The sequence below is a fragment of the Triticum urartu genome, chromosome 6 (genome assembly GCF_003073215.2).
Source record: "Triticum urartu cultivar G1812 chromosome 6, Tu2.1, whole genome shotgun sequence".
Taxonomy (NCBI): domain Eukaryota; kingdom Viridiplantae; phylum Streptophyta; class Magnoliopsida; order Poales; family Poaceae; genus Triticum; species Triticum urartu.
Window position 1 is genome coordinate 200,496,102 of NC_053027.1, and position 72,089 is coordinate 200,568,190.

General features: G+C 46.1%; 1 pseudogene; it reads left to right on the plus strand.

The window, feature by feature from the left end:
• Positions 1 to 22,579: 22,579 nt before the first annotated feature.
• Positions 22,580 to 43,126, plus strand: LOC125515876 (annotated as a pseudogene).
• Positions 43,127 to 72,089: the final 28,963 nt, after the last annotated feature.

Below are 72,089 nucleotides of genomic sequence, written 5' to 3' on the forward strand. Positions count from 1 at the left end.
CCGGTGTTTCTGACGACAACCGTGTTTTGCAGGGGAGTTTTCCGAGGCAGGAGGCCGAACCTGCGGCGGCTAGCCAACGAGGGGCCGCAGGGCCCCGTGGGGCAAAAAGGAACGAAGTCCGGACTGAGATGCCGGCGCAAAGGTATAGTGCACCCTCTGTTTCCCTGGAGTTATTCTATCAGGGTATATTAACGTTTGTGCTATCTTCAGAACGAAGAGACCTCGCCGGACTATATCCGGAGAGGTTGCCAATCGCGCCTCCACCAGCCAGGCTCCAACGTCTGGCCAGGAAGCGGAGGCGAGCACAAGGCGCTCACCGGACGCTCCTCCGATAGAGGATGTGGATAGGCTGTCTGCCACAAATTCTGAAGTGGAGAGTGCCATGAACCACAGGCGTCGCCGGACAGTTCTACGCGACGCTTGTTTCTCCCAAGAGGCTTTAGATGTCTTTAATTCGGGAGACGCGTACCTCCGTGCCGCTCAAAATGGTTTAGCCAGAGCCACGGAGCAGTATGTAAAAGACATACGGGTAAGAAAATTTTGGTCAAATATATATATACCAGTAGCCCCCGAGACTTGAAACAGTTAGAGCAACTGATTTAAGGATCTTTTAATATGCAGGTTCTTACAGAGAAGAATACTGTACTGTCCCAGGAGCTGGAAAAGTGCAAGGCCCAACTAGAGGCCGCACTAGCCGCAGCAGGGGAGCCTAAAGAGACCCCCTCAGGTAAGATACAATTCGAAAGATTAGTATTGTGCGGTGTGGGTGCAAATCTGACAAATCATATTGCAGATGGCGCCAGACTCGATCCGGACAAGCAACAACTCTTACGCCAGCTAAAGGCCAGTGAGAGTATGTTGACAAGGGTGAGGCGAGAGAAGAATGATCTTCAGGATGCTAACACCAAGCTGGACGTCGAACTTAAAGATGTTCGTGGCCAGCTGTCGGACTCCACAAAGGAGAATCAGCGGCTTCGACGCGGCCTTTTTAGTAAGTGCTTGAACGAACTTTGAAAAAAGAGTTTGGCGAAGAAGTCGACTAACAGAGTAATGTCTGTAGGTATGCTCACAGGTCGTCCTGCAGAGGAGATGCCCGGTTCTACGGGTTTCCTTCTTCCCGAACTCATGCAACTGCACGAGCGAATTCGGCAGGCGATGCGGGGTGTTGCCCAAGCCTTATGGCCTGCCCACTCCATGCCGGAGGGCCTTGGAGAGCTTGCGGAGAAGCTGAAGGGAGCTCGGTGGCGTTTCCGGTTGTGGAAGATATCGGCCTGCCGACAAGGCGCTAGGGAAGCCTGGGCCATGGTGAAGACCCGTTTTACGAAGTCTGACCCAAACCACATGGCCGAGGTCGGACCAGTGGGGCCTGACGGGAAGGAGATCCTTGTGAGCTTAGTATACGGCCAAGTAGAGTTGGCCGCGAAGTATTCCCAGCAGGACTGTAAATTAGACAGCCTGTTAGATGGTATAGAAGAGGAATACAATCAGTCAAAATGACTATGTAATTTTGAATTGACATGTGTAATGCCTTCTAGCTGGATTGTAGATCGTTTGTCGTTGCCGACCTTTTCGCTTCGACCTCGGGACCTGACGGTCCAGAGTGTGTCCGAATACCATAGCGGTTATATAAGAACCGTGGTATGCGTGGAGACCAGGCATAGGGGTCATTAGTGCTTTATCAGACAAGTGCCCAACTAGTTATGTTATATTACATGATTAGTAAGAAACATCTTCCAGAGAGAATAGTTCCGTTAGGGGTTCCTTTCGCTGGGAGGCATGCCCTAAAGTGCATGTCCGGACTGCATAAAAAGACGCAGAAAAAAGCATCTGGGGGCACATATAAAAAAAGAAAAAAGATCATCTTTTATCTCATCGACCGAATATTCCCTTAAGAACGCTAGCTTTCGGCTTCACCCAGTCTGAGGTACACATCCGGCTGACCCGGCAGTAACAATCGCAGAGGTGCTCCCTTTACCACCTAGCCGAACAATCGGGAACGTAGGGGTAAGCACAGGAGCCAGGCAACCCAGCTTGGCCAAAACTTAAGTCATATCGATGCATATAATGGTGAAGAAAAAGGTACATGCGGAAGTTTGACGCATGTGTTGGGCGTGAAGCCCGTATAAATAAGCTTTTGTTAAAGAAGCCCCCAGGTTTAATGAGCGCGAGTGGCGCGTCACTAGGTAAGCCTTTAAGGGCTATAAAATAAAAGAGGGGAAGGAGAAAAATGTAAGACAGAAAAATGCAAAAAATGGACAGAGGAAGGAGACGAACACAGAGTCCGGCGCTAGGCATAGAATCTTCGGAGACGGGTGGCGTTCCACGGGTTCGGCTCGAGTCGGTTATCCGACGCATCTCGTAGGCGGTATGCCCCGCCAGTCAGGACTTGGTCGATTATGAATGGACCTTCCCACTTAGGCTTGAGTTTGTCCTTTTTCTTATCCGGCAGGCGTAGAACTAGTTCGCCAACATTGTAATTTTTGGCCTGTACTTCTCTGCTTTGATATCTTCGGGCCTGCTGTTGATAAAATGCGGAACGGGCTTTTACCACGTCGCACTCCTCCTCCAGGGCGTCCAAGTTGTCCTGCCGATCGAGCTCGGGTTCTCTTTCTTCGTACATGCGCACTCTAGGTGAGTCATGAATTATGTCGCAGGGCAGAACTGCCTCTGCGCCGTACACCATAAAAAATGGTGTGTATCTGGTGGTGCGATTTGGCATGGTCTGCAGCCCCCATAGCACGGAGTCGAGCTCCTCTACCCAGTGCGTGTTAGATTCCTTGAGGGACCGCACCAGTCTGGGTTTAATGCTACTCATTATAAGACCATTTGCACGTTCGACCTGGCCGTTGGTTTGTGGGTGATAGACGGAAGCATAATCGAGCTTGATGCCCATGTTTTTGCACCGGAGTTTTACCTCGTCGGCGGTAAAGTTTGTACCGTTATCGGTTATGATGCTGTGGGGGATGCCATAGCGGTGTACCACCCCGGATATGAAGTCTATCACAGGTCAGATTTGGCCGTTTTAACAGGCTTGGCTTCTATCCATTTGGTGAATTTGTCCACCATGACCAGTAAGTATTTTTTCCTATCGGTCCCACCTTTAAGGGGTCCGACCATGTCAATCCCCCAGACCGCAAAATGCCAGGTGATGGGTATAGTTTGGAGTGCTGTGGGTGGCATATCGCTTTGGTTGGCAAAAAGTTGGCAACCAGCGCATCGTTGGACTATGTCCTGAGCGTCTACCCGGGTCGTCGGCCAATAAAAGCCTGTACGGAAAGCCTTGCTAACAAGGGACCGAGCAGCGGCGTGGTGACCACCGAGTCCGGCATGAATTTCAGCCAGAAGGTTCCGCCCTTCCTCTTCGGAGATGCACCTTTGAAGGACTCCGGTAGTGCTTTTCTTATAAAGCTCTCCCTCATGGACTCTATAGGCTTTAGATCGCCGTACTATGCAGCGGGCCTCGTTTTGGTCCTCCGGGAGTTCCTGCCTAGTAAGGTGGGCTAGGAATGGTTCTGTCCATGGGGCGATGACCGCAATTATTACGTGGGCTGAAGGTGTAATTTCATTGGCAGAGCGTCCAATTGTGTCAGATTGTTCGGCGTTGAGTGGTGCGGCTGGGTCCGGGCTGTTATTTACGGGTTCCCCCTCCCATGTTATGGATGGCTTGAACAATCTTTCCAAAAAGATGTTGGGGGGGACTGCATCGCGTTTTGCTCCGATGCGTGCCAGGACGTCCGCTGCTTGATTGTTTTCTCGGGCTATATGGTGAAACTCCAGCCCTTCGAACCGAGCTGACATTTTTAGGACGGCGTTGCGGTAAGCTGCCATTTTTGGGTCCTTGGCGTCGAAGTCTCCATTTATTTGGGATATCACGAGGTTTGAATCCCCGCGTACCTCTAGGCGCTGGATACCCATGGATACTGCTATCCGGAGACCATGTAGGAGGGCCTCCTATTCGGCTGCATTGTTGGAATCCATGTACATGATCTGGAGCACATATTGGACTGTGTCTCCTATGGGGGACGTCAGGACGACGCCAGCCCCCGGTCCGGCCAACATTTTGGAGCCGTCGAAATGCATAATCCAGTTTGACTATGTGTCGTATTCTTTAGGGAGCTCGGCCTCCGTCCATTCTGCGACGAAGTCAGCCAAAACTTGCGATTTAATAGCTCACCGTGGCTTATAGGTTATAACGAACGGGAGAAGCTCGATGGCCCATTTTGCAATCCGGCCCGTTGCGTCGCGGTTGTTGATAATATCGTTGAGTGGTACTTCCGAGGCTACTGTTATGGAACACTCTTGAAAGTAGTGTCGTAGCTTCCGGGATGCCATGAGTACCGCGTATGCAATCTTTTGATAATGCGGGTACCGTGATTTGCATGGAGTGAGGATAGTTGATACGTAGTAGACCGGCCTTTGAAGGGGGAATTTGTGTCCGTCCGTTTCCCGCTCGACAACGAGTACTTCGCTGACAACTTGATGTGTTGCTGCAATGTACAATAACATTGGTTCTCCGGTGTTCGGCGCGGCCAGGACTGGGTTTGTTGCCAATATGGCTTTTATTTCATCAAGTCCGGCCGTGGCAGCCTCTATCCACTCGAAGTGTTCGGTGCGCCGAAGGAGGCGATAGAGGGGTAGTGCCTTTTCTCCCAAGCGAGAGATGAAGCGGCTTAAAGCCTCCACGCATCCGGTTAATTTTTGTATTTGTTTGAGGTCCTTTGGGATATCCAATTGTGACAAAGCTCAGATCTTGGCTGGATTAGCTTCAATTCCTCTATCGGATACAATGAAGCCCAAGAGCTTTCCGGCTGGAACGCCGAAGACGCATTTTTCCGGGTTGATCTTGATGTCGTATTTTCGGAGGTTATCGAAAGTAAGCCTCAAGTCGTCTATTAGAGATTCGACATGTCTAGATTTGACGACCACATCATCCACATACGCTTCTGCTATTTTGCCGATCTGATTTGCCAGACATGTCTGGATCATGCGCTGATATGTTGCGCCGGCGTTTTTCAGCCCGAAGGGCATTGTGTTGAAGCAGAATGGGCCGTATGGTGTGATGAATGCTGTTGCAGCTTGGTCTGATTCTGCCATCTTGATTTGATGGTAACCGGAGTATGCATCGAGGAAACACAACGAGTCGTGTCCTGAAGTGGCATCGATAATTTGATCGATACGAGGGAGGGGGAAGGGATCCTTTGGGCAAGCCTTGTTAAGGTCTTTAAAATCAACACACAGGCGCCAGGATTTGTCCTTCTTTGGTACCATCACCAAGTTTGCTAGCCAGTCCGGATGTTTTATGTCTCTAATGAATCCGGCCTCCAATAGCTTGGCTAGCTCCTCTCCCATAGCCTGTCTCTTGGGTTCGGAAAAACGCCGAAGGGCTTGTTTGACAGGTTTAAATCCTTTTAGGATATTTAAGCTGTGTTCGGCCAGCTTGCGTGGGATCCCTGGCATGTCTGAAGGGTGCCAGGCAAAAATGTCCCAGTTCTCCCGTAGGAACTCTCACAGTGCGGCGTCGACATCAGGGCTTAGTTGTGCCCCGATGGAAGCTGTTTTATTGGGGTCCATTGGATGGACCTAGAATTTGACTATTTCATCAGCTGAATTGAAGGATGTGGATTTGGATCTCTTATCGAGTATCACATCATCCCTGTTAATCGTGGAGCGCAGCGCAGTCAGTTCCTCGGCCGCTAGGGCTTCGGATAGTGCCTCAAGGGCTAATGCGGCCGTCTTGTTTTCGGCGCGGAGTGCGACGTCCGGATCACTAGCTAGAGTGATAATTCCGTTCGGCCCGGGCATCTTAAGCTTCATGTACCCGTAATGGGGTATTGCTTGGAAGATTGTGAATGCTTCCCGTCCCAGTAAAGCGTGATGTCCGCTCTTAAACGGGGCCACTTGAAACGTGACTTCTTCGGACCTGTAATTATCCGGCGTGCCGAACACCACATCTAGTGTGATTTTTCCTGTGCAGCATGCTTCCCGACTGGGGATTATTCCTCTAAAGGTTGTGCTGCTTCGTTCGACGCGGCTCCAGCCTATTTCCATTTTTTGAAGGGTTTCCTCATAAATGAGGTTCAGTCCGCTGCCTCCATCCATGAGCACCTTGGTGAGGTGAAAGCCGTCCACTATGGGACTGAGGACCAATGCGGCTGGTGCTCGGGCTGTTCGGAATTTAGGTTCATCACTTGCGTTGAAGGTAATAGCAGTGTCGCTCCATGGATTTATTGTTGCAACTTGATAGACTTCGGGGAGGCTGCGGAGTGTTCTTTTTCGCACATTGTTTGATGCGAAAGTCTCGAAGACTGTGAGTACAGTACTGGTGTCCTCGGGCTAGCTTTCTGCGGCCTCCAGGAATGAGAGGTCCTCGCCAATTTTGGCCACCTGCCGGAGTATCCAACACGCTCTAAGGCTGTGAGTTGGTGTGGCGTCCTCTGTACTGTGAATTCTACAGGGTTCATTAAGCCACCTTTCCAGTACGGTTCCATGCCCTGTAGAGGGTTTTGGCTTTTTCGTGTTTATCCCGGGTGTCCTATGATGATGCACCATCTTAGTTCGGACGGGATTACTATTCAAGGCCGGATTATCCCAAAATTTTATTTCGGTTTTCCAGGCGCTTTCCATCGCACAATATTTTTGTACTATGGACGCCAAGTCAGCGACGCGTGTAATATCACGACGACTTACGGCGTTAAGGATTCCCTCGTCCGTGCAATTATTGCAGAAAATTGAGATTGCATCTTCCTCGCGGCAATCCTTTATCTTGTTCATAACCAGGAGGAATCTGGCCTAGTAATGATGTACTGTTTCCTCGGGCTTCTGCCTGATTTGGGAGAGATCGCTTATGTTCGGGTGGGCGGGTGTCGTTGAATCTGAAACCTTACCCAATCCAAGATTCGGAGGTCGAAGAGTTTCCGAACTCTGAAGTTCGGATTCTTGGATGTTGTCCAACGAATCTAGCCCGTTGCCTGATTCTAAGCTCAGGTCTTGAGTTACATCCTCCCCTCCGCGGGTATCAGACTTGGAGGAGTCGGGAATTCGGACGTAGCTAGTCCTTAAAATAGATGAAGGGTCTCCGCACTGCGCCTCTACCACGGCAACGTGGTGGGTGACTTGGGGAGAGTTAATTTCTCTTAGATCGGGTTTAAGCCCAACCTGGTCGTAATCCATAGTGAACCCCAGGGCGGCGATGCGATCCAAGAGCTCGTTTATGGAAGGGAGCTCCATTGGATCTAGCTGCTCGAGGAGCTCCGAGCTGACGTGTAGGTTGCTTTTGATGACCCGAGAGGTCACTGTCGGCGCAACAGCCGAACAGGCGGTCATGAGGAAACCACCTAGCCGGAGGGTTTGGCCGACAGCCAAGGCTCCCTTAGCAACGGCGTCGTCTCTAAAGACGAGAGAAGGCATCCTTCCTGATTGTGACGGCATAGAGGAACTCTCAATGAAAGCACCAATGTCGGTGTCAAAACCGGCGGATCTCGGGCAGGGGTCCCGAACTGTGCGTCTAGGCCGGATGGTAACAAGAGATAGGGGACACTTTGTTTTACCCAGGTTCGGGCCCTCTCGATGGAGGTAATACCCTACTCCTGCTTGATTAATATTGATGATATGGGTAGTACAAGAGTAGATCTACCACGAGATCAAGGAGGCTAAACCCTAGAAGCTAGCCTATGGTATGATTGTTGTGTATGGAGTTGATTGCCTACGGACTACAACCCTCCGGTTTATATAGACACCGGATAGGGTTAGGGTTACACAGAGTCGGTTACAATGGTAGGAGATCTTGAATATCCGCATCGCCAAGCTTGCCTTCCACGCCAAGGAAAGTCCCATACGGACACGGGACGAAGTCTTCAATCTTGTATCTTCATAGTCCAGCAGTCCGGCCGAAGGTATAGTCCGGCTACCCGAACACCCCCTAATCCAGGACTCCCTCACCTGTGAAGCTGTCGCGTTTGAAAAGGCCCAGAGCCTGTGAAGAAGGCGAATGCCTGTGAAGCTGTCGCGTTTTGGAAAACGCCCAGAGCCTGTGAAGAAGGCGAATGCCTGTGAAGCTGTCGCGTTTTGGAAAAGGCCCGGAGCCTGTGAAGACGGCAAATGCCCGTGAAGCCTGCTTCCCCCAAGAAAGGCCCGGAGCCTATGAAGAAGGCCAACGCCTGTGAAGCTCGCCGCCCCCTGACACTCTCACGTAATAATGAGTGGGGCTGTACACGCCCCGGAGTCTCAGTGGTGCCGGCCTCAGGCCCTGGGGCTCCCTCCCACGCCCAGTGGCAGCACTTAGCTCCGCGCTGGTGAGAAGACGTCCAAGACTACATTAGGTGCCCGACGCGGCCTTTTGTCTGCTTTTGTTGCTTTTCCCTTTGGTTGTCGCTTTCCCCCGCTGGATTTAAGTTGGATTCGAATTTGAGATTTGCGTGTGTTCGGGGAAGGGGTTCTTAGCCTCGTTCGAGCAATTTCTCGCGTTTTGGTTACCACTTTGCCTCAGCTGCCTCCCCTCATGAGCCCCTCGCAAGCCAGGTCAGGCCTAGCTTGCGCGCAGCCCAGACTGCCGCCGCCGCGTCCTCTCAGGAGGTTTTTTTTACTGCAAATCCTACGGATTCGATCAGGGAACACTCGGGACACCACAGCCTCCCAAAGGCTACCTCAGGGCCCGCACAGGACAAAGGTAAACTAGCCGACCAGTGTGTCACTTAAGCCAACCACTTGGCGCGGGCGCATGGGCAATGTAACATCTACTAGTACGAAGAACACAAGTTTTACATGAGGGGCTCTCCCTCCAAAATGCTCTCACAGCCATCAGGCCAAAACCTGAGTTCTATTCATGCACGGTAAGGAAACAGGAACGATGCATGATTAGTCGGATAAATCCCCCAATGCGTCCTCAGGAGCACCACCCGAACCATTGCTGGCGTCGCTGAACTCGCCATCGCTGTTTGCGTCGCCGCCAGTGGCGTCAGGGCCGTTCACCACACCGCCCTCGTCGGCAGCCACGATCACGCCATCGTTGTCTGAAGCGAAGGCCCTGACAAGAGCATCCACATTGTCTTCCACCCAGTGCGCCAGGTCGTCTCGGACAGCCTGGGGGACTGGGGCGATGGCGGCGTCGAAATTGAAGTGGGGATCCATGTTCCGGAGATGGCTGAAGACGTGAGAAAAGGCGCGCCCGAGCAGGGCGCAGCTCCTCTCCTCCACCAACCTGTCGGCCCTGACCGACCGCGCCTCCAGCTGCGTCACCACTTCGGTGAAGAACTGAAGGTTGCCGGCGTAGTTGACTGCGTGCGGCTCGCTAACAGCCGCCTCGCAGATGTTGCCCAAGGCTGTGTTGGCTCTCTCCCGGAGCGTGGTGAGCATGGGGCCGTGCTCATGCTCCAGGATCCGCCGCTGACGTATCTCGTCCGCATTCTGGCGCGCGACGACCTCAGCCTCCTCCACCCGCTGGCGAAGAAGGATCACCTCGGCCTGGGAGGTGGTTGACTCCCCTTGCGCTACCTCAAGGGCGGCCCGAAAAGCATCGGCCCGCCGCGTCGCTTCCTCCAGCTTGGCCCTCAAGGCAGCAGTCCTACCTTCAGCCTCGGCCCGGATCAACTCCAGCCTCTCCTCGAACTCGTGCTCGAGGTTCAAGCGCACCATCGCCACCCGACGTCCGACCTCCTCCAGGACACAGGCTTCCCGTGCAGCGACATCATCCTCCATCTGCGTCACCAAGCGCTCCCTCGTCTCCAGAGGCTCGTACTCGCGGGTACGTTCGGCGGCTTCCAGCGTCAGCGCCTCCTGACGCTTCTGGAGCTCTACTGGGTCTCCAGAGGCCGCCTTCATCGATGCGAGGGCTGCCTCGCGCAGCTCCACTTGCTCCTCCAGTGAGTGGCACCAGGCCAGGAGCTCCCGAGCCCGCTCCTCCGCCGCCTCTCACCGCCGGTCAGCTTCCCGGGCCTCCTCAGTGGCCCAAGATCGGGCCTCCCGAGAGGCCACCAGCGACGCCTTGGCCTCTGCATCGTCAAGATCGCGCTGACGGTGCGCAAGGGCGATGGCGCCCTCCAGCTCGCGCCTCTCTGCAGCCAGGCACAGGCCCTCCCATGCAATGGAGGCCAAGGACCAGAGGGGAAACCCTTCTCCCATCTAGGGAGGAGGTCAAGGAATAAGAAGACGAAGGAGCCCCCTCTCCCCTTCTCTTCTGGTAGCGCCGGAACGCTGTCATGGCCATCATCATCATCACCGCGATCTACACCAACACCTCCGCCATCTTCACCAACATCTCCATCACCTTCCCCCCTCTATCTACAGCAGTCCACTCTCCTGCAACTCGTTGTACCCTCTACTTGAACATGGTGCTTTATGCTTCATATTATTATCCAATGATGTGTTGCCATCCTATGATGTCCGAGTAGATTTTCTTTGTCCTATCGGTGGTTGATGAATCACTATGATTGATTTAATTTGCTTGTGGTTATGTTGCTGTCCTTTGGTGCCCATCATATGAGTGAGCGCGTGGATCACACCATAGGGTTAGTTGTATGTTGATAGGACTATGTATTAGAGGGCAAGAGTGACAGAAGCTTCAACCTAGCATAGAAATTGATGCATACGAGATTGAAGGGGGGCCAATATATCTTAATGCTATGGTTGTGTTTTACCTTAATGAACATTAGTAGTTGCAGAAGCTTGCTAATAGTTCCAATCATAAGTGCATAGAATTCCAAGTCAGGGATGACATGCTAGCAGTGGCCTCTCCCACATAATACTTGCTATCGGTCTAGTAAAGTACTCAATTGCTTAGGGACAATTTCGCAACTCCTACCACCACTTTTCCACACTCGCTATATTTACTTTATTGCTTCTTTACTTACAACAGCCCCTAGCTTTTATTTACGTAATCTTTATTATCTTGCAAACCTATACAACAACACCTACAAAGTACTTCTAGTTTCATACTTGTTCTAGGTAAAGCGAACATCAAGCGTGGGTAGAGTTGTATCGGTGGTCAATAGAACTTGAGGGAATATTTGTTCAGCCTTTAGCTCCTCGTTGGGTTCAACACTCTTACTTATCGAAAACTGTTGCGATCCCCTATACTTGTGGGTTATCAAGACCTTTTTCTGCGCCATTGCCGGGGAGCAATAGCGTGGGGTGAATATTCTCGTGTGTGCTTGTTTGCTTTATCACTAAGTAAATTTTATTTGATGTTCTTAGTTGTTCTCTATCTTTAGTTATGGATATGGAACACAAAATACCAAAAAATAGGTGTACTTGCTGCTCATGGAGATGAGGAACCTCCTAAAACCCTCGATGCTCAATATGTGAAAAATGTTATGTACCACTTTGATAATCCTGAGAAAACCTCATTCAATCTGGTAATGGGAGTAACGTTGGATCAACGTGAATACTTTAGGGATTGTCGCTTGACACAAAAAAGGGAAACTATTATGGGATCAAATTTATATATTGTATTGGTATGCTAGGCAACTATGCTTGAGATATGATTATACTTGTTGCTCTAGGATGAAGGCTCCACACCTTCCCTTTTTCATGTGAATTTAATGATAATGAAACCTTAGATTCTTATGCTAGAGGTATATATGATTACTATGATGTGGAACAAATAGAAGAATTTGTTGCTTTTAAGGGTGCTTATGAAATTGAATCTTTGTTTGAAAAGTATGAAGCTTTTGATGATGATGTTTATAGGCCTGAAAATTTAGCTATCCTAAAATATTGCTATGATAATTATGAATATAATTCCTATATTAATGTGCTTATTAAGAAAGTCTCCTCTATCCAAGAAGAGACTAATATTTTGCAGGAATCTATGGAAGAAGCTGATGAAACTGTGAGCTCATTGGATGAAAAAGATGAGGAGGAGAGCGAAGAACAAAAGGAGGAAGAGCGGATTGATCACCCATGCCCACCTTCTAATGAGAGTAACTCTTCAACTCATACATTGTTTAATTCCCCTTCATGCTTACAGAAGGATGAATACTATGATAATTGCTACGATCCCGTCGATTCTTTTGAAATATCCCTTTTTTGATGATGCTTGCTATGCTTGTGGCCAAGATGCCAATATGAATTATGCTTATGGAGATGAACTTGCTATAGTTCCTTATGTTAAACATGAAATTGTTGCTATTGCACCCGCACATGATAGTCCTATTATCTTTTTGAATTCTCCAAACTACACTATATCGGAGAAGTTTACCCTTATTAAGGATTATATTGATGGGTTGCCTTATACCGTTGCACATGATGATTTTGATGAATATAATATGCATGTGCTTGCTGCTCCTACTTGCAATTATTATGAAAGAGGAATTACATCTCCGCCTCTTTATGTTTCCAACACGATAAAATTGCAAGAAATTGTTTATACTATGCATTGGCCTTTACTATGTGTGCATGAATTGTTCTTTTATGACATGCCGATGCATAGGAAGAGAGTTAGACTTCGTCGTTACATGATATATGCTGCTTTGTGCTCACTACTAAATTACAAATAATTGCTAATTAAAATTGGCTTTGATATACCTTGGGATCCGGGTGGATTCACTACTTGAGCACTATATGCCTAGCTTAATGGCTTTAAAGAAAGCGCTGCTAGGGAGACAACCCGTTTTAGGGAGTCATTTATTTCTGTTGAGTGCTTTCATATAGTTTAAAAATAACAAAAATAAAGAGGGGAACCCAAAACTTTTTCAAAAAGGAAAGTGAAAGTGAGAAAGACAAGCATTGTTGAAGTGGGAGAGCTCCTTGAACTTTGTTCATGCTCACGGCAACTTTGTGAATCTTGATTACAGAAACTTTTCAAAAAAAATAATTATCCCCTTGTACAATTCCATTGTATTATAAAAATAATGTGCCAAGGTTTGCCTTTAGGATGTTTACATTTGCTTCATGGTTTGTAGGGTGCAGGACAGAAACTTTGGCTGTAGTGCGCGATTTTACATTTTTAGCTGGAATGTCAAACGGTTATGATTCTTTTTGCACTGTCTTTATATACAAATTTTTTATTTTTCCTAATTTTGTAGAATTTTTCAAGTATAAGAAGTATGGTGAATGTTCGGATTGTTACAGACTGTTCTGTTTTAGACAGATTCTGTTTTTGATGCATAGTTTGCTTGTTTTGATGAAACTATCGATTTATATCAGTAGATTAATCCATGGAAAAGTTATATTACAGTAGACACAATGCAAAAACAAAATATTAGTTGGTTTGCAATAGCACTTATAGTAGTGATTTGCTTTATTATACTAACGGATCTTACCGAGTTTTCTGTTGAAGTTTTGTTTGGATGAAGTGTTCGATGATCGAGAAGGTCTCGATGTGAGAAGAAGGAAGAGAGGCAAGAGCTCAAGCTTGGGGATGCCCGAGGCACCCCAAGTAAATATTCAAGGAGACTCAAGTGTCTAAGCTTGGGGATGCCCCGGAAGGCATCCCCTCTTTCTTCAACAAGTATCGGTATGTTTTCGGATTCGTTTCGTTCATGCGATATGTGCAATCTTGGAGCGTCTTTTGCATTTAGTTTTCATTTTTATTTTATGCACCATGCTGGTATGGGATAGTCCTTGGTTGATTTATAGAATGCTCATTGCACTTCACTTATATCTTTTGAGTATGGCTTTATAGAATGCTTCATGTGCTTCACTTATATCATTTGAAGTTTGGATTGCCTGTTTTTCTTTACATAGAAAACCGCCATTTGTAGAATGCTCTTTTGCTTCACTTATATTTGTTAGAGCGTGGGCATATCTTTTGTAGAAAGAACTAAACTCTCTTGCTTCACTTATATCTATTTAGAGAGATGACAAGAATTGGTCATTCACATGGTTAGTCATAAAATCCTACATAAAACTTGTAGATCACTGAATATGATATGTTTGATTCCTTGCAATAGTTTTGCGATATAAAGATGGTGATATTAGAGTCATACTAGTGGGTAGTTGTGGATTAGTAGAAATACTTGTGTTGAGGTTTGTGATTCTCGTAGCATGCACGTATGGTGAACCGTTATGTAACGAAGTCGGAGCATGATTTATTTATTGATTGTCTTCCTTATGAGTGGCGGTCGGGGACGAGCGATGGTCTTTTCCTACCAATCTACCCCCCTAGGAGCATGTGCCTAGTACTTTGTCTCGATAGCTAATAGACTTTTGCAATAAGTATGTGAGTTCTTTATGACTAATGTTGAGTCCATGGATTATATGCACTCTCACCCTTCCACCATTGCTAGCCTCTCTAGCACCGCGCAACTTTCGCCAGTACCATAAACCCACCATATACCTTCCTCAAAACAGCCACCATACCTACCTATCATGGCATTTCCATAGCCATTCCGAGATATATTTCCATGCAACTTCCATCATCATCATATACATGACTTGAGCATTCATTGTCATATTGCTTTGCATGATCGTAAGATAGCTAGCATGATGTTTTCATGGCTTGTCCGTTTTTTATGTCATTGCTACGCTAGATCATTGCACATCCTGATACACCGCCGGAGGCATTCATATAGAGTCATATCTTTGTTCTAGTATCGAGTTGTAATATTGAGTTGTAAGTAAATAAAAGTGTGATGATCATCATTATTAGAGCATTGCCCCAGTGAGGAAAGGATGATGGAGACTATGATTCCCCCACAAGTCGGGATGAGACTCCGGACGAACAAATAAAAAAAGAAAAATAAAAGAGAAAGGCCAAAAAAAAGAAGGCCCAAAAAAAATAAAAAAATAAAAATAAAAATAAAAAGAGAGAAAAAGAGAGAAGGGGCAATGTTACTATCCTTTTACCACACTTGTGCTTCAAAGTAGCACCATGTTCTTCATATAGAGAGTCTCTTGAGTTATCACTTTCATATACTAGTGGAAATTTTCATTATAGAACTTGGCTTGTATATTCCGATGATGGGCTTCCTCAAACTCCCGAGGTCTTCATGAGAAAGCAAGTTGGATGCACACCCACTTAGTTTTAGTTTGAGCTTTCATACACTTATAGCTCTAGTGCATCCGTTGCATGGCAATCCCTACTCACTCACATTGATATCTATTGATGGGCATCTCCATAGCCCGTTGATACGCCTAGTTGATGTGATACTATCTTCTCCTTTTGTCTCCTCCACAACCACCATTCTATTCCACCTATAGTGCTATGTCCATGGCTCACGCTCATGTATTGCGCAAAAGTTGAAAAGGTTTGAGAACGTCAAAAGTATGAAACAATTGCTTGGCTTGTCATCGGGGTTGTGCATGATGTGAATATTTTGTGTGGTGAAGATGGAGCATAGCCAGACTATATGATTTTCTAGGGATAACTTTCTTTGGCCATGTTATTTTGAAAAGACATGATTGCTTTATTAGTAGGCTTGAAGTATTATTGTTTTTATGTCAAATGATAGACTATTGCTTTGAATAACTCGTATCTTAATATTCATGCCATGATTAGATATGTGATCAAGCTTATGCTAGGTAGCATTTCACATCAAAAATTATCTTTTTTATCATTTACCTACTCGAGGACGAGCAGTTATTAAGCTTGGGGATGCTGATACGTCTCCGTCGTATCTATAATTTTTGATTGTTCCATGCCAATATTCTACAACTTTCATATACTTTTGGCAACTTTTTATACTATTTTTGGAACTAACATATTGATTCAGTGCCCAGTGCCAGTTCCTGTTTGTTGCATGCTTTTTGTTTTGTAGAAAATCCATATCAAACGGAGTCCAAACGGGATAAAAACGGACGGAGATTTTTTTTGAATATATGTGATTTTTGGGAAGTGAAATCAACGCGAGATGATGCTCGAGGGGCCCATAAGGCAGGGGGCACAGGCGCGCCCCTGACCCTCGTGGTCACCCCTTAAGGCGGTTGGTGCCCTTCTTTCGCCGCAAGAAAGCTAATATCCGGATAGAGATCGTGTTAAAATTTCAGCCCAATCGGAGTTAGGGATCTCCGGGAATATAAGAAACGGTGAAAGGGTAGAATCTGAGAACGCAGAAACAGAGAGAGACAGAGAGACATATCCAATCTCGGAGGGGCTCTCACCCCTCCCATGCCATGGAGGCCAAGGACCAGAGGGGAAACCCTTCTCCCATCTAGGGAGGGGTTCAAGGAAGAAGAAGACGAAGGGCCCCCCTCTCCCCTTCTCTTCCGGTGGCGCCGGAACGCTGCCATGGCCATCATCATCATCATCACCGCGATCTACACCAACACCTCCGCCATCTTCACCAACATCTCCATCACCTTCTCCCCTCTATCTACAGCGGTCCACTCTCCCGCAATCCTCTGTACCCTCTACTTGAACATGGTGCTTTATGCTTCATATTATTATCCAATGATGTGTTGCCATCCTATGATGTCTGAGTGGATTTTCTTTGTCCTATCGGTGGTTGATGAATTGCTATGATTGATTTAATTTGCTTGTGGTTATGTTGCTGTCCTTTGGTGCCCATCATATGAGCGCGCGCGTGGATCACACCATAGGGTTAGTTGTATGTTGATAGGACTATGTATTGGAGGGCAAGAGTGACAGAAGCTTTGACCTACCATAGAAATTGATGCATACAGGATTGAAGGGGGACCAATATATCTTAATGGTATGGTTGGGTTTTACCTTAATGCCACATAATACTTGCTATCGGTCTACTAAAGTAGTCCATTGCTTAGGGACAATTTCGCAACTCCTACCACCACTTTTCCACACTCGCTATATCTACTTTATTGCTTCTTTACTTACAACAGCCCCTAGCTTTTATTTACGTAATCTTTATTATCTTGCAAACCTATACAACAACACCTACAAAGTACTTCTAGTTTCATACTTGTTCTAGGTAAAGCGAACATCAAGCGTGCGTAGAGTTGTATCGATGGTCGATAGAACTTGAGGGAATATTTGTTCTGCCTTTAGCTCCTCGTTGGGTTCGACACTGTTACTTATCGAAAACTGTTGCGATCCCCTATACTTGTGGGTTATCAAGCCGCCGGCTCACTTCTTTCGCCATGTACGTCGCCGACACTTGTTCTTTTGTTGCGTAGATGGTTCGGATGTTTACCATGTACCGCCAGGACAACAGCGACCAGAGTTCAAGTTCCTCCACGTGTTCTCCCAAATCGAGTCGTGCGAGAAGTGGAGGGATGTGTGGCGCACCCTCGCCAAGGCCAAGGAGACATACAAGCCGGACGCGCCTGCCCCAGGGGCGGCGGATAAGCGCCCTGATGACAACAAAAGAGCCAAGACGGCGAAGGACGCCGCACCGGCTGCCGAGCGGCCGCAATCGTCGATCGAGCAGTGCATCGTCGATGCCAAGAACAATGCCACCAAGGGAGGAGAAATCCGACGCGCGGTGGTCGGCATTGATGACAAAGCAAGACGTGAAGCTCGACCTACTCCGGACCAACGTTGTCGCGAAGAAGAGGAACACCAACCTGACGTTCTTGATGGGGGCGGACATGTCGACGATGGACGAGCAGGTTAAGGCGTGGTACCTGGCGGAGCGCGGCCTCATCTTGAACCAGATGCCTTCGACCACCGCGCCTACGCCGATGCCGACCCCAACGCCGACGCCCAGCACAGAAGCCACGCCGACGCCGAATAGCCCGAGCACAAAATCCACACCGACGCCGACGCCAGCCAGTCCCATGCTGGAGGGGCCCGTCGTTTGATGCATTCCTTTGTCTACGCGTCCTTCCTTTTGAGCGCCGAACTATCGTTTATGTATGATCGCCAACCTGTGGCATGATGATCGCCGAACTTTGTGAAAGATCACCGTTGATCACCGAACTTATGGCATTTTTTTGACAGCAGGAAAAGACAAATTTGAATTTATGTGCATCTTAGGGCCGAAACCTGGGGCGCGGCTGGGAATTGCATCGACCCCAGGGCGAAAAACCGCCGGCACATGGGTAAAAACACAATCGCCGGGTGCGCTGGGGGGCCAAACGAGTGGAGATGCTCTCGACCGCGCAGCTAACCACTCCGCCTACGCCATGTTACTGGTTATTAATAGGATTGAGGTCTACTAGAAGCGACAGAGCTGGTCTTCTCCATCTTTTCCTTTTTCATTTGTTTCATTTGTTTTTTCTTCTCCGTTTTTGCATTCTTTCTTCTTTCTTCTCAGATTTGTTTCATTCTTTTTGTTTCATTTTTTCTCTCTCTTTTTATTTGGTTTTATTTTTTCTTCTTAATGTTTTGTTTTCCTTGTGTGTTGTCTAATGTTTGTTTTTGTTTTCACTCTACATTTTCGTACATGTCAAAAAAAGTTTCTAACAAGTGATCAACATTTTTTGTATATACGTTCAACATCGTTCGTATGTTTTTCAACATCTTTGAAATACTTCTTCAACATTTTAATAGTTATTCAACATTTTTTTATACTTGGTCAATATTTTTAATACTTAATCAACATTTTTAAATACTCATTCAACATTTTTTAATACCTATTCAACAATTTTCAACTAATTGTTCAACATTTTTAATACTTATTCAAGAATTTCAAATTCTTGTTCAGCATTTTGTAAATGTTTGGTCAACATTTTTCACATACTCATTCAACATTTGTTAATACCTATTCAACATTTTTCAAATACTTGTTCAACATTTTTCAAATGTTTGTTCAACAATTGTTAATACTTATTCAATATTTTTCAAATACTTGTTCAATTTTTTTAATACTTATTCAAAATTTTCAAATACTTGTGCAACATTTTTCAAATACTTGTTCAACATTTTTATTACTTATTCAAAAATTTCAAATACTTGTTTAATATTTTTCAGATACTTGTTCAACATTTTTAATATATATTCAACATTTTCTGAAATATGATTCTGAATTGTGTTTATTGTATATATGTGTAGAATATTTTAAAATATAAATAAAATTACAAAGATAAAACAAAAAATGAGAATAGAACACAGAAAAACAAAAAAAACAGGCCTTTTTGCTTCTCACGCGGCTGGGCTGGTCAATCTGGGCTTGCCCCGACGCGAGGCATCCCCGTTCGCTCGCGTAACGCGATAAATAGGATTGCCCCGAAATCACTAGTTGAGGAGTACTCATTGCAAAGATCACTCCCACCTTCTTAGGTTGTGACAAGTGGCGTGTTGCATGTGCGCCACTTGTCGCAACCTAAGAGTTTTCTCTATTTTCATAGGTCCATTTATTCAAAAATGTTTTATCTCTTAAACCGTGCGTCCAAATCTCGAACCGTTTTCACCGTTGGATTCCTCGCGTCGAGATCTTCAAAACTAGATCCCATGTTGATAGGTTTTGATGAACTTCTTTTCATGAAAAAACCAGTCGAAAAAACCGAACGAAGAAACGAACCGGGAGCACAGGTTTTTTCCCTTTCCGAAAGAGGCGGGCCCGTGCCTCTTTGTGGAATCACAACTGTGCCTCTTGCGGAAGCAAAACTGTGCCTCTTCCGAAAAGGAAAAAAAAAGGGAGAAAACATGTTTTTTCCTTTTCCGAGGAGGCACGGCTATGCCTCTTGCGAAAGCACAAGCATGCCTCTCGCAGAAGTAAAACCGCGCTTCTCACGGAAGAGAAAAAAAAAGAAAATGTGTTTTTTTTTCATTTCCAAGAGGCACGGCCGTGCCTCTTGCGAAAGCACAACCATGCCTCTCGCGGAAGCAAAACCATGCCTCTCACAGAAGAAGAAAAAAAAACAAAAAATGGGTTTTTTCGTTTTTGAGAGGCACGGACGTGACTCTCGCGAAAGCACAACCGTGCCTCTCGCGGAAGCAAAATCATGCCTCTCACGGAAGGAAAAAAATAAAAAATGTGTTTTTTTGGTTTCCAAGAGGCACGGCCGTGACTCTCGCGAAAGCAAAACCTTGACTCTCGTGGAAGAAAAAAAATACGTTTTTTCGTGTAAAAAAATCAATTTTTTTGTTCCAAAAGCTAAGGAAGACCGGTGAAGAATCGAAACGTCGAAAAAACCTGAAAAAACCCCATTTAAAAGGCCAAAAACACTGACAGAAAAAAAATTGAAGGGAGCACCCAGAGCGCGACATGTGACGGGCGGCTGAGAGCGCGCCAAGTGGCGTTGATCGTTGTGAGGCTCTCGAAGGAGCGCTCGTTAATTAGTTGCTCCCGTATTGCCCGGGGAGCGTAGGCCCCGCTCGTCCGCTTAGCTCCGCCCATGCTAGCAATGTACATGTGGGCTGGCCCAACGAGCTCACTCCAGTTTTGGGAAGTGCTAGAACCTTCCACAACCATTTTTTCTTTTGTTTTTCCGGTTCCCCTTTTCTTTTTTTCTTTTTATTTTTCTTTTATTTTTCTTTAAAAATTCAGGATTATATAGGAAATACGAGTACAATTTTTCAATAGGTGACATTTTTTAAAATTCGAACTTTTTCAAGTCGCGAGTGAACATTTTTGAAATTCAAAATTTGTTCATTGAAATTAAGAAATGCTCATGATTTTTTAAAAGTTGTTCATATAATTCAACAAATGCTCTTGAATTCATAGTTTATTCATATAATCTGCTAGGACGGAACATCTGCTGGGTGGAGGGGATGCAGATTATGGTCTGCATGGACGACATCTGAAAGACAGAACATCTGCTGGGCTCGTGGTTCGTGGATGGCAAGTATGGTTTCCTCCTTCAACGTCTTAGTCGTGGTGGTGTGTCAGATCTGGAATTCGATGGCGTGTCCGGGATGTTGCCCCGGTCTGATTCGTTCAACAGGAAGGGCTTCACTGTTGGTGAGCCACCTTGGAGGTCCGTAAAGCTGCATATCAGCGATGGAGCCGCGTCGAGTTCGGGTGAGGTGGTGATTCATCATTCTTTTCTTCAGCGGCTGCTATGGTGGTCCTAGAGGCAGCTGATGGGCGTTGGTGTTAAGCTCAGAGATGCTATCTTTTCAGTTTTGTCATGTCGGTCTTTACGTGACTTGTCCTTTGTTCTTTATGATATAAATGAGACACCTATTACCATACAAAAAAAGTATGGCATTTTATGGTTTAATTTTCTTTTTGTAACCTTTTCCTTTTTTGTTGTTTTTGATATAATAAACATTTTTCTAATACACATCAAACAATGGAGGAAAAAACCCCGTTTGAAACCCAACCAGGAATCTGCTTACCTGGGCCACAGGCCATGTGTTAATCGCGTGGGCGATCACCTGATATGTATCACAACGACTGATACATGTCAGTTGGGCGCTCGAAATCGCCAGGGCTATATGTCATAAGTACCGATTCCTAATATGAATCGCGTATGAGCGATGACTAGCAGGTCGGCTCATTAGTGCGGTTACTCGCTGCGCGCTGTAGGTTCGCACCTTTTCGATTTTCTTCATTTTTATTTGGTTATTTCACAATTTTTTCTTCGTTTTACTTTAGCTTTCTTTGTTTTGTCATTTGCTTTTCCCCCCTTTCTTTTACATACTTTGCTTTTCTTCGTGTTCTTTGATTTTTTTGCCTTTTCTTTTGTTTCTTTGTCAGTTTTTATAAAAAAATCAACATATTTGTATTTTTTTCTCAATAGACAATGTACATTTTTAGAGCACATGTGAAATATTTTTCTGATACACATTGGGCATTTTTCCAATATCATGCACACTTTTTTTAATACATGGTTTGAACACATTTTGAAAAACACAGTATTATTTTTAAAATGCATGTTTTTCATTTTTATAATGGCAATAAACATTTTTTAGCTAAACATTTTTTTGCATTTTATAATTAATTTGAAAAATTCAAGAACCATTTTTGCTGGAAAGATGTGATTATTTATTTAAAATATCATGTACATTTTTAATGGAAATAAACATTAACCTACGGGAACGTGTTTCTAAATGTCACAAGCATTACTTTGAATGTGGGAATATTTCCATAAAATGCCACTACGATTTTCTAATGAAATGAAACATATTTTTATTATGCAATCATTTTTGAATTGGATACATATTTAAAAAAATATTCATTCTTTTAAAATGCGGGAACATTTTTCTCATTGTCATGAACATTTTTATGAAAGTTATCCACATTTTTTTAAATTGTTCTAACTAATATTTTATAGTATGTTAACATTTTTCAGATACTTATTTTGATTTTATTATGTAAATATAATTTTGTGAAATATAGAAATTAAAAATATGAATAAAAGTTACAAAAAATTATTTTTTTACTGGACTGGCCCATCACCGATTGTCGGCGAGGCTACGGTTTGCCTTGCAGTAAGCAGCATATAGAGGCACCCACTAGAAACTGCTAGCGGGGATTCCTAGCCACCTATCCTTCGCTTTCGTTTGGAACGAAAGCACAATCACTGGCGGAACGAAAAGTCAGAGTGGGGAGTACTCCTACAAAAAGACGAAACAAGACAGTAAACTCGCTGTCAAAATGATGCAAAATCATGTCCAGCAGAGCTGCACCCTTCTTATTTTGACCTCTAGCGACCTCGTCACGAGAAAAACAGGATGGTCATTGTTCAAGCCGGAAAATGCACGATCTAGATGCTAGGAATTTCCAAGTAACCACGCCGCGTCTCGTGTGGCTCGCGGCTAATATATGTAGCATTCCCGGAGCAGGTGAAGCATACCTATCCCATCCAACATTCTGACGGCAACTTGTCAATCATCGCAACCGCAAGCCATGACATCGCCACAATTACAATTTACACCATGCGGTAGCGCGCCGTACTTATCCTATAGAGCACAGCACAGCATCTGTCGCGAGAGAATTTCGGTCGTGAGACGGCCGCCTCGCGCCAAACCAAGCCAAGCCTCACTCTATTATAAACTCCGGCGGCGCTGCGTGCTTCGAGCAGCCAGCGGGTGGCATAGGTTGACGAGGACAAAGTCCACGGCGTTCATCCATCGTCCTCCATGGCGCCGCAGCACTTCCTGGTCGTCGCGTTCCCGGGCCAGGGCCACATCAACCCGGCGCGCGCTCTGGCGGAGCGCCTCGCGCGGGCCGCACCGGGCGCGCGGGTCACGCTCTCGGCCGCCGTGTCCGCGCACCGTCGCATGTTCCCCTCGATCGCGTCCCCCGACGACGAGGTCCACGACGGTGTTATCTCCTACATCCCCTACTCGGAGGGCTACGACCACGGCTTCAGCCTCTTGGCTGGCGACGGGGACGAAGTGCAGAGATACGCGGAGGTGTTCGGCCGCGTAGGTCGCGAGACCTTCTCGGCGGTGCTGGACCGCCTCGCGGCGCGGGGCCGGCCCGTCACGTGCGTCCTGTACGCCATGCTCATGTGGTGGGCCGCCGAGGTCGCCCGTGAGCGCGGCGTGCCCCGGGCGCTCTACTGGATCCGGCCGGCCACGATGCTGGCCGTGTACTATCACTACTTCCATGGGTACGAGAGGCTCGTGACGGAGCACGCTGCCGAGCCGGGGTTCACGGTGTCTATGCCGGGCCTCCCTTCGATGGTGATCCGTGACCTCCCGAGCTTCTTCACCAACCTTACGGACGGCAGGATAGTCGCGGCATTCGGGGACATCCGCAGTGTTAGAAATAGAGATAGAACTACCTATTGTAATCTCAACAAACTCTATTCTCTCTCTCGCGTAGCTTATCTCCTCCTCTCTTGTAACAACCGAATCGTGATCGATCGGTATTGCCTTGTAAGCCATGACAGGGGCTGTTCCTGTCTCATATCAATATAAACCAACGTGGCTCCTCATTGAGGAGTAGGAACGCTTCCATCTGACATGGTATACAGAGCCATCCACTTCCCATCGATCTAGCCAAAAGCTTTCCTCCCGATCACCCTCGCCATTGCCATGTCGTCCTCATCCATCGTCACCCTCAACCTTGGAGCCCTACCATCCGAGAAACTTACCAAAACCAACTACATCCTGTGGAAAGCACAGGTCATGCCGGGCCTGCGAGGAGCGCAGGTCACCGGCCTTCTGGACGGGTCAGATGCCGCACCACCGAAGACGGTGCAGCAAGAGCAGACGAACAAAACGTCACCACGGAGCCCAATCCGCTGTATGCACAGTGGATATCAAAGGATCAGTAGGTTTTGAGTCATCTTCTGAACTCTCTGTCAATGGAGATCCTCGCCCAAGTTGCGAGCAAGGAGACAACCTTTGATCTCTGGACTGCCATCACCACCTTGTTCTCATCGCAGTCCCAATCTCGCATCACCAATCTGCGGATTGCAATCACCAATACGAAGAAGGGTTCCATGTCCAGCAGCGCCTACATCTCCAAGATGAAGAATCTGGGGGACGAGCTCGCAGCGGCAGGACGCCCCGTCTCGGATCCAGAGATGGTGGATTATGTCCTCGCCGGCCTTGACAGAGACTATGATCCTGTTGTGGCAGCTATTGGCGCAATCAAGAATCAAATCACAGTTGACGACCTATTTGCTCAGATCGCGGCGTTCGATCAGCGTGTCGAGATGCTCGGCGATGGCCCTAATGGGGGTTTCAAAACCTCGGCAAAATTGGCCTACAGGGGGCGTGGGCGCGGCTACAGCAGGGGCCGCGGGCGCAGCAGCAGAAGGGGGCACGGCCGAGGCAGGCGTCCTTCCCCGACTCCGTCTGGTGGCCACGGCGGTGGCAGAGGTGGCCGCGGTCGTCCACAACAACAACGGCAGCAGCAGGAACATGACTATCCAGAGTGTCAAATCTGCTACAAACATCACCCAGGAGGTGCTCGTAATTGTTGGCATAGGTATGATGAAGATGAACCCGAGGAAAAGAGTGCAAACATGGTGACCAACTCCTATGGCGTCGACACGAACTGGTATGCAGATACCGGTGCTTCACATCACATCACCGGCGAGCTGGACAAATTGACGTTCAAGGAGAAGTACCATGGACATGATCAAGTACACACCGCGAGTGGTTCTGGTATGAAAGTTGCTCACATTGGTCATTCAATCGTTAAAACCCCTAAGAAAACCTTGCATCTAAACAAAGTTCTTCATGCCCCTAAAGCCTCACAAAATCTTCTCTCTGTTCATCAGTTTACTTTAGATAATCGTGTCCTTATTGAATTTTATCCTTATTTCTTTTTGGTAAAGGACTTGGACACAAGGAGAATCCTGCTTAGGGGCAAGTGCGTGGGAGGTCTCTACCCACTTATATCTTCGTCATCATCATTGAATAAACAAGTGTTTGTCGCTGTCAAGCCTTCATCATCCAAGTGGCATAGTAGATTAGGTCATCCTTCATCAGTCATTGTTAAATTTGTTCTTAGCAAGAATAAACTTCCCTTCTCTCATGAGATTAGTGAGTCGGTTTGTGATCCGTGTCAACAGGCTAAAAGCCATCAACTCCCATACCCTGTATCTACTAGCATATCTACTGCACCCTTACAACTAGTATTCTCAGATGTTTGGGGGCCAGCTCCTACTTCGGTCAGTAGATACTCATACTATGTAAGCTTTATTGATGATTATAGCAAGTTTACATGGATCTATCTTCTTAAGAAATGGTCTGAAGTGTTTCAAGTTTTCACAAACTTTAAAAATCTTGTTGAAAGAAAACTAGACACTAAGATCATTGCCATGCAAACCGACTGGGGAGGTGAATACAGGAAACTGAATTCCTTCTTCCAGCAACTTGGTATTTCTCATCATGTTGCATGTCCTCATGCGCATCAGCAGGATGGTTCTGCAGGAAGAAAACATCGCCATGTCGTTGAAGTAGGCCTAGCTCTACTCGCAAATGCATCTATGCCACTAAAATTCTGGGATGAAGCATTCTTAACTGCCACATATCTCATCAACTTGCTCCCTAGCAAAGTCATCAAATTTGAGACCCCTATCACACGCCTCTTTGGCACTCATCCAGATTACAAGTCTTTGCGTGTCTTTGGTTGTGCATGCTGGCCTAACCTAAGGCCATACAACTCGCGCAAGCTTGCCTTCCGTTCCAAACGGTGTGTTTTCTTGGGGTACAGTCCCATTCACAAAGGAGTAAAATGCCTAGATGTCTCTACTGGCAGAGTTTATATATCCCGTGATGTTGTTTTCGATGAGTCCATTTTCCCTTTTTCTTCTCTTCATCCTAATGCTGGAGCCATTCTTAAGAAAGAAATCTTGCTTCTTCCCCCAAACCTTCGGAACTTTGAGCAAGGGGGCGACGATTGTACTGACCAATATGACACTTCAACCAGTCCTAGTGGTGCATCTATTCCTGTGCAGGGTCATGGAGAAAACGCAGGAGAAAATGGTGCTCAAAATGATCAAGATTTGGCACAAAATGGCCCTATATTGCATGTGTTGGAGGAAGAAGAGGCAGGCGCAGACTATGAGGTTGATCCGGAGCAACCTGTGACGCTGCAGCGTCAGGCGTCTTTGGATCGCGCGCCGTGATCAACTCTGGATCGCGCGCCCACCAGAGGCCAGTGCTAGCATGCCACGTCGCCAGGCGGTGGGCCGTCTCAGCGACCCACGTGCGGGTGGCCCACCACGACTGGTCTCCAGCCTGAGACGGTCGGCTCGGGATCTCGCGCGATCGGCTCGGGACCGCGGCTGCCCACGCGTGCGAATCAGGCGACAGCGACACTCATGGGATCTTCCGCGTCACGCGGGGCTGCAGCACCAGAGTCCGGCATGAACACACCAGAGGCTACAGAATCAGGGTCCGGATCAGCTACGCAAAGTGGATCCAGAGAATCTACATCATCTGGATCTTCTGTGGTGCAGTCATCTGCTCAGCTACAGCCGGTGCCAGCCTCACGTGTCACAACTCATCTTCAAAAAGGTATAAAAAATCCAAAGATTAGAATAGATGGTACTATACGCTATGGCATGTTATGTGTTGCAGGAGAGCCAACTAGATTGGAAGATGCACTTGGAGATCCAAGGTGGAAAAATGCAATGGATGAAGAGTACTCTGCACTCATGAAAAATAAAACGTGGCGTCTTGTACCTGAGCAGCGAGGTAAAAATGTTATTGACTGTAAGTGGGTATATAGAATCAAGAAAAAGGCAGATGGTTCGATTGACAGGTACAAGGCACGTTTAGTCGCGAAAGATTTTAAACAACGTTATGGGCTGGATTATGAGGACACATTTAGTCCCGTTGTTAAAGCTGCAACCATTAGGCTTGTGTTAGCTATTGCTGTTTCCAGGGGATGAAGCTTGAGACAGCTAGACGTGCAGAACGCGTTTTTGCATGGTGTTCTGGAAGAGGAGGTTTACATGCGACAACCACCTGGGTATGAAAACAAGAAAACACCCCACTATGTGTGTAAGCTTGATAAGGCTCTTTATGGCCTGAAATAGGCACCAAGAGCATGGTATTCAAGGCTAAGCTCTCAGCTAAGGTGTCTTGGATTTGTTGCATCTAAAGCTGACACATCACTCTTCATCTACAATAAGGCAACCACAGTTATATTTGTTTTGATATATGTTGATGATATTATAGTTGCGAGTTCTTCATCGAGTGCTACTAATGCTCTACTTCATGATTTGAGTTCAGAGTTTGCCTTGAAAGATCTTGGTGATCTTCACTTCTTCCTGGGCATTGAGGTGAAGAAGATTCTAGATGGCATAGTAATGAATCAGGAGAAATATGCTACTGAGCTTCTGACTCGCATGAGGATGAAGGATTGTAAGCCTTCACCTACACCATTGTCCTCTTCAGAAAAACTATCAGCCTTTGAAGGGGAGCCTCTAAAGGAAGAAGAGATCACAAAGTACAGGAGTGCTGTGGGTGCCTTATAGTACTTAACACTGACAAGACCAGATATATCATTTGCTGTTAACAAGGTTTGTCAGTATCTACATGCACCTACTACTGTACACTGGACAGCTGTTAAAAGAATTGTACGGTATATAAAATACACTGTAAGCCTAGGACTTCAGTTTAAACGTTCAAGCTCCACTCTTGTTAGTGCCTTCTCTGATGCTGACTGGGCAGGATGCAGTGATGACAGGAGGTCAACTGGAGGATTTGCAATATTCTTTGGTCCTAACCTTATTTCTTGGAGTGCCAGGAAACAGGCTACAGTGTCAAGATCAAGTACAGAGGCTGAATATAAGTCACTAGCCAATGCAACTGCTGAGATCATTTGGGTGGAATTGTTACTTAATGAGTTGGGTGTTAAGCAACACCGCATTTCATGTTTATGGTGTGATAATTTGGGAGCCACCTATCTCTCTGCTAACCCAGTGTTCCATGGAAGAACTAAACACATTGAAGTTGATTTTCATTTTGTGAGAGAAAGGGTTGCAGAAAAGAAGTTGGACATCAGATTTATTCCCTCCAAAGATCAGGTAGCAGATGGCTTCACCAAGGCATTGTCAATTAAACCATTTGAGGAGTTCAAGAGGAATCTTAATATAGGATAGTTGAGATTAAGGGAGGGTGTTAGAAATAGAGATAGAACTACCTATTGTAATCTCAACAAACTCTATTCTCTCTCTCTCCCGTAGCTTATCTCCTCCTCTCTTGTAACAACCGAATCGTGATCGATCGGTATTGCCTTGTAAGCCACGATAGGGGCCGTTCCTGTCTCATATCAATATAAACCAACGCGGCTCCTCATTGAGGATTAGGAACGCTTCCATCTGACACGCAGGACGTTCCAGCAGCTGGACCTGGACGTCGACAATGGCAGCACCACTGGAGGAAGGCAAGCCATGGTGCTAGTGAACACCGTGGAAGAATTAGAGGCCGGTGCTCTCACATCTGTCCCTGAGTTGGACGTGTTCCCCGTCGGGCCAGCCGTGGTGTCGCTCTCCACCGTGGGCGGCGGCGGCACCGCCACGCAGTAGGAGATCTCTTTGAGCACGACGAAAAAGGCTACATGGACTGGCTGCACACAAAGCCAGCACGGTCGGTGGTGTACGTGTCGTTCGGGAGCATGTCGGCGGTGAGCAAGCGACAGAAGGACGAGCTGAAGCGAGGCCTCGCCGCGAGCGGCCGGCCGTACCTGTGGGTGGTGCGAAAGAACAACAGAGACGATGGCTTCGACGATGCCGGCGACATGTGGGGCATGGTGGTTGGGTGGTGCGACCAGGTGCGGGTGCTGTCGCATCCGGCCGTCGGGTGCTTCGTGACGCACTTGTAACACCCCGGATGTAACTTTCCCAATTTATACTCCAACTCTTGCCGTTTCCGGCGTTAAGTTCTTTTATTTTCTTGGGTTCGGGTCTTTGTCTCCGTGTGTTGTTGTCGTTGCCATGCATTTCATATCATGTCATCATGTGCATTGCATTTGCATACGTGTTCGTCTCATGCATTCGAGCATTTTCCCCGTTGTCCGTTTTGCATTCCGGCGCTTCGTTCTCCTCTGGTGGTCATTTCTACCTTTATTTCGTGTGTGGGGATTAAACATTTCCGGATTGGACCGAGACTTGCCAAGCGGCCTTGGTTTACTACCGGTAGACCGCCTGTCAAGTTTCGTACCATTTGGACTTCGTTTGATACTCCAACGGTTAACCGAGGGACCGAAAAGGCCTCGTGTGTGTTGCAGCCCAACGCCCCTTCAATTTGGCTCAAAACCCACCTAAACCTGCTCCATCATCTAGAGCGTTCGATCACGATCGCGTGGCCGAAAACCGCACCTCATTTGGACTCTCCTAGCTCCCCCCTATGCCTATATATAGCCTCTCCCCGAAAATCCGGATCCCCCCTCGTCCAAAACCCTAAATCCACCTCGCGCCGTGCCGGACGTGTCTGTTCCGGCTGGACACGCCGCCGCCAACCACTCCACGCCTGCCACGTGGTGCCGCCGCGCTGCTCCCGCCGCCGGCCCAGGGAGCCCGCATCCGCCCCCCGCGGGCCCATCCGCGCGCGCCGCCCGCACGTCGCCACGCCGCCTTCTCCTACCTCGCCGCCCGCGCGCCGCCCGGGTGCCCCGCTGCCGTGCGCCGCCACCTCGCCGGCCGGATCTCGCCCCGGCCGCCGCAGCCGCTCGCCTCCGCCGCCTCCGCCGCCAAGTCCGCCGTCTCGCCGCGCCGCTCGGTCTCCGACGAGCCCCTCGAGCCGGCCTCGCCTCTCCCTCACCTCCCCCTCGACTCCACCTCGCCGGAGCAGCCGCCACCTCGTCGGAATTGCCTCGGTTCGCGTGCCGTGAACAGTAAACCCTAGATCTGGAGGTGTTTTTTTCTTCTAAGTCCCGAAAATCGCAGATCCATGTGCTCATGTTCATAGCCTCGTAACTTTGCATCCGTAGCTCCGATTCATGCATATAGCATATCAAAATGTTCATCTCAGAGAGTACATAATTTCATTACAGTGCATCATTTTCATTTGAGTTCATCTTGATGCCCGAAATGCTGTTAGAAGAGAGCTACTTGAGTTAATTGTCAGATCTGCTGCTCCATTTAGCTTTTTGTCATTTTTGCCATGATTATTGTGTGCATGATATGCCCTGATGCTCTACATATGTTTTGTTAAGGGTTTTGTCATCTTTCCAGAGGTGCAACCCATGTATTTTTGTGATGTGCGTGGTGACTAGCACAAGCTTACAAAGTGGAGCACTTGGTAATTCTGTTTTCAGGGACTTAGCATTTCCACTAAGTCCTTGATCTGTTTATCTCATGTTGTCATATGTTCGTGTTGTTTCCTAGTGATCCGTGCCTCTTTTGGGGATGATGAGTAAGGATGTTTTGTTAATTTTGCAGTGCTCTATCCATCCATGTCTTTGTTTGAAATTATGGAGCATCCTAGCTTGAGTCAATCGAGCTCTACTTTTGCTACTTTGTGAATCTGGGCAGATTGTCAACTTGTTTGCAATTTTCCGATGATGTTGTAGTTGATCCGTGCATGCTATGCTATTGTTATTGCCATGTCTAGCTTGCATTTTGTTTGTTCTTAATGGGTGTATGCTTAGCTTGTTATGACTTGCACCGTAGTGAGTGCATCGAGCTCGTAAACATGCCTACTTGAGTTATGTTTCAGCATGCTCCAGTTTTCACTAAGTCTGAAAACTGATTATGTTTTTGCTATGTTCACATGCTTGCAATTGTATTTTCTGATCCATTTTGGCTCAAGGTCACTAAGGGACTTTTGTTAAGCTCTTTTAGTAGCTCCATGCCATGCTTTAATTTGCCATGTTCAGGTCCTGTAGCATGTAGTTTTGTTGCTCCGAAGTGGGCTACCTGATCTGAAATTCCAGACAAGTGTTAATTTCACTAAGTCTGAGATCTATTTGCCATATGCATTTTTGCCATACTTGTTTGAACCTGTTAGTGGATGAATTGGCCATAGCTCAGTGCTAGACTTATGTTAAGCATTTTGAATGCATCCCTGCCATGTATTCTTATGCCATGTTTGAGTGCTGTAGCATGTTCATCTCTTTGCATTTAGATGGCTACTTGCTGTAAATCGTAGACCGGTGTCATATTTGAATCGTTGCCATTTCCAAACCGTAACTCCGATTCCGATGTTCTTTATATCGTTTTCAAGCGATTTCATCTCATCTTTCCAGTGGCACACTTGGATTTCCAAGTTGAGGCCAGGTTCTTACATTTCCTATCATATCTTGCATTTTGCATCCCGCATCGCATCCCGCGTAGCATATCATCATTGCATCATATTGTTTGATCCTTGCACGTGGTTGATTGTGCCCTTGTTGTTTGTTTCTCTTGTTTGGGTAGAGCCGGGAGACGAGTTCGCTAATGAGGAGCCCGTTGAGTTTGCTTTCGAGGATCCAGTCAACTCTGACAACTTTGCAGGCAAGATGATCATACCCTCGAAATCACTACTATCTTTGCTATGCTAGGTTGCTCGCTCTTTTGCTATGCCAATGCTACGATGCCTACCATTTGCTTTCAAGCCTCCCAAATTTCCATGTCAAACCTCTAACCCACCATGTCCTAGCAAACCGTTGATTGGCTATGTTACCGCTTTGCTCAGCCCCTCTTATAGCGTTGCTAGTTGCAGGTGAAGATTGAAGGCCGTTCCTTGTTGGAACATTTATTTACTTGTTGGGATATCATTATATTATCTTGTTATCTTAATGCATCTATATACTTGGTAAAGGGTGGAAGGCTTGGCCTCTCGCCTAGTGTTTTGTTCCACTCTTGCGGCCCTAGTTTCCGTCATATCGGTGTTATGTTCCCGGATTTTGCGTTCCTTACGCGGTTGGGTTATAATGGGAACCCCTTGACAGTCCGCCTTGAATAAAACTCCTCCAGCAATGCCCAACCTTGGTTTTACCATTTGCCACCTAGCCTTTTTCCCTTGGGTTTCGCGGACTCAAGGGTCATCTTATTTTAAACCCCCCGGGCCAGTGCTCCCCTGAGTGTTGGTCCAACCTAGAGCACCGTGCGGGGCCGTCCCTTGGCAACTTGGGTTACGTTGGCTCCTGTACGCTTAGCTTATCCGGTGTGCCCTGAGAACGAGATATGTGCAGCTCCTATCGGGATTTGTCGGCACAGCGGGTGGTGTTGCTGGACTTGTTTTACCATTGTCGTAGTTGTCTTGAAGAACCGAGATACCGAGTCTGATCGGAACGTCTTGGGAGGAGGTCTATTCCTTCGTTGACCGTGAGAGCTTGTCATGGGCTAAGTTGGGACTCCCCTGCAGGGATTGAACTTTCGAAAGCCGTGCCCACGGTTATGGGCAGATGGGAATTTGTTAATGTCCGGTTGTAGATAACTTGAACCTTAACTTAATTAAAATGAATCAACTGAGTGTGTTACCGTGATGGCCTCTTCTCGGCGGAGTCCGGGAAGTGGACACGGTGTTGGAGTAATGTTTGCGCAGGTTGTTTTCTAGTTTCTCGCTCGCGCTTTGCCTCCTCTTCTCGCTCTATTTTGCGAATAAGTTAGCCACCATATATGCTAGTCGCTTGCTGCAGCTCCACATATATTTTACCTTGACTTACCTATAAGCTTAAATAGTCTTGATCGCGAGATTGCTGAGTCCCTGTGGCTCACAGATTACTATTACACCAGATGCAGGTCCTGATGATTCCGCTCCAGCAGACGCGTGTGAGCTCAAGTGGGAGTTCGACGAAGACTCTCAACGCTACTATGTTTCCTTTCCTGATGATCAGTAGTGGTGCCCAGTTGGGGGTGATCGGGACCATGTCGCATGTTGGGTTATCTTTTATTTTGGCGCCATAGTCGGGCCATGAGTGTTTGTATGATGTAATGTTATTTATGTACTTGATTGACGTGGCGAGTGTAAGCCAACTATGTTATCTCCCCTTTTATTATCTATATTACATAGGATGTTGTGAAGATTGCCTAACTTGCGACATATGCCTTCAATGCGATTATGCCTCTAAGTCGTGCGTCGACACGTGGGAGATATAGTCGCATCGAGGGTGTTACAAGTTGGTAATCAGAGCCTTCCCCGACCTTAGGAGCCCCATTGCTTGATCGTTTTTAGCGGCCAAGTTGTGTCTAGAAAAATGTTTTGAGTCATTTAGGAATTATATATCGGAGAGTTTAGGAATTCTTTTTACTTCCCAGTCTCCTCATCGCTCTGGTAAGGCATCTTGACGTAGAGTTTTGACTCTTCTCTTCTCAAATTTCACAATTTTTTTTAGGATCACGCGGGTATCTTGGAATCGTTCCGATGGTTTTATGATGAGAACATTGTCTTGGTGCCTCCTGTCAGGGGTTTTGTGGAAGTGTCCCGGGGAGTTGAGCTCTGAGGTGTTGTCGTCATAATTTTATCGTTGCAGTTCTGGAATACCTGAGTTTAGTACGCCGACATCGAAAATCTCTTTTATGCAGTTCGTTGGTGAGATAACCTCGACGCCACCCAGTACTGGGGCGGGAGTTCGGGAGTATCGCCATAACTTGTATAACGGATGCTTTTCAAAGGTTGAGGTAGATGGTTTCCGAAGTTTTTCTTGGTTATGTGTTGAAGGATGGATACAGCTGGATGTAGGATTTGCTAGTTTGGGTGAGATATTATGCTTCCCCTGTATCCCCAACACCTGATTGCATAACCGGAAAGGTTCGGTAGTTTCATAGGTGGGAATTCTTGTAGTTCTAGTTCTTCTTCCACGGATATTGGTTTGAGATTGGGATTTCTTACCGATTATTCGTTCTTGATCCGTACCTTGTTGATTTATTTCTCTACCTAAATTCTACGTGGCTTCTCAATTTATGGATATGTGACCATTTCAAGAGGAATGCATTCGTTCATTTTGTTCGGATGTGAAGACTATATGTTACAATTTTCATTCCATTGGATTCAGCTTCAATAATTATCTATCAATGTGCTAATGGTGGTCAACCTCTTCAGGATGGCTCCTCCAATGCGCACGACTCCGAATCCTGATCCGCCACCACCTCCACCTCCTCCAGAGGCATGGCAAGCTGTGATGGCCGCAAACAATGCAAACACACAGTTGATCATGCAAATTCTTCAAGAGCGCAATCTAGGCAACCAAGGGAACCAAGGTAACAATCAGAATCACTTTGCTACACTCAACCAGTTCCTTGCTAAAGGGCCAAAGACTTTCAGCAATTGTGTTGAGGCAACCGATGCTGACGATTGGCTTGTGGATCTATGCAAGCATTTCGAGTGCAGTAACATCAGGCCTGAGGAATTTGTCAAGTTCGCTTCCTTCCAACTCAAAGATCAAGCTGCAGAATGGTTCCAGCAGTACAAGGATTCCAGAGGTGGACATGTTATCACTTGGGATGAATTTCGTCAAGATTTCCGAGCTCATCATATTCCTCAGAGCGTGGTTGAAAGCAAGCGTGAGGAATTCCTCAATCTGAAACAAGGCTCTTTGTCTGTCTATGACTACAACAAGTTGTTTCAGAAGCTCGCCCGCTTTGCCAAGCAGGACGTACCTGATGAGAAGAGCATGATATACCAGTTCAGGGGTGGTCTTAGAGAAGAAATTCAGCTAGCTCTTGTTCTCTTCGAGCCCTTGAGATACGATGGGTTCTACAACATGGCACTGAAGCAAGAGGCTGCTCAGTTGAGGTGTGATGCTTCCAAGAAGTGAGTCAGAGATGTTACTTCTTCTTCCTCTACTCAAGTGGCCAAGCAGCAGAAGTATTGGCTTCCTCCTCCGTTCCGTCAGCCGTATCAGCAGAAGAGCAAAGGTGGCAGTGGTTCTTTCCACCCACCCAACCCTGGCTTTCAGAACAAGACTTCGTCTCAAGCTCCAAGATCGAGTGCTCCGTATCACCGTCCGCTTTCAGAGGTCACGTGCAACAAGTGCCAACAGAAGGGTCACTATGCCAACAAGTGTTTCAACCAGAGGCGTCTTCCTCCTCCTCCTCCTGTCAGATCGGCAAGTACAGCTGTGGTCAAGCATAACCCCAAGCACGCCAAGGTCAACTTGCTGAATGCAGCTCAGGCAGAGGAATCATCAGATGTCATCATGGGTAACTTTCCAGTTAACTCTTTTCCAGCAAAAGTTCTTTTTGACACTGGTGCATCGCATTGTTTCATGTCAAGATCTTTTGTTTCCAAGCATGACTTCGTTTCACAAATGTTGGGTAAACCTATGGGAGTGGTTTCTCCGGCTAAGTCTATGAGGGCTACTTCAATAGTCCCAGATGTTTCTATCATGATGGGTGATTTCAAGTTTCTCGCTTCTCCAATGGTTCTTGGTAACTCGAATATTGATCTTATTCTCGGGATGGATTGGCTTTCTAAGCACAAGGCTCAGCTTGATTGTGCAGCCAGGCAGATTCAATTGACTCATTCGTCTGAGGATGTAATTGTCTTTGCCACGAATGATGATACCATCCGTCTGTTTTCTCTCAATGAGAAGGGTGAACTCGATGCCATCTCGCAAATTCCAGTCATTTGCGAATATCAAGACGTCTTTCCAGAAGAGCTTCCAGGAATGCCTCCGCACCGGCCAGTTGAATTTGTTATTGATCTTGAGCCTGGTACAGAACTTGTGTGCAAGCATCCTTACAAGCTCGGACCTGAAGAGTTGAAGGAGATGAAGAAGCAACTCAATATTCAAGAGAAAATGGGTCTCATCCGGCCTAATTCTTCTCCGTGGGGTTGTGGTGTTCTTTTTGTGAAGAAGAAGGATGGAACGGACCGACTTTGTGTTGATTACCATCCATTGAACAAGAAGACCATCAAGAACAAGTATCCACTTCCCAACATCAATGAGCTGTTCGAACAACTCAAAGGTGCCCAAGTATTCTCCAAGCTTGATCTCCATATGGGTTATCATCAGATTCGAATCCGTGAGCAAGATATTCCCAAGACAGCTTTCAGGACAAGCTATGGTTCATATGAATACACTGTCATGTCTTTTGGCCTCGTTAACGCTCCTCCGATGTTCTCTCGCATGATGAACTTCATCTTCAACGCCTACACCAATGACTTCGTTTTGGTCTATCTCGACGACATTCTGGTTTTCTCGAAGAACAAGGAAGATCATGCCAAGCACTTGCGTTTGGTACTCGATAAGCTCAGGGAACATCAGTTCTACGCCAAGTTCTCCAAGTGCGAATTTTGGCTCGATGAGGTTCTTTATCTTGGTCATATCATCTCTGCCAAGGGCATTGTCGTGAATCCTGAGAAGGTGTCTGCAATTGTGAATTGGGAACCTCCTCAGAACGTGAAGCAACTCCGTAGCTTCCTCGGTCTCGCAAGCTATTGCCGAAGATTCGTTGAAAACTTTTCTAAGATAGCGAAGCCTCTCTCAAATCTTCTTCAGAAGCACGTCAAGTACATTTGGTCTCCGGAGTGTGATATTGCTTTCAACACTTTGAAAGAGAAATTGATCAATGCTCCAGTTCTGACTCCGCCTGATGAATCCAAGCCGTACGAGGTCTTTTGTGATGCCTCTCTCAAAGGTCTTGGCGCAGTTTTGATGCAAGAGAAGAAAGTTGTTGCTTATACCTCTCGCCAGTTGAAGCCTAATGAGAAGAACTACCCCACTCATGATCTCGAGTTGGCGGCAGTTGTGCATGCTCTTTTGACTTGGACATCTTCTATTGGGAAGAAAAGTGGACATTTTCACTGATCACAAGAGTCTCAAGTACATTTTCACTCAGTCTAATCTCAACCTCAGGCAGACTCGATGGGTCGAAATGATTCAAGAGTATAATCCGAGTATTGAGTATACTCCAGGCAAGGCCAATGTGATTGCTGACGCATTGAGCAGGAAAGCTTACTGCAATAGTCTGATTCTTAAGCCTTATCAACCCGAGCTTTGTGAAGCTTTTCGCAAACTTAATCTGCAAGTTGTTCCTCAAGGTTTCCTCGCCAACCTTCAAGTCTCTCCTACCTTGGAAGACCAGATTCGCCAAGATCATCTTCTTGATGCTATGGTGAAAAAGGTGAAGATTGGGATTGCCAAGAGTCAACCCAAGTACAAGTGCTACCGCCTTGATGACAAGGATACTCTCTTCTTCGAGGATCCTATTGTTGTACCCAAAGGTGACCTCCGTAAAGTGATCATGAACGAGGCTCACAATTCTCTCCTCTCCATCCACCCTGGGAGCATGAAGATGTATTAGGATCTTAAGCAGGCTTATTGGTGGACTCGAATGAAGCGCGAGATTGCTCAATTCGTGAATGAATGTGATGTCTGCAGAAGAGTGAAGGCAGAACACCAAAGGCCAGCTGGTCTCCTCCAACCTCTTGCCATTCCATAATGGAAGTTTGACCACATTGAAATGGAATTCGTGACTGGGTTTCCAAAGTCCAAGCGTGGCAATGATGCTATATTCGTTGTCATCGACAAACTCACCAAAGTGGCTCACTTTCTGCCTATTAAAGAGTCGATCACTGCAGCTCAATTGGCGGAACTCTATACCTCTCGAATTGTCTCTCTGCACGGTATTCCACAAGTGATCTCTTCAGACCGTGGCAGCATCTTTACATTCAAGTTTTGGGATTCTTTTCAGAAGGCCATGGGCACTACCATCCGCTTCAGCACAACTTTCCATCCTCAAACTAGCGGTCAAGTCGAGCGTGTCAACCAGATTCTTGAAGATATGCTCAGGGCTTGTGTGATCTCCTTCGGCATGAAGTGGGAGGATTGTCTTCCATATGCTGAATTCTCCTACAACAATAGTTTTCAAGCAAGTTCGGGCAAGGCCCCATTTGAAATTCTGTATGGCAGGAAGTGCCGTACCCCTCTCAACTGGTCTAAAACCAGTGAACGTCAGCTTTTGGGTAATGACTTAATCACAGAGGCAGAAGAAATGTGCAAAGTCATTCGTGATAACCTCAAAGCAGCCCAATCCCGTCAGAAGAGCTACTATGATAGTAAGCACCATGATTTGGCTTTCGAGATTGGAGATCATGTTTACCTCCGCGTCTCTCCTATGAAAGGTACTCGTCGCTTCGGTATCAAAGGGAAGCTTGCCCCCAGATATGTGGGACCTTTCAAGATTGTCAGCAAGAGAGGCGACCTCGCCTATCAACTCGAGCTTCCTTCAAACTTTGCAAATGTTCATGACGTGTTCCATGTCTCTCAGCTTCAAAAGTGCTTCAAGACTCCTGACCGCACCATCAATTTTGAGGACATTGATCTCCAAGAAGATCTCTCTTATCGTGAGCACCCATTTGCTATTCTTGAAGAGACTGGACGCAAGACTCGCAACAAGTCAATCAAATTTCTCAAAGTCAAGTGGTCACACCATTCCGACCGTGAAGCTACCTGGGAACGCGAGGATCACCTCCGTTCTGAGTACCTGGCGTTCTTTTAGTCCTAGATCTCGGGACGAGATCCTTTCGTAGTGGTGGAGTGTTGTAACACCCCGGATGCAACTTTCCCAATTTGTACTCCAACTCTTGCCGTTTCGGCGTTAAGTTATTTTATTTTCTCGGGTTCGGGTCTTTGTCTCCGTGTGTTGTTGTCGTTGTCATGCATCTCATATCATGTCATCATGTGCATTGCATTTGCATATGTGTTCATCTCATGCATTCGAGCATTTTCCCCGTTGTCCGTTTTGCATTCCGGCGTTTCGTTCTCCTCCGGTGGTCATTTCTACCTTTCTTTCGTGTGTGGGGATTAAACATTTCTGGATTGGACCGAGACTTGCCAAGCGGCCTTGGTTTACTACCGTAGACCGCCTGTCAAGTTTCGTATCATTTGGACTTCGTTTGATACTCCAACGGTTAACCGAGGGACCGAAAAGGCCTCGTGTGTGTTGCAGCCCAACGCCCCTTCAATTTGGCCCAAACCCACCTAAGCCTTCTCCATCATCTAGAGCGTTCGATCATGATCGCGTGGCCGAGAACTGCACCTCATTTGGACTCTCCTAGCTCCCTCTACCTATAAATCTAGCCTCCTCCCCGAAAATTCCGGATCAAACCCTACCCTAACCTTCCCCTCGCGCCGCCGGACGTTTCCCCTCCACCGACGAACGTGTCCGCCGCCGTGTCCGCCGCCACATGGCAGCCTCCCATACGCTGCCTCCCTCTCTCTCCACCGGCGCCGCCAAAGCCCGCAGCGGCCCGCGGGAGGCCCGCCCGAGGCGCCCTGGGCCCCGAGCGCCCCGCGCCCCGATCGCCGCCCGTGCCTGGGAGCGCCGACGGCCGCCGCCACCGCCTCCCCGCCACGGCCGCCGTCCGCCGCTAGCCGCCCCGCGTCCGGCGCCGGCATGCTCCGCCCGCCGCCCGCCGGAGCCACCGCAAGCTCCGACGCCGGCGACCTCCTCCGCCCCGTCCCGAGCTCCTTCCTCGATGGATCTGGCCGCCCCCGTCTCACTCCGGCGAACAGGGACCTCTCCGGCGAGATCCGGCATCGAATCTCGGATTGCGTGCCCCCGATCCAGATCTGAAAATATCTCCTCGGGTTGACTTTTTCTCTCAAACCCTAATCCATATGCCTATGTTCATAGCCTCGTAACTTTGCATCCGTAGCTCCGTTTTTGGCATATAGCATATCAAAATGTTCATCTTAGAGAGTACATCATTTCATTCCATTGCATCATTTTCATCTGAGTTTATCTTGATGCCCGAAATGCTGTTAGAAGAGGGCTACTTGAGATAATTGTCAGATCTGCTGCTCCATTTAGCTTTTTGTCATTTTTGCCATGATTATTGTGTGCATGATATGCCCATGAGTTCTACATATGTTTTGTTAAGAGTTTTGTCATCTTTCCAGAGGTGCAACCCATGTATTTATTGATGTGTGTGGTGACTATCACAATGCCAAGTGAGGCACTTGGTAATTCTGATTTCAGGGACTTAGCAATTCCACTAAGTCCTTGAGCTGTTTATCTCATATGGCCATATGTTCATGTTGTTTCATAGTGATCCGTGCCTCTTTTGAGGATGATCAGTAAGGATGTTTTGTTAACATTGTAGTGCTCTATCCATCCATGTCTTTGTTTGCAATTATGGAGCACCCTAGCTTGAGTCAATCGAGCTCTACTTTTGCTACTTTGTGAATCTGGGCAGATTGTCAACTTGTTTGCAATTTTGCCGATGATGTTGTAGTTGAGCCGTGCATGCTATGCTATTGTTCTAGCCATGTCTAGCTTGCATATTGTGTCTTATTAATGGGTGTATGATTAGCTTGTTATGACTTGCACCGTAGTGAGTGCATCGAGCTCGTAAACATGCCTACTTGAGTTATGTTTCAGCATGCTCCAGTTTTCACTAAGTCTGAAAACTGATTATGTTTTTGCTATGTTCACATGCTTGCAATTGTATTTTCTGATCCCTTTTGGCTCAAGGTCACTTAGGGACTTTTGTTAAGCTCTTTGAGTAGCTTCATGACATGCTTTACTTTGCCATGTTCAGGTCCTGTAGCATGTAGCTTTGTTGCTCCGAAGTGGGTTACCTGATCTAAAATTCCAGACAAGTGTTAATTTCACTAAGTCTGAGATCTGTCTGCCATATGCATTTTTGCCATGCTTGTTTGAACCTGTTAATGGATGAATTGGCCGTAGCTCAGTGCTAGACTTTTGTTAAGAATCTTGAATGCATCCCTGCCATGTATTCTTATGCCATGTTTGAGTGCTGTAGCATGTTCATCTCTTTGCATTTAGATGGCTACTTGCTGTAAATCGTAGACCGGTGTCATATTTGAATCGCTTGCCATTTCCAAACCGTAACTCCGATTCCAATGTTCTTTATATCGTTTTCAAGCGATTTCATCTCATCTTTCCAGTGGAACACTTGGATTTCCAAGTTGAGTCAAGGTTATTGCATTTCCTATCATATCTTGCATTTTGCACCCCGCATCACATCCCGCATATCATATCATCATTGCATCATATCGTTTGATCCTTGCACGTGGTTGATTGTGCCCTTGTTGTTTGTTTCTCTTGTTTGGGTAGAGCCGGGAGACGAGTTCGCTAATGAGGAGCCCATTGAGTTTGCTTTCGAGGATCCAGTCAACTCTGACAACTTTGCAGGCAAGATGATCATACCCTCGAAATCACTACTATCTTTGCTATGCTAGTTTGCTTGCTATTTTGCTATGCCAATGCTACGATGCCTACCATTTGCTTTCAAGCCTCCCAAATTGCCATGTCAAACCTCTAACCCACCATGTCCTAGCAAACCGTTGATTGGCTATGTTACCGCTTTGCTCAGCCCCTCTTATAGCGTTGCTAGTTGCAGGTGAAGATTGAAGGCCGTTCCTTATTGGAACATTTATTTACTTGTTGGGATATCATTATATTATCTTGTTATCTTAATGCATCTATATACTTGGTAAAGGGTGGAAGGCTCGGCCTCTCGCCTAGTGTTTTGTTCCACTCTTGCCGCCCTAGTTTTCGTCATATCGGTGTTATGTTCCCGGATTTTGCGTTCCTTACGCGGTTGGGTTATAATGGGAACCCCTTGACAGTCCGCCTTGAATAAAACTCCTCCAGCAATGCCCAACCTTGGTATTACCATTTGCCACCTAGCCTTTTTCCCTTGGGTTTCGCGGACTCAAGGGTCATCTTATTTTAAACCCCCCGGGCCAGTGCTCCCCTAAGTGTTGGTCCAACCTAGAGCACCGTGCGGGGCCGTCCCTTAGCAACTTGGGTTACGTTGGCTCCCGTACGCTTAGCTTATCCGGTGTGCCCTGAGAACGAGATATGTGCAGCTCCTATCGGGATTTGTCGGCACAACGGGTGGTGTTGCTGGACTTGTTTTACCATTGTCGTAGTTGTCTTGAAGAACCGAGATACCGAGTCTGATCGGAACGTCTTGGGAGGAGGTCTATTCCTTTGTTGACCGTGAGAGCTTGTCATGGGCTAAGTTGGAACTCCCCTGCAGGGATTGAACTTTCGAAAGCCATGCCCGCGGTTATGGGTAGATGGGAATTTGTTAATGTTCGGTTGTAGATAACTTGAACCTTAACTTAAATTAAAATGAATCAACCGAGTGTGTTACCGTGATGGCCTCTTCTCGGCGGAGTCCGGGAAGTGGACATAGTGTTGGAGTAATGTTTGCGCAGGTTGTTCTCTAGTTTCTCGCTCGCGCTTTGCCTCCTCTTCTCGCTCTCTTTTGCGAATAAGTTAGCCACCGTATATGCTAGTCGCTTGCTGCAGTTCCACATATATTTACCTTGCCTAACCTATGAGCTTAAATAGTCTTGATCACGAGGGTGCGAGATTGTTGAGTCCCTGTGGCTCACGGATTACTATTACACCAGATGTAGGGCCTGATGATTCGCTCCAGGCAGACGCGCTTGAGCTCAAGTGGGAGGTCGACGAGACTCTCAACGCTACTATGTTTCCTTTCCTGATGATCAGTAGTGGTGCCCAGTTGGGGGTGATTGGGACCGTGTCGCTTGTTGGGTTATCTTTTATTTTGGCGCCGTAGTCGGGCCATGAGTGTTTGGATGATGTAATGTTATTTATGTACTTGATTGACGTGGCGAGTGTAAGACAACTATGTTTTCTCCCCTTTTATTATCTATATTAACATGGGGTGTTGTGAAGATTGCCTAACTTGCGACTTATGCCTTCAATGCGATTATGCCTCTAAGTCGTGCCTCGACACGTGGGAGATATAGTCGCATCGAGGGTGTTATAGCACTGCGGCTGGAACTCGACGCTGGAGAGCGTGGCGTGCGGCGCGTCGGTGGTCGCCGTGCCGCAGTGGTCCGACCAGGACAGGAACGCGTGCCTGGTCGTCCAGTGGGGCATCGGCGTGCGTGCTGCGCCCGGCGCTGACAGGGTTCTGGAAGCGGAGGAGCTCGCGAGGTGCCTGGAGATCATCATGGGTGACATGGAGGAGGGCGCAGCCATACGGGCGAGCTCGGCAGCGTGGAAGGCGAAGTTGCAGGAAGCAATCGCACACGGCGGCTCATCGGGTCATAATCTGGGGACTTTCGTGGACCAATTTGCGAATGATGCTTAGAAGCATTTATTTATGTACTATACGTCCTCGGTTCTTATACAAATATGCATTTCTTTTCATAAGTTTAGATTTCTAAAATCTAACTAGTTTATTAAGAAAATATATACTCATATGATAGTAAATAAATGTTTTTTTAGAATGTAGGGGGGGAGGGGGCTCCCGACCTAAATATATTATTCAAAAGCCGCCGAGGCACCAAGCACAGAATTACAAAGGCACGGCGCAACGTGCAGAGGTAGGAACGCCACGAGAAGACCTCCTCCTTGTCACATGTTGCCATAAGACGATGTGACCATAGGTCTAGGTCAGAAATAAGAGCTCTTAGAGTTATTACAGAACATTGATCAATGCTCCTAAACAGCATATCATTGCGTGCAGCCCAGATATTCCAAAGGAGAGACATGAGAACCATTGGCCAAGTCTTGTGCGGTAGGTGAAGGGGTAAAGGAACATCCCAAAGGTCGTCGATGTCGTCCGTCTGTGGCAAGATACCCACTCACTGCCAGACCCGGCTGGCAAGTGGGCAGGTGATAAAGAGGTGCATGGAGTCTTCGGGAAACATAGCACAGCGAGGGCATATGTTTGTGGAGATGATCTGCTTGTGGGTAAGGTTGGCCCTGGTGTTGAGACGGTCCTTAAAGAGGAGCCAAGCAAAATTTTTGATCTTGCGTGGAGCCTTCAAACGTCATATGAGGGGAGCAAGGGGATCATTATCCGGTCGTGTCATGAGTGCGCCGTACGCATACTCTGTGTAAAATTTGTCCATCGGGAAACCATTTATATATTATATTTATTTGCTATTGTCAATGTTGACATTGTTTTGTGTAAAATTTGTCCATTTTACAAAGCTTGCCCCTGTTTAGAAAAGTACGGATTTTTAGTGCAAAGTTGACTTTTTTTAACAATTACAATGTAATACAATACATTCATCATTTGTAGACGCTAACTACACTCACATGACACCGTACTTCCGTTTGGAGATGCGCACTCTACATACATGGCACCTGTTTTGTCCTTTCATCAGGTTTTTGATGGATCATATCAGTTCCGGGAAGCGTAGGATGGAAGACTCGAGCCCAACCCTTGTTTACATTTAGCTCTGTTTATCTTTATCTTAGTTTAGATTATTGTTTAGCTCGATCCAGACGTTATAGGGTGAATTAAATAAAATTTATTACCCCCAATCCAGGGTATCTTATTCACTTTTGTGTCTATTTAATTTGTTTATTTATCGTGCTCAATAATTTACCCAAGTCTGTTTTTTGCGTGGAAGTTTGATTTCATTCCCCAGGCCGGATTTGGAGGCTATTAAAGTCTTTACTTTAATCCGTACTGCTAGCCAGCCTATGTGTTTTTCCCATTAGTCGGTTTGTTGCATTTTTCTTTGCTACGGTCTTCAATTTGTATCTTTTGGCTAAGGCTGGTTGTAATGGGGAGTATCATATACTAGTATCATGCATATGATATTATTGTATGATACTATCTCCCTAATGCATAGTGTCATATATCAGTATCATGTAGTACTCTATTTATTGACATACATGACACAAAGTAGCATAGCATTTATTATGATACGGTATCATGATATGATACTCCACCATCTCTTTCTTCATTTAATGCTACGGCACCTCATCAAAATTGCCTAGTTGGTATGCATGATACTAGTTATGATACTACCATTACAACCAGCCTAATAGCCAAGTTTCTGCTAGTCTGGCTAAGTTGGTCACTGAAGTACTCCTCAATGCCTTGTTGCCAATGGGGTTGACGCCGAAAGCTGGCCCAAACGCTGTTTGAGATCGGAGGTAGGTAAAGTTAAAGCACGACAAAAGTACAACTATTTTAAGACCAAACTTGTATTTGGCATCCAAAATAAACTACAACAGTTAAGGCTTAATCTTTTTATAGCACTTCCTCAACATTCCGAGGCCACGCTACTACTCATATCTATTCTATTATCTATTCAGGAGGTAGTCCCGCTAGGTTAGCCGGGCACACTCCATCGCGACGTCGAATTAATTCTTCGGTGTCACCCAGTTTCTGTCGGGACCCAAGGGGTCAGCCTCCACAATAGGGCGGATGAGCGTGTGGTAGTGGGCTTGGAGCATTGCCCATGCTTGGGGCACTCCTTCCCGGGCAGCAAACACCTTCTAGGTGCCAATCCGGAGAGGTGCCCCTTGGAGGCGAACGACGAGGTTGAAGAGATTCCTCGGGGTGGCCTCCTCTGCCAAAGTCGTCGGAAGATGCCCTTGATTACCAGCCTGGCAAACACGTGAACTTCCCAAACTGCTTGAGCTTGTCTCCAATAATCACAGGGCGAGAGACGTCCTAGAACTGTAGCCAGAAGGTCCCGATCATGCCCATACTATGGGGCATAGCTTCCATTTGTGGCAGGTTGGAGAAGCTCTCTGAAGAATGCCAAACGTTGATGTCCGAAAATGCACTGCACAAGATATGGCTTACCGACCATGATATACGTAGTCTTCTTCACCCCCACCCCCTCGCCATTGGTCTGACACACCTTGATCTCCATCAGATCCGAGGCCTGCTTCCTGAGATACTCGACCAAGGTGTCACATTCGACCTTTAGTTGGTCGTACCGCACGATGTGCTTGTCGACATCTTGTTGGAGGAGGGAGGAAGATTCTTGGGTAGTCTGACCAGACTCCCGCTCTTCCTTCAAGAGCCTGTCGGTTTTCTAGGCCGTTTCCCGGGCAAGCCGAGCTTCTTCCCGAGCATATTGCGCTTGATGATGAGTTGTCCGGAGCTGCATCTCCATCTCGGCAAAGCGCTCCTCGGCCACTTCAAAAAATACAACAAGACAAAGCCGATATGAATAACTCTGTGTAGAATGTGAGCAGAAAATGGAAAGAGCCAGTGTGCCATACCAGTGGTGATTCTGACATTCTGCTCCTGGCTCGGAACCTTGAGCTCGGACCGGGCCAACAATTCCTTCGCCGTCACCAATGAATGTATCTCTAGGGCACCTTTTAGCACATGACATAAACAATTGGATGTGCTTTTTGGCTTCTAAGAGTGGTACCTGGTCGGGGGAGTTGGTGTGAAGGGGGTGACGATGTTGGTCCGAGGTGGATCTTCAAGTCCTACATCTGGGATGTAGAACCATTCCTCCTGCCAGTTCTTGTTTGTCTCCCCTGACCAAGTACTTGACGTCGGCCACCTTGCTAATGTTTGCGCCGCCACACTCACAAGTCTATGACGTTGGTCTACAGTTTGACGCAAAAGAGCTTGCACCAAAGACCTAGGTGCACCCGGCAACACAATAAAAGCTTCACACGGCGTGATGAAACACGAAGTGTGAATGATGGAATTGGGAGAGAGGTGGTCGAGCTTGAGGCGGTAGAAGTGGTTGAGGCCCCTAAAGAAGGTGTGGACCGGAAACCCTAGCACGTAGATGAGAATGGGTAAGGAACATACCCGCTCGCCATCAGCGGGGCAAGGGATGGTCTCTGTGACGCCCAGATAATTATGCTACAGTGAATCTCCGCTAGTGATGCCACGTCACCTCGGTTACTGTTGATAAACTCGCGTTGATTCGAAACTGATTCAAATTCAAATTCAAAATCAAGTCAAATGGTAAAGGTTTTCAAATATTAAAACTAAAATGTACGGGTTGTGCCAAATAATGCATAGGTAATTATGGTGAAGAAAACACACTTTTATAAAATATTTAAATACTCTAATATGAATAAAACAATAGCAAAAACAATTATTTAAATGCTTTTAAAATAATAAACGATTACAAATTATTTTATTTTAGGTGCCAAGCTAATTGTGGCAGTGGCATAATTATTAATTCTATTTTAAGTACAACTTATGTACTTTATAAATAAAATAAAATTTAATAAAACAAAAAAGAAAAGAAATAAAACAAAATACAAATTAATAAAAGAAGAAACCCCCCGGGCCTCGGCCCAGCAGGCCACCAGGCCGCCCCTACTTACCACCCGGTCCACCACCGAACCCTAACCCCCTCCCCATTCGCCGGCACTCCCCCCCCCCACGTCGTCCACTCCTCCCTTTGCCTCCCACCCCCGAACCACTCGCCCCGCTCTGCCCGTGTCCGCCCCCTGCCGTCATCAACCACGGGGCACCGTCCCGTCCCTGGCCTTCTTCTCACTGGCCGACCCCGACCCTCACCGACCCCCTTCGCGGCACAGGGGTGAGCTCCCCTGACCCACTTCCCCGTTTCCCCTCTATCACCAACGCCGCCCGCACCTGCTGGCCCCTCCCTTGTGTCAGTTGTGCTCCACCATTGCAGGCCGCACCAGCACGCGTGTCACTACCGCCCGGCCGTGCCACCGACCCCTGCCCGTCGCGCGCCGCCCGCGACCAAGGCCACCCGTGGTCGTGCTTTGGCATCTCCCCGGGCTTCTGCCGCCTCCACCTCTTGCTCCCCTGCCGTGCCCCGGCCACCGTGCACCCACCTGTGCTCACCATCGCTTGCCCCCCCGCAACCCCTGATGCGCACTGCTGCTGCTCTTTGCTGCGCTGCCGCCGCCACTGCCTTTGCTACTACTGATCTGCCGCCACCGTGGCCAGCACCCTCACCCGTCGCTTGACCTCATCGCCCCGCTCCCGCAGTGCCCTACTTCGCCCCACGCCGCCAGCTGAAGCCGTCCACTGCCGGTGTCTGCTACCACTACCATCGTCGAAGCCCTGCGCCTCACCTCGCGCTCGCCCATGCCGGGTGATACGTCTCCAACGTATCTATAATTTTTGATTGTTCCATGCTATTATATTATCTGTTTTGGATGTTTATGGGCTTTATTATACACTTTTATATTATTTTTGGACTAACCTATTAACCAGAGGCCCATCCCAAATTGTTGTTTTCTTGCCTATTTTAGTGTTTCGAAGAAAAAAAATATCAAACGGAGTCCAAACGGAATGAAACCTTCGGGAGAGTTATTTTTGGAACGGAAGCAATCCAGGAGACTTGGAGTGGAGGTCAGGGAAGCTTCGAGGAAGCTGTTGGGGAACGTAGTAATTTCAAAAAAATTCCTATGCACACGTAAGATCATGGTGATGCATAGCCACGAGAGGGGAGAGTGTGATCTACGTACCCTTGTAGATCGACAACGGAAGCGTTAGCACAACGTGGTTGATGTAGTCGTATGTCTTCACGGCCCGACCGATCAAGCACCGAAACTACGGCACCTCCGAGTTCTAGCACACGTTCAGCTCGATGACGATCCCCGGACTCCGATCCAGCAAAGTGTCGGGGAAGAGTTCCGTCAGCACGATGGCGTGGTGACGATCTTGATGTACTAGCGTCGCAGGGCTTCGCCTAAGCACCGCTACAATATTATCGAGGACTATGGTGGAAGGGGGCACCACACACGGCTAAGAATATGATCACGTGGATCAACTTGTGTGTCTAGGGGTGCCCTCTGCCTCCGTATATAAAGGATAAAAGGGGGGGGGTGCGGCCGGCCAGGAGAGGGCGCGCCAGGAGGAGTCCTACTCCCTCCGGGAGTAGGATTCCCCCCTTTCCTAGTTGGAATAGGATTCGGGAGGGGGGAAAGAGGAGAGAGAGAAGGAAGGGGGGCGCCGGCCCCCTCTCCTTGTCCTATTCGGACTAGGGGGGGGAGGGGCGCGCGGCCCAGCCCTGGCCACCTCTCCTCTCTTCCACTAAAGCCCACTAAGGCCCATATACCTCCCGGGGGGTTCTGGTAACCTCCCGGTACTCCGGTAAAATCCCGATTTCACCCGGAACACTTCCGATATCCAAATATAGGCTTCCAATATATCAATCTTTATGTCTCGACCATTTCGAGACTCCTCGTCATGTCCGTGATCACATCCGGGACTCCAAAAAAACTTCGGTACATCAAAATGCATAAACTCATAATATAACTGTCATCGAAACCTTAAGCGTGCGGACCCTACGGGTTCGAGAACAATGTAGACATAACCGAGACACGTCTCTGGTCAATAACCAATAGCGGAACCTGGATGCTCATATTGGCTCCCACATATTCTACGAAGATCTTTATCGGTCAGACCGCATAACAACATACGTTGTTCCCTTTGTCATCGGTATGTTACTTACCCGAGATTCGATCGTCGGTATCTCAATACCTAGTTCAATTTCGTTACCGGCAAGTCTCTTTACTCGTTACGTAATACATCATCTCACAACTAATTCATTAGTTGCAATGCTTGCAAGGCTTATGCGATGTGCATTACCGAGAGGGCCCAGAGATACCTCTCCGACAATCGGAGTGACAAATCCTAATCTCGAAATACGCCAACCCAACATGTACCTTTGGAGACACCTGTAGAGCACCTTTATAATCACCCAGTTACGTTGTGACGTTTGGTAGCACACAAAGCGTTCCTCCGGCAAACGGGAGTTGCATAATCTCATAGTCATAGGAACATGCATAAGTCATGAAGAAAGCAATAGCAACATACTAAACGATCGGATGCTAAGCTAATGGAATGGGTCATGTCAATCAGATCATTCATCCAATGATGTGATCCCGTTAATTAAATAACAACTCTTTGTCCATGGTTAGGAAACATAACCATCTTTGATTAACGAGCTAGTCAAGTAGAGGCATACTAGTGACACTCTGTTTGTCTATGTATTCACACATGTATTATGTTTCCGTTTAATACAATTCTAGCATGAATAATAAACATTTATCATGATATAAGGAAATAAATAATAACTTTATTATTGCCTCTAGGGCATATTTCCTTCAGAAGCCACGAGGCAGGGAGGCGCACCCTACCCCCTGGGCGCGCCCCCACCCTCGTGGGCCCCTCGTGGCTCCCCTGACCGACTTCTTTCGCCTATATATGTCCATATACCCTAAAAACATCAGAGAGCAGAATAGATAGGGAGTTCAGCCGCCAGAAGCCTCCGTAGCCACCGAAAACCAATCTAGACCTGTTCCGGCACCCTGCCGGAGGGAGGAATCCCTCACCGGTGGCCATCTTCATCATCCCGGCGCTCTCCATGATGAGGAAGGAGTAGCTCTCCCTCGGGGCTGAGGGTATGTACCAGTAGCTATGTGTTTGTTCTCTCTCTCTCTCTCTCTCTTGTGTTCTCGACTTGGCACGATCTTGATGTATCCCGAGCTTTGCTATTATATTTGGATCTTATGATGTTTCTCCCCCTCTACTCTCTTGTGATGAATTGAGTTTTCCCTTTGAAGTTATCTTATCGGATTGAGTCCTTAAGGATTTGAGAACACTTGATGTATGTCTTTCATGTGCTTATCTGTGGTGACAATGGGATATCACGTGATCCACTTGATGTATGTTTTGGTGATCAACTTGCGAGTTCCATGACCTCGTGAACTTATGCATAGGGGTTGGCACACATTTTCGTCTTGACTCTCCGGTATAAACTTTGGGGCACTCTTTGAAGTTCTTTGTGTTGGTTGAATAGATGAATCAGAGATTGTGTGATGCATATCGTATAATCATACCCATGGATACTTGAGGTGACATTGGAGTATCTAGGTGACATTAGGGTTTTGGTTGATTTGTGTCTTAAGGTGTTATTCTAGTACGAACTCTATGATAGATTGAACGGAAATAATAGCTTCGTGTTATTTTACTATGGACTCTTGAATAGATCGATCAGAAAGGATGACTTTGAGGTGGTTTCGTACCCTACCATAATCTCTTCGTTTGTTCTCCTCTATTAGTGACTTTGGAGTGACTATTTGTTGCATGTTGAGGGATAGTTATATGATCCATTTATGTGATTATTGTTGAGAGAACTTGCACTAGTGAAAGTATGAACCCTAGGCCTTGTTTCAAAACATTGCAATACCGTTTGCGCTTACTTTTATCATTAGTTACCTTGCTGTTTTTATATTTTCAGATTACAAAAACCTTTATCTACTATCCATATTGCACTTGTATCACCATCTCTTCGCCGAACTAGTGCACCTAACAATTTACCATTGTATTGGGTGTGTTGGGGACACAAGAGACTCTTTGTTATTTGGTTGCAGGGTTGTTTGAGACAGACCATCTTCATCCTACGCCTCCCACGGATTGATAAACCTTAGGTCATCCACTTGAGGGAAATTTACTACTGTCCTACAAACCTCTGCACTTGGAGACCCAGCAACGTCTATAAGAAGAAGGTTGTGTAGTAGACATCAAGCTCTTTTTTGGCACCGTTGCCAGGGAGGTTAGTTCTTGAAGGTATATCTTTAGATCTTGCAATCAAATCTTTTTGTTTCTTGTTTTATCACTAGTTTAGTTTATAAAAGAAAACTAAAAAATGGAATTAATGGTGCCTCATATGCTTCATCTTTTTAATGTCTTCCGTGAAAATAAGGATTCCGATAATTGTTCCAAATTGTTAGAAGAAGAATGCATTAGAATGTTTGGCACTAAATCTTTGTACGATGAGCATGATTGGAATGTTGTTAGTATGAATTCCTTGAATATCTATGATGCTAATGATATGCAAAGCCACAAGCTTGGGGATGCTATGTTGGATGAAGATGATATTTTTTGTCCCCCAAGTTTTGATATGCAAATTTGTTATGATGATAGCATGCCTCCTACTTATGATGGTTATTGTGATGATACTTATGCTATAAAAAGTAATGATGATTATATTTATAAAACTTGTCATGATTATGATTACCCCTTTTCTGAACATTACTCTTTTATGTTGGGGAACGTAGCAAAAATTCAAAATTTTCCTATGTGTCACCAAGATCAATCTAGGAGATACTAGCAACGAGTTATAGGGAGTGCATCTTCATACCCTTGAAGATCGCTAAGCGGAAGCGTTACAAGAACGCGGTTGGTGGAGTCGTACACGCAGCGATTCAGATCGCGGTCGATTCCGATCTAAGCGCCGAACGGACGGCGCCTCCGCGTTCAACACACATACAACCCGGGGACGTCTCCTCCTTCTTGATCCAGCAAGAGGAGAGGAAAAGTTGAGGGAGAACTCCGGCAACACAACGGCGTGGTGGTGGAGCTTGTGGTATTCCTGCAGGGCTTCGCCAAGCTCTACGGAGGAGGAGGAGGAGGTGTAGGAGAGGGGGAGGGGCTGCGCTAGGGGAAGGGTCTCGATCTTCTGGCAGCCCTCCCACACCCACTATTTATAGGAGAAGGGTAGAGGGGGCCGGCCCCTTCAGATCCCATCTAGGGGAGGGGCGGCGGCCAGGGAGGGAACCCTAGATGGGTTTTTGGCGCCCCACCCATAGGAGACTTGCCCCCCCCCCCCAAGCCAGGAGGGGAGGCTGCCCTAGGGGAGGCGCCCCCACCTCTCCTAGTTACGTGAGATGGGGTGGGAGGGGCGCACAACCCCTTAGTGGGCTGGTGTTCCCCTTCCCCTTGGCCCATAAGGCCCCCCAACACTTGCCGGGGCCTCCGAAACCACTTTCGGACACGCTGGTCGTCACCCGATACCCCCAGAACAATTCCGGACTCCAATACCCTTCGTCCAATATATCGAACTTCACCTCTGGACCATTCTGGAACTCCTCGTCATGTCCGGGATCTCATCCGGGACTCCGAACAACCTTCGATAACCACATACTATTTCTCATAACAACTCTAGCGTCACCGAACCTTAAGTGTGTAGACCCTAAAAGTTCGGGAACCATGCAGACATGACTGAGACATCTCTCCGGCCAATAACCAATAGAGGGATCTGGATACCCATATTGGCTCCCACATGTTCCACGATGATCTCATCGGACGAACCACGATGTCGGGGATTCAATCAATCCCGTATACAATTCCCTTTGTATATCGGTATGTTACTTGCCCGAGATTCGATCGTCGGTATCCCTATAGCTTGTTCAATCTTGTTACCGGCAAGTATCTTTACTCGTTCCGTAATGCATGATCCCGTGGCTAACTCATTAGTCACATTGAGCTCATTATGATGACGCATTACCGAGTGGGCCCAGAGATACCTCTCCCTCACACGGAGTGACAAATCCCAGTCTCGATTCGTGCCAACCCAACAGACACTTTCAGAGATACCTGTAGTGCACCTTTATAGCCACCCAGTTATGTTGTGATGTTTGGTACACCCAAAGCATTCCTACGGTATCCGGGAGTTGCATAATCTCATGGTCTAAGGAAATGATACTTGACATTAGAAAAGCTCTTAGCAAATGAACTACACGATCTTGTGCTATGCTTAGGATTGGGTCTTGTCCATCACATCATTCTCCTAATGATGTGATCCCGTTATCAATGACATCCAATGTCCACGGTCAGGAAACCATAACCGTCTATTGATCAACGAGCTAGTCAACTAGAGGCTTACTAGGGACATGTTGTGGTCTATGTATTCACACATGTATTATGGTTTCCAGTTAATACAATTATAGCATGAACAATAGACAATTATCATGAACAAGGAAATACAATAATAACCATTTTATTATTGCCTCTAGGGCATATTTCCAACAGTCTCCCACTTGCACTAGAGTCAATAATCTAGTTCACATCACTATGTGATTGTAATGAATCCAACACCCATGGGGTTTGTTCATATCTCGCTTGTGAGAGAGTTTTATTAGTCAATGGGTCTGAACCTTTCAGATCCATGTGTGCTTTACAAATCTCTATGTCGTCTTGTAGATGCAACTACCACGCGCTACTTGGAGCTATTCCAAATAACTGCTCTACTATACGAATCCGGTTTACTACTCAGAGTCATCCGGATTAGTGTCAAAGTTTGCATCGATGTAACCCTTTACGACGAACTCTTTTACCACCTCCATAATTGAGAAAATTCCTTAGTCCACTAGTTACTAAGGATAAGTTCGACCGCTGTCATGTGATCCATTCCTGGATCACTCTTGTACCCCTTGACTGACTCATGGCAAGGAACACTTCAGGTGCGGTACACAGGATAGTGTACTGTAGAGCCTACGTCTAAAGCATAGGGGACGACCTTCGTCCTTTCTCTCTCTTATGCCGTGATCAGGTCTTGAGTCTTACTCAATGCTCACACCTTGTAACATAGCCAAGAACTCCTTCTTTGCTGATCTATTTTGAACTTCAAAATCTTGTCATGGTATGTATACATTTGAAAGTACTATTAAGCGGGTTTTGATCTATCCTTATAGATCTTGATGCTTAATGTTCAAGTAGCTTAATCCAGGTTTTCTATTGAAAAACACTTTTCAAATAACCATGCATGCTTTCCAGAAATTCTACATCATTTCTGATCAACAATATGTTAACAACATATACTCATCAAAAATCCTATAGTGCTCCCACTCACTTCTTTAGAAATACAAGTTTCTCATAAACTTTGTATAAACCCAAAATCTTTGATCATCTCATCGAAGTGTACATTCCAACTCCAAGATGCTAACTCCAGTCCTTAGAAGGATTACTGGAGCTTTGCATACTTGTTAGCATCTTTCAGGATTGACAAAACCTTCTGGTTGTATCACATACAACCTTTTCTCAAGAAAATCGTCGAGGAAACAATGTTTTGACATCCTATCTGCAAGATTTCATAAATAATGTAGTAACTGCTAACATAATTCCAACAAACTCTTAGTATCGCTATGAGTGAGAAAGTCTCATCGTAGTCAACTCCTTGAACTTGTCGAAAAGCATCTTAACGACAAGTCGAGCTTTCTTAATGGTGACACTTACCATAATTGTCAGTCTTCGTTTTAAAATCCATCTGCACCCAACAGCCTTACGACCATCAAGTAGTTCTTCCAAAGTTTATACTTTGTTTTTATACATGGATCCTCTCTCAGATTTTATGGCCTCGAGCCATTCGTCGGAATCCGGCCCCACCATCACTTCTTCATAGCTCGTAGGTTCATTGTTGTCTAGCAACATGACTTCCAAGACAGGATTACCGTACCACTCTGAAGTAGTACGCATCCTTGTCGACCTACGAGGTTTGGCAGTGACTTGATCCGAAGTTTCATGATCACTATCATCAGCTTCCACTTCAATTGGTGTAGGCGCCACAGGAACAACTTCCTGTGCCCTGCTACACACAAGTTGAAGTGACGGTTCAACAACCTCATCAAGTCTCCACCATCCTCCCACTCAATTATTTCGAGAGAAACTTTTCCTCGAGAAAGGATCCGTTTCTAGAAACATTCACTTTTGCTTCCGGATCTGAAATAGGAGGTATACCCAACTGTATTGGGTATTCTATGAAGATGCATTTATCCGCTTTGGGTTCGAGCTTATCAGCCTAAAACTTTTTCACATAAGCGTTGCAGCCCCAAACTTTTAAGAAACAACAACTTAGGTTTTTCTAAACCATAGTTCACATAGTGTCGTCTCAATGGAGTTGCGTGGTGCCCTATTTAAAGTGAATGCGGTTGTCTCTAATGCCTAACCCATAAACGATAGTGGTAATTCGATAAGAGACATCATGGCATGCACCATATCCAATAGGGTGCAGTTATGATGTTCAGACACACCATCCCACTATGGTGTTCCAGGCGGTATTAGTTGTGAAACAATTTCCACAATGTCTTAATTGTGTGCCAAACTCGTAACTCAGATATTCATCTCTATGATCATATCATAGACATTTTATCCTCTTGTCACGACGATCTTCAACTTCACTCTGAAATTACTTAAACCTTTCAATAATTCAGACTTGTGTTTCATCAAGTAAATATACTCAGCATCTACTCGAATCATCTGTGAAGTAAGAACATAACGATATCCACTGCATGCCTCAGCACTCATTGGACTGCACACATCAAAATGTATTACTTCCAACAAGTTGCTTTCTTGTTCCATCTTACTGAAAACGAGGCCTTTGAGTCATCTTGCCCATGTGGTATGATTTGCATGTCTCAAGTGATTCAAAATCAAGTGAGTCCAAACGATCCATCTGTATGGAGTATCTTCATGCATATATACCAATAGACATGGTTCGCATGTCTCAATCTTTTCAAAAACGAGTGAGCCCAAAGATCCATCAACATGGAGCTTCTTCATGCGTTTTATACCAATATGACTCAAATGGCAGTGCCACAAGTATGTGGTACTATCATTACTATCTTATATCTTTTGGCATGAACATGTGTATCACTACGATCGAGATTCAATAAACCATTCATTTTAGGAGCAAGACCATTGAAGGTGGCATTCAAATAAACAGAGTAACCATTATTCTCCGTAATTGAATAACCGTATTGCGATAAACATAATCCAATCATGTCTATGCTCAACGCAAACACCAAATAACAATTATTTAGGTTTAACACCAATCCCGGTGGTAGAGGGAGCGTGCGATGTTTGATCACATCAACCTTGGAAACACTTCCAACACATATCGTCATCTCACCTTTAGCTAGTCTCCGCAACCTTTTATTTCGAGTTACTAACACTTAGCAACCAAACCGGTATTTATTACCCTGGTGCTACTAGGAGTACTAGTAAAGTACACAATAACATAACGTATATTCAAAATACTTCTGTCGACCTTGCCAGCCTTCTCATCTACCAAGTATCTAGGGTAGTTCTGCTTCAGTGACCGTTTCCATCATTACAGAAGCACTTAGTCTCGGGTTTGGGTTCAACCTTGGGTTTCTTCACTAGAGCAGCAACTGATTTGCCATTTCATGAAGTATCCCTTCTTTCCCTTGCCCTTCTTGAAACTAGTGGTTTTACTAACCATCAACAATTGATGCTCCTACTTGATTTCTACTTTCGCGGTGTCAAACATCGCGAATTGCTCAAGGATCATCATGTCTATCCCTGATATATTATAGTTCATCATGAAGCTCTAATAGCTTGGTGGCAATGACTATAGAGAACCATCACTATCTCATCTGGAAGATTAACTCCCACTCGATTCAAGCGATTGTAGTACTCAGACAATTTGAGCACATGCTCAATGATTGAGCTTTTCTCCCTTAGTTTGCAGGCTTAAGAAACTTGTCAGAGGTCTCATACCTCTTGATGTGGGCACTAGTCTGAAATCCCAATTTTAGTCTTTGGAACATCTCATATGTTTTGCGACGTTTCAAAACCGTCTTTGGTGCCACAATTCTAAACCATTAGCATTACGCACTGAACTATTACGTAGTCATCAAAACGTGTATGTCAGATGTTTCGCAACATCGATAGACGACACTCGAGGTTCAGCACACCGAGCGGTGCATTAAGGACATAAGCCTTCTGCGCAGCAATGAGGATAGTCCTCAGTTTACGGACCCAGTCCGCATAATTTCTACTATCAACTTTCAACTAAATTATCTCTAGGAACATATCTTAAACAGTAGAACTAAAGCATAAGCTACGAGATAATTTGCAAAGACCTTTTGACTATGTTCATGATAATTAAGTTCATCTGATTATTTAATGAACTCCCACTTAGATGGACATCCCTCTAGTCATCTAAGTGATACATGATCTGAGTCAACTAGGCCGCGTCCGATCATCACGTGAGACGGACTAGTCATCATCGGTGAACATCTTCATGTTGATCGTATCTACTATACGACTCATGTTCGACCTTTCGGTCTCTTGTGTTCCGAGGCCATGTTTGTACATGCTAGGCTCGTCAAGTCAACCTAAGTGTTTCTCATGTGTAAATCTGGCTTACACCCGTTGTATGCGAACGTTAGAATCTATCACACCCGAATCATCACGAGGTGCTTCGAAACAACGAACCTTTGCAACGGTGCATAGTTAGGGGGAACACTTTCTTGAAATTTTAGCGAGGGATCATCTTATTTATGATACCGTCGTTCTAAGCAAATAAGATGTAAACATGACAAACATCACATGAAAATCATAAAGTGACATGATATGGCCAATATCATCTTGCGCCTTTGATCTCCATCTTCGAGGCGCGGCATGAACACCATCGTCACCGGCATGACACCATGATCTCTATCATCATGATCTCCATCATCGTGTCTTCATGAAGTTGCCTCGCCAACTATTACTTCTACTACTATGGCTACCGGTTAGCAATAAAGTAAAGTAATTACATGGAGTTTTCGTTGACATGCAGGTCATAAATAAATTAAGACAACTCCTATGGCTCCTGCCGGTTGTCATACTCATCGACATGCGAGTCGTGATTCCTATTACAAGAACATGATCAATCTCATACATCACATATATCATTCATCACATCCTTTCGGCCATATCACATCACATAGCATACCCTGCAAAAACAAGTTAGACGTCCTCTAATTGTTGTTGCATGTTTTACGTGGCTGCTATGGGTTTCTAGCAAGAACGTTTCTTACCTACGCAATACCACAAGGTGATATGCCAATTGCTATTTACCCTTCATAAGGACCCTTTTCATCGAATCCGATCCGACTAAAGTGGGAGAGACAGACACCCGCTAGCCACCTTATGCATCAAGTGCATGTCAGTCGGTGGAACCTGTCTCACGTAAGTGTACGTGTAAGGTCGGTCCGGGCCGCTTCATCCCACAATGCCGCCGAATCAAGATAAGACTAGTAACGGCAAGCAAATTGAACAAATCATCGCCCACAACTACTTCGTGTTCTACTCGTGCATAGAACCTACGCATAGACCTAGCTCATGATGCCACTGTTGGGGAACGTAGCAATAACTCAAAATTTTCCTACATGTCACCAAGATCAATCTAGGAGATACTAGCAATGAGAGAGAGGGAGTGCATCTTCATACCCTTGAAGATCGCTAAGCGGAAGCGTTACAAGAACACGGTTGGTGGAGTCATACATGCAACGATTCAGATCGCGGTCGATTCCGATCTAAGCACCGAACGGACGGCGCCTCCGCGTTCAACACACGTATAGCCCGGGACGTCTCCTCCTTCTTGATCCAGCAAGAGGAGAGGAGAAGTTGAGGGAGAACTCCGGCAGCACGACGGCGTGGTGGTGGAGCTTGTGGTATTCCTGCAGGGCTTCGCCAAGCTCTACGGAGGAGGAGGAGGTGTAGGAGAGGGGGAGGGGCTGCGCTAGGGGAAGGGTCTCGGTCTTCTGGCAGCCCTCCCACCCCCACTATTTATAGGAGAAGGGGAGAGGGGCCCGGCCCCTTCAGATCCCATCTAGGGGAGGGGCGGCGGCCAGGGAGGGAACCCTAGATGGGTTTTGGGCGCCCCCACCCCTAGGAGACTTGCCCCCCAAGCCAGGAGGGGAGGCTGCCCTAGGGGAGGCGCCCCACCTCTCCTGGTTATGTGAGATGGGGTGGGAGGGGCGCACAGCCCCTTAGTGGGCTGGTGTGCCCCTTCCCCTTGGCCCATAAGCCCCCCAACACTTGCGGGGGCCTCCGAAACCACTTTTGGACACGTTGGTCGTCACCCGATACCCCCAGAACAATTCCGGACTCCAATACCCTTCGTCCAATATAACGATCTTCACCTCTGGACCATTTCGGAACTCCTCATCATGTCCGGGATCTCATCCGGGACTCTGAACAACCTTCGGTAACCACATACTATTTCCCATAACAACTCTAGCGTCACCGAACCTTAAGTGTGTAGACCCTACGGGTTCGGGAACCATGCAGACATGACCGAGACATCTCTCCGGCCAATAACCAATAGCGGGATCTGGATACCCATATTGGCTCCCACATGTTCCACGATGATCTCATCGGATGAACCACGATGTCGGGGATTCAATCAATCCCGTATACAATTCCCTTTGTCTATCGGTATGTTACTTGCCCGAGATTCGATCGTCGGTATCCCTATACCTTGTTCAATCTCGTTACCGGCAATTCTCTTTACTCGTTCCGTAATGCATGATCCCGTGACTAACTCATTAGTCACATTGAGCTCATTATGATGATGCATTACCCAGTGGGCCCAGAGATACCTCTCCGTCACATGGAGTGACAAATCCTAGTCTCGATTCGTGCCAACCCAACAGACACTTTTGGAGATACCTGTAGTGCACCTTTATAGCCACCCAGTTACATTGTGACGTTTGGTACACCCAAAGCATTCCTACGGTATCCGGGAGTTGCACAATCTCATGGTCTAAGGAAATGATACTTGACATTAGAAAAGCTCTTAGCAAACGAACTACACGATCTTGTGCTATGCTTAGGATTGGGTCTTGTCCATCACATCATTATCCCATTATCAATGACATCCAATGTCCATGGTCAGGAAACCATAACCATCTATTGATCAACGAGCTAGTCAACTAGAGGCTTACTAGGGACATGTTGTGGTCTATGTATTCACACATGTATTACGGTTTCCAGTTAATACAATTATAGCATGAACAATAGACAATTATCATGAACAAGGAAATACAATAATAACCATTTTATTATTGCCTCTAGGGCATATTTCCAACATTTTAATATGGAAACAATTTATAGTATTCGAGTTTCTTATGATACTCCCACTATTCTGAATGAGAAGAATTTTGCTTATGTGGGGAGTAATAAAAATTCTATGCTTGTAGATCATGAAAATAATGCTTTATGTGATGGTTATATTGTTGAATTCATTCATGATTCTACTGAAAATTATTATGAGGGAGGAACATATGCTTGTAGGAATTTCAATAATATCAAGTTTCCTCTCTATGTGCTTAAAATCTTGAAGTTATGCTTGTTTTACTTTCCTATGCTAGTTGATTGTTGTTCCCATAAGTTGTTTGCTCACAAAATCCCTATGCATAGGAAGTTGGTTAGACTTAAATGTGCTAGTAATATTCTTCATGATGCTCTCTTTATGTTTCAATTCTTATCTTTTATGTGAGCATCATTGAAATCATCATGCCTAGCTAGGGGCGTTAAACGATAGCGCTTGTTGGAAGGCAACCCAATTTTATTTTTGTTCCTTGTTTTTTTGTTCCTGTTTAGCAATAAATAATCTATCTAGCCTATGGTTATATTTGGTTTTATGTTTTAATTAGTGTTTGTGCCAAGTAGAACCTTTGGGAAGACTTGGGGAAAGTCTTTGCGATCTTGCTGTAAAAACAGAAACTTCAGTGCTCACGAGATTAGCTACCATTGTTTACTGGAGAGTGAGATTAAGTTGATTCTTTTTGAAGATGATTAATAGACAAATTCCTCAGGTCCAGAAATTTATTTCAGAATTTTTGGGGTTCCATAAGTATATGTTTGATACAGATTACTACAGACTGTTCTGTTTTTGACAGATTCTGTTTTCTATGTGTTGTTTGCTTATTTTAATGAATCTATGAGTAGTATCGGAGGGTATGAACCATAGAGAAGTTGGAATACAGTAGATATTACACCAATATGAATTTAGAATGAGTTCACGACAGTACCTAAGTGGTGATTTATTTTCTTATACTAACGAAGCTTACGAGTTTTCTGTTAAGTTTTGTGTTGTGAAGTTTTCAAGTTTTGGGTAAAGATTCAATGGACTATGGAATAAGGAGTGGCAAGAGCCTAAGCTTAGGGATTCCCAAGGCACCCAAAGGTAATATTCAAGGATAAGCAAGATCCTAAGCCTGGGGATGCCTCGGATGGCATCCCGTCTTTCGTCTTCATTCATCGGTAACTTTACTTGGAGCTATATTTTTATTCACCACATGATATGTGTTTTGCTTAGAGAATCAAGTTATTTTCTTTTGTTTTGCTTGCTGTTTGAATAAAATACCAAGATCTGAAATTCTTAAATGTCAGAGAGTCTTCACATAGTTGCATAACTATTCGACTACTCATTGATCTTCACTTATATCTTTTGGAGTAGTTTGTCATTTGCTCTAGTGCTTCACTTATATCCTTTTAGAGCACGGTGGTGGTTTTATTTTGAAGAAATAGATGAACTCTCATGCTTCACTTATATTATTTTGAGAGTCTTTTATAACAACATGGTAGTGTGCTTTGGTTATGAAACTAGTCCTAATATGATGGGCATCCAAGATGGGTATAATAAACACTTTCATAAAAGGTGAATTGAATACTATGAGAAGTTTGATACTTGATAATTGTTTTGAGATATGAAGATGGTGATATTAGAGTTATACTAGTTGAGTAGTTGTGAATTTGAGAAATACTTGTGTTAAAGTTTGTGATTCCCGTAGCATGCACTACAAAAAAAAGACACATCCGTGACATTTTGGGCCAAACGAATTTTTTTCCTGTCATACATATGACACTTCTATGATGATAATTGTGACAAAACTCGGTGTCATCATAGATGTGGTGGGCTCCTACTTCTATGAAAAAAGATCATGACAAAAAAGGGCTTTTCGTCCTGGGCGGGCCGGAGACGCAGCTGCATGACATTCTTTGGGCCGTCCATGACGGAAAAAACCGTGGTAGAAGCGAGGGGGAGGAAAATTTTGAGGAGTTCCAGGTTATGGTGGGAGGTCGGGGGCCGAGCGATGCGCATTTCACTCGTACACGTACGCGCGCGTGTGTGCGAGGTGTTGGCTCTAATTGAACCCGAGCGAGGAGTTGGGCTCTAACTGAACCCGAGCGATTGCATTGCAGGCTACGCGTTACTGAACCCGAGCGATTGATCGATGACTGTTAACTGAAGCCGATCGTGCGATTCCTTCGCTACTGCTGCTAACTGAAGCCGATCGATGCTGCTTCTGGGATGAACAGTGAGGGTTGCAGGGGGGTTTGGATGAACAATCAGCGGTGGCATTGCCTCTGGATGAACAGGACCCTGTGGTGACCACGCCACGCGGAGAGCACCACGACGGTGGACGATGGCGAGGCCTAGGAACGGGACGACGCGGAGCCGGGGAAGACACGGCAGTGGAAGCCCGCACGGAGAGGAGTACGAGGGTTCACTGGTTCGGCTGCGGTGTGAGGCTGCCGTCGCCGCAGGGCCTGGCCAGCGGTGGGAATAGTAGAGGCGGTGAGGCCTCTGCGGTAGCACAGCCGGCCACGGGAGGTAGGAGCATGCGGCACGACCGGTGCTGCTTTGGGCAGCTGGAGCAAGAAGACCAGACGTTGAAGAAGCACTACGGCCGTTGGATGGACATCGTACGGTCACTGGAGCTAGAATCGTTCATATTGACTAAGTTGACAAAGCCCTTCGTCCCCGTCAACTTAGTAGGCCCACAAGTCAGCCTCCCATCAAGGTGGGTCCTAGCTAGCCGGGGGAGTGCTCATTTTTTTGTGCGTAATAAGGAGGCACTTCCGGTGGGTCCGAGATGACAGCGGGGGGAACGTTTTTTTTCGCGAAATACGGTGGCCCATCCGGTGGGTCCCAGTAGTCACGGGGAAATGATTTTTTTCGCAAAATACTGGTGGCCCGTCTGGTGGGTCCCCACTGTCAGGTGGAGGAATAATTATTTTCTGCGTAATAAGGAGGCACTTCCTTGCGGCTGCCGTGGACCCAGCTGTCAGCCTCTCCACGTACAGTACTCTTCCGATGGAAGTCGGTCGTTGACCAAATTGACCACGCCGCGCCGAGAGCACCACGGCGGTGGACGACGGCGAGGCCTAGGAAGGGGACGACACGGAGCCGGGCAAGACGCGGCAGTGGATGCCCACGCAGAGAGGAGTACGAGCGTTCACTGGTTCGGCTGCGGTGTGAGGCTGCCGTCGCCGTAGAATAACAGTGGGTGTGGGTGAGTGGAGGGATGGCCTGGCCAGCGGTGGGAGTAGTATGGGGGCGGTGAGGCCTCCGCGGCAGCACAGCCGGCCACGGGAGGCAGGAGGAGACGGCACGACCGACGCTGCTTTGGGCGGCTGGACCAAGAAGACCAGAGGTTGAAGAAGCACTACGGCCGTTGGATGGACATCGTACGGTCACTGAAGCTAGAATCGTTTATATTGACTAAGTTGACAAAGCCCTTGGTACGCTCCAACTTAGTAGGCCCACAGGTCAGCCTCCGAAATGGTGCGCCCCAGATGTGAGGGGGAAGAATCATTTTTTGGGCGGCCGAAGCTAAGAATATCCGAGATTGAAGAAGAAGCATGACATCCATTGGATAGACATCCAACGGCCTCTGCTGCTAGAACCGTGTGTTGACTATAATAAGTTGACAAAGCCTTGCATACACGTCAACTTATTTTTTTAGGGGACGCGTCACTTAGTAGGCCCACAAGTGTGTGGCAGAGAACTTATAGCCCATTTGCGTTTTGTATGAATGTACAATCCATTTTTGAATTCTAATGGAATTTACAACAACCCATTTACAGTTTGTTAAAAGTACAACCCATTTTCTAGCTAGGACAATGATTAATAATTTCAACCAACCGTTGAAGACAGAATTCAATAAAATTTCCCACATTTTGATGGGATCCGAAATATTTTTATCCCGAAATTTGTAGTCAGATTAAATATAAATTTGTATCACGTAAAAATCCAATGAAACATTGCACGCGCAACAATGAAAATTTAAGATTTTCAAAATCCATAAATAATATTTTATAAACTAATTTCATGTTTGATGCATTTTTTATAGTTACTGCGCAGATTTTATAATTACATCTCATTTATTATTTTTTAAAGCCAATTTTCCTGTTAAGCCTAATGCATCCCTCCTAGGATAGATTTGCAGCCCAGCGGGGCGGAGAATAACAACTTGACCTTGCCTGGGTATTCCTCTAAAAGACGTATAGCTGGGCTAGCCATTTTCATCTTGAAAAAATTAGTATCTGGGCTGGATATCTGGCCTGGGCTAGATGGGCCACAGCCCGCCCAGTTAATACCCTGCTCTCCTCTGAACAACAATGAAATCATCACCAAGAAAAACTCTGCAGTGCTCACGCCTCAAAAACACAAATACTGCTCGAGCTGCTTGGTCCCAGCTGTCGGCCGCACCTTGTGCAATTCTCTCATTTATATTGACTACATAGGTTGACAATGGTGTGGGACCGTGATGTCAGGAAACCAGGAGAAAGCAAAAACAATGTAGTTGTACATAATAAGGAGGCACTTGCGTACGTACGGCTATGGCCCTAGTGGGTCCCTAGTGTCATCTAGTCAAAATAAAGTCATCTCCTGAATCCTCATGTTCGTTGATGATGTTAACAATGCTCGGCGCCACGGCGAGCGCAACAACTCGAAGGACAACGGAGAGGGACTCGTGGGCCCTATGGATGGTCTGATACTGCGCCCGCTGCTCTTTCAGGAAGCCAGGATCATCGGACACCTATGAGCACCTTCGAGAAACTGAGACGGCATGAAACGGTAAGGCCGCGCTTGGGAGCTCTGGTTTATTTCAAACCGGTATTAACATACAAGTGTAATTTACTCATCATCAGAAACAACGCGTAAAATACAGGCATAATGAAACTGAGGGCCCGAGGTCTATAAGTAAAACTGGCGGGTTAGGCGTGTAATTTGAGAGACTAGTGTATATTTTACGAGCACTACTATATGGACGACATTACCAGACGATACATGCATGACGTGCGTATCATGCCATCCATGGGCAAGGCTGAAACAGCAGCTAACAGCTGGATTAGCAATCGTTCGAGTGTCGTTCAGCGTTTTTATCATGTGTGAAGTACTTCCGATATTTTACTAGTCAAAATCGACCACCCAAGCACCTTCGCCCGAGACCATCTGCTTTAATTGACAAGCGTCAGTTTTACAAGCGGTTTTGGTTGGAAAACGACGATCCAATCACGGCCTAATATCATGAGTTGGTCGGAAGATCATATGGTTTCATGTCTCACCTACCCGACTTGTCATATAGGCTATGAATGAAACATCAGACGATGAACTTCTTAAGCACGGAAACAACAGAAGAGGATGATATTCTTAACAAGAAAATCACTGGCATTAGATCGACATGCAAAACAATACGAAGCATTATTCTCAGGAGGCATGGTGAACAGCTCGTGATGCCTCATGCCACAACATTGCAAGCTCAACTTTGCAATCAAACACAAGGCCTGGCATTACATAGACAATATTCAGAACAAACTCTTAACACAGGAATATCTTAGCAGAGTAACTATTTACTTCTAAACTGAACACAGGAATAGTAAAAAACACTCGACGCTGCTCACAGCAAGGGCGTCCCACTCAAAAATATCAAATGCATGTCTTCTGGCTAACATCAATGAGCAAATTTTGACAAGGTTTTCCAATTCCAATATATTAAACTAACGTCTTCTTGCTAAAATCAATGATTAAACTTTGACAAGATTTTCCCATTCAAAATATGTAATGCCTATGATAGTCCTGTCGTAGCTTCTTGTACTTGTTTGGGCACTTTTTGCCCAGGGCACTCCACGTGTTGTTAAATTGCTAATGGTCTCTGCAGACTAGTCATGTCACTGGTGTCTAATAATACTCTGTAAAGCTTCTCGGTCATTCCTTCTATAATGTAGCGCAAACAGTGACTGCTTCTTTCTGCAAAGTGGAACGACCAACTGGACCCAGTGATGCAGCAGTTTGCCTTGGACACATTGGCTCCTTTTGTGCAATTCAACTAAAATCGAAGTCGGAATAAAACCGAGCTTTAATTTTGATATCCCTGTAAGCAACAATAGGTATAAGGGAAACAATTACTGAGAAGATGACTTGTACTCCCAGAAGAAAAACATCTACTGATCTACTTTATCTTAATGGGAAACAAAGCAGGAGAGTAGCAATTCTCCATCAGTGTGATTCATTCATATTGACCGAGACATTATCTTAACAATGCCTTGTTTCAACATGTATAAAGAACGACAAAGAAGAAAAGTACCATTCCTAAAACAATGCAACTAATTCATTTTAACAGAGACATTATCTTAACAATACCTTGGTTAAACATGTAGAAAGAACTACAAAGCAGGATAATACCATTCCTAACAAGTCTTGTAGTTTTGAACTAAGATTCAATAGTTAATTAATTCTGAGAGTGGCATTGCTTAATTTTACCAGCAGCATTAGATTAACGAAAAGCATAAACAGTTCCAGGGAAGAGTGGGCGCAACAACAGTATGTGCTTCCATCTACTTATAAAGGGGGTGATGCAGAGTTTGTTGTAACAAGGCAACAAGCATCATGTCTGGGTTGGTCCCGTTTTTGTTCACTACTTAATGGGAAAAGACAGCAATACAATAGCTTCAATTGAACATTTATTTAAAACAATACCAATACAAGTAGCACAACATCTCAAAGCACACTGCACAATCATGTGGATGAAGGCCTGATACTGACCTTTCATGAGACGGACAAGATAAAATACGAATCTGCCAACACGAATAGGAAATCCAATCTCATTTTGTGCAGTTGCACTGAAATCAAGCAAAGTGTTTCGCATAGTGAAGCAAAATGTCGCAATAGCAACAAGTTGAATAGATATCCCAGTTTAAACAGAGGCAAAAAAGGAATCAATTACTGGCTAATAAAGGATGATGAAACATGCAGCCACAAAAATGGTAATCCCGCCAATCCCTAACAAGTGTTGCAGTTTTGAAATAAGATCCAATAGTTAATTCTGAGAGTGGCATCAATTACTAGCTTATAAAGGGGGTGATGCTGAATTTGTTGTAACAAAGCAACAAGCATCATGTCTGGGTTGGTCCCATTTTTGTTCACTACTTAATGGGAAAAGACAGCAATACAATAGCTTCAATTCAACATTTATTTAAAACAGTACCAAAACAAGTAGCACAACATCTCAAAGCACATTGCACATCATGTGGTTGAGACCAAGATTTGAAACAACTCGCCACGAAGACTGGAAAGAAATCTCGATCTCCTTTTGTGCAGTTCCACCAAAATTAAGCAAAGTCATGAAGGAAATATGCCCTAGAGGCAATAATAAAGTTATTATTTATTTCCTTATATTCATGATAAATGTTTATTATTCATGCTAGAATTGTATTAACCGGAAACATAATACATGTGTGAATACATAGACAAACAAAGTGTCACTAGTATGCCTCTACTTGACTAGCTCGTTAATCAAAGATGGTTATGTTTCCTAACCATAGACAAAGGAGTTGTTATTTGATTAACGGGATCACATCATTAGTTGAATGATCTGATTGACATGACCCATTCCATTAGCTTAGCACCCGATCGTTTAGTATGTTCCTATTGCTTTCTTCATGACTTATACATGTTCCTATGACTATGAGATTATGCAACACCCGTTTGCCGGAGGAACACTTTGGGTGCTACCAAATGTCACAACGTAACTGGGTGATTATAAAGGAGCATTACAGGTGTCTCCAAAGGTAGATGTTGGGTTGGCGTATTTCGAGATTAGGATTTGTCACTCCGATTGTCGGAGATGTATCTCTGGGCCCTCTCGGTAATGCACATCACATAAGCCTTGCAAGCATTGTAACTAATATGTTAGTTGCGTGATGATGTGTTAAGGAACGAGTAAAGAGACTTGCCGATAACGAGATTGAACTAGGTATTGGATACCGACGATCGAATCTCGGGCAAGTAACATACCGATGACAAAGGGAACAACGTATGTTGTTATGCGGTCTGACCGGTACAGTTCTTCGTAGAATATGTAGGAGCCAATATGGGCATCTAGGTCCCGCTATTGGTTATTGACCGGAGACGTGTCTCGGTCATGTCTACATTGTTCTCGAACCCGTAGGGTCCGCAGGCTTAAGGTTACGATGACAGTTATATTATGAGTTTATGCATTTTGATGTATCGAAGGTTGTTCGGAGTCCCGGATGTGATCACGGACATGACGAGGAGTCTCGAAATGGTCGAGACGTAAAGATTGATATATTGGAAGCCTATGTTTGGATATCGGAAGTGTTCCGGGTGAAATCGGGATTTTACCGAGTACCGGGAGGTTACCGGAACCCCCCGGGAGCCATATGGGCCTTAATGGGCTTTAGTGGAAAGGAGAAAGGGGCAGCCCAAGGTGGCTGCGCGCCTCCCCCCTTCCCCTAGTCCTATTAGGACTAGGAGAGGTGGCCGGCCCCCTCTCTCTCTTTTCCCCCCTGCGAATCCTATTCCAACTAGGATGGGGGGGGAATCCTACTCCCAGAGGGAGTAGGACTCTCCTGGCGCGCCACACCTTGGCCGGCCAGCCTCCCCCCTCTAGTCCTTTATATACTGAGGCAGAGGCACCCTAGAACACACAAGTTGATCCACGTGATCTATTCCTTAGCCGTGTGTGGTGCCCCTAGCCACCATAGTCCTCGATAATACTGTAGCGGAGTTTAGGCGAAGCCCTGCTGCTGTAGTACATCAAGATCGTCACCACGCCGTCGTGCTGACGGAACTCTTCCCCGACACTTTGCTGGATCGGAGTCCGGGGATCGTCATCGAGCTGAACGTGTGCTCGAACTCGGAGGTGCCGTAGTTTCGGTGCTTGATCGGTTGGATCGTGAAGACGTACGACTACTTCCTCTACGTTGTGTCAACGCTTCCGCAGTCGGTCTGCGTGGGTACGTAGACAACACTCTCCCCTCTCGTTGCTATGCATCACATGATCTTGCGTGTGCGTAGGAATTTTTTGAAATTACTACGAAACCCAACAGTGGCATCCGAGCCTAGGTTATTTATGTTGATGTTATATGCACGAGTAGAACACAAGTGAGTTGTGGGCGATATAAGTCATACTGCCTACCAGCATGTCATACTTTGGTTCGGCGGCATTGTTGGACGAGACGACCCGGACCAACATTACGCGTACGCTTACGCGAGACCGGTTCCCCCGACGTGCTTTGCACATAGGTGGCTTGCGGGCGACTGTCTCTCCAACTTTAGTTGAACCAAGTATGGCTACGCCCGGTCCTTGCGAAGGTTAAAACGGAGTCTATTTGACAAACTATCGTTGTGGTTTTGATGCGTAGGTGAGATTGGTTCTTGCTTAAGCCCGTAGCAGCCACGTAAAACTTGCAACAACAAAGTAGAGGACGTCTAACTTGTTTTTGCAGGGCATGTTGTGATGTGATATGGTCAAGACATGATGCTGAATTTTATTGTATGAGATGATCATGTTTTGTAACCAAGTTATCGGCAACTGGCAGGAGCCATATGGTGTCGCTTTATTGTATGCAATGCAATCGCGATGTAATGCTTTACTTTATTACTAAGCGGTAGTGATAGTCGTGAAGCATAAGATTGGCGAGACGACAACGATGCTACGATGGAGATAAAGGTGTCACGCCGGTGACGATGGTGATCACGATGGTGCTTCGGAAGATGGAGATCACAAGCACAAGATGATGATGGCCATATCATATCACTTATATTGATTGCATGTGATGTTTATCTTTTTATGCATCTTATCTTGCTTTGATTGACGGTAGCATTATAAGATGATCTCTCACTAAATTATCAAGAAGTGTTCTCCCTAAGTATGCACCGTTGCGAAAGTTCTTTCGTGCTGAGACACCACGTGATGATCGGGTGTGATAGGTTCTACGTTCAAATACAACGGGTGCAAAACAGTTGCACACGCGGAATACTCAGGTTATACTTGACGAGCCAAGCATATACAGATATGGCCTCGGAACACGGAGACCGAAAGGTCGAGCGTGAATCATATAGTAGATATGATCAACATAACGATGTTCACCATTGAAAACTACTCCATCTCACGTGATGATCGGTTATGGTTTAGTTGATTTGGATCACGTAATCACTTAGAGGATTAGAGGGATGTCTATCTAAGTGGGAGTTCTTTAATTAATTTGATTAACTGAACTTAAATTTATCATGAAACTTAGTACCTGATTAGTATCTTGCTTGTTTATGTTTGATTGTAGATAGATGGCTCGTGCTGTTGTTCCGTTGAATTTTAATGCGTTCCTTGAGAAAGCAAAGTTGAAAGATGATGGTAGCAATTACACGGACTGGGTCCGTAACTTGAGGATTATCCTCATTGCTGCACAGAAGAATTACGTCCTGGAAGCACCGCTGGGTGCCAGGCCTGCTGCAGGAGCAACGCCGGATGTTATGAACGTCTGGCAGAGCAAAGCTGATGACTACTCGATAGTTCAGTGTGCCATGCTTTACGGCTTAGAATCGGGACTTCAACGACGTTTTGAACGTCATGGAGCATATGAGATGTTCCAGGAGTTGAAGTTAATATTTCAAGCAAATGCCCGGATTGAGAGATATGAAGTCTCCAATAAGTTCTATAGCTGCAAGATGGAGGAGAACAGTTCTGTCAGTGAGCATATACTCAAAATGTCTGGGTATAATAATCACTTGATTCAACTGGGAGTTAATCTTCCGGACGATAGCGTCATTGACAGAATTCTTCAATCACTGCCACCAAGCTACAAGAGCTTCGTGTGAACTATAACATGCAAGGGATGGATAAGACGATTCCCGAGCTCTTCGCAATGGTAAAGGCTGCGGAGGTAGAAATCAAGAAGGAGCATCAAGTGTTGATGGTCAATAAGACCACTAGTTTCAAGAAAAAGGGCAAAGGGAAGAAGAAGGGGAACTTCAAAAAGAACGGCAAGCAAGTTGCTACTCAAGAGAAGAAACCCAAACCTGGACCTAAGCCTGAAACTGAGTGCTTCTATTGCAAGTAGACTGGTCACTGGAAGCGGAACTGCCCCAAGTATTTGGCGGATAAGAAGGATGGCAAGGTGAACAAAGGTATATGTGAACAAGTTGAATCGATACCCCTGTTTTAACAAAGGCAAAAAAGGAAACAATTACTTGCCGATAAAGGAGGATGAAACAAACGGTGACAGAAAGAGCATCTAACTTATCTTGGATGGAAAACAAAGTAGGACAGTAGCATTTCTAAAACGGTTGCATTGATTCATATTAACAGAGACATTTTCTTGAAACAACATTCGTTAAAAAATGTAATTTACTTTTAACAGTGGCATTGCTTCAATTTTTGGCAGCATTCTTAGATTAACAACAGCAAAATAGCTGTATGGGACATGAGGGAGTCCTGGATTAGGGGGTGTTCGGGTAGCCGGACTATACCTTCAGCCGACTCCAGGACTATGAAGATACAAGATTGAAGACTTCGTCCCGTGTCCGGATGGGACTTTCCTTGGCGTGGAAGGCAAGCTTGGCGATGCGGATATTCAAGATCTCCTACCATTGTAACCGACTTTGTGTAACCCTAACCCTCTCCGGTGTCTATATAAACCGGAGGGTTTTAGTCCGTAGGACAACTTCATC